The sequence below is a fragment of the Lactuca sativa genome, chromosome 6 (assembly GCF_002870075.4).
Source record: "Lactuca sativa cultivar Salinas chromosome 6, Lsat_Salinas_v11, whole genome shotgun sequence".
Classification (NCBI taxonomy): domain Eukaryota; kingdom Viridiplantae; phylum Streptophyta; class Magnoliopsida; order Asterales; family Asteraceae; genus Lactuca; species Lactuca sativa.
This window is the reverse complement of record NC_056628.2, coordinates 167112370-167184458: the sequence shown is the minus strand read 5'-3', so window position 1 is coordinate 167184458 and position 72089 is coordinate 167112370. Positions and strand designations below refer to the sequence as shown.

General features: G+C 37.9%; 2 protein-coding genes, 1 non-coding gene and 1 pseudogene across 4 annotated transcripts; 2 read left to right on the top strand and 2 right to left on the bottom strand.

Annotated features, from left to right (window-relative positions):
- The first annotated feature begins 14779 nt into the window (after positions 1-14779).
- Positions 14780-14886, top strand: LOC128126968 (small nucleolar RNA R71). Its single transcript, XR_008224935.1, has one exon. It is a non-coding gene; the product is annotated as a small nucleolar RNA R71 (small nucleolar RNA).
- Positions 14887-41752: 26866 nt separating this feature from the next.
- LOC111905128 (bax inhibitor 1-like) lies at positions 41753-42484 on the bottom strand (annotated as a pseudogene).
- A 4713-nt stretch (positions 42485-47197) lies between these two features.
- On the top strand, positions 47198-48360 carry LOC111905127 (uncharacterized mitochondrial protein AtMg00810-like). The gene is made up of 2 exons (XM_023900803.1): positions 47198-47399; positions 47495-48360. The coding sequence occupies exons 1-2, from the start codon at positions 47198-47200 to the stop codon at positions 48358-48360; spliced, it is 1068 nt and encodes a 355-aa protein (XP_023756571.1).
- A 1660-nt stretch (positions 48361-50020) lies between these two features.
- LOC111905122 (uncharacterized) lies at positions 50021-54736 on the bottom strand. Of its 2 annotated transcripts, XM_023900799.3 has the most exons (15): positions 54094-54735; positions 53940-53998; positions 53530-53599; positions 52598-53451; positions 52451-52517; positions 52280-52342; positions 52122-52185; positions 51950-52043; positions 51763-51846; positions 51599-51688; positions 51488-51515; positions 50921-51390; positions 50710-50819; positions 50536-50623; positions 50021-50448 (listed from the first exon to the last, which is right to left on the bottom strand). In XM_023900799.3, the coding sequence occupies exons 1-15, from the start codon at positions 54512-54514 to the stop codon at positions 50188-50190; spliced, it is 2823 nt and encodes a 940-aa protein (XP_023756567.1). In that variant the 5' UTR covers positions 54515-54735; the 3' UTR covers positions 50021-50187. The 2 variants fall into 2 exon arrangements, with proteins under 2 accessions (XP_023756567.1, XP_042751860.1); XM_042895926.1 differs by having other exon boundaries at positions 52598-53599; positions 54094-54736.
- Positions 54737-72089: the final 17353 nt, after the last annotated feature.

Sequence of the window (72089 nt, the reverse complement as noted above, 5' to 3'; positions counted from 1 at the left end):
AGACACCAAAAATATAATGTAAATCAAAATAATATGATGAGTCTTGAAGGCGCTCCATCTTCTCAAAAGTTGGCATCGGTACCTGTCTACTGATGACCTGAGAATACAAGTTATTTTGAAAGAGTTTATCAGCATTAAGCTGGTGAGTTCATAAGTATGTTAGTGTCGATGTTTGTTATCAAAACGTTTGAACGTGTCTCAAGTATAAGTTTGTAAAATGTATGTAAGTGTTTGTAAAAGTTTGAATCTCTCAGAAAAACCTATATTTTCTATTAAAGTAGCCTTCTACCAAGGCTTAACTGTTTTGTATGCTCGTTTGTTGTAAAAGTGTGTAATTTCCCAAGTGTAACTATCATTTATCAAATATAGTTTGTACATTAATGTTTAAGTGAGGTTATCACTAAAAATATGTAATGGGTAAATCATTGTAGTACTGTAGTTTTGTATTATAGGAACTACTGTTGTACTAACTACCTTAAACCGGATTTATATTAAGGTATAATGTGATAATTGCACCATACTATCGACTGGTAACAACGACATACGAATGGTCGTAATAACGGAATGACGTTTGTCACCCGCAGACCTGCAGGTCCGGCTGTAGCTAGCAGCAAGGTGTAGGATAGTCAATCCAGTATAGATCTATACGCAAACTCACGCTCTCCCTCTAAGAGAATTCTGGCTACAACTCGGGCCATGACATTTAAGGCATGCTCCGATCCAGTGGATCACAATTGTTATCGTATTCTTGTATATGTAATGTTTCTCGTTCTAGTATAGTTGTATATGTTCTCCTCCTAGTATAGTTGTATATGTTCTCTTTCTAGTATAGTTGTATATGTTCTCATCCTAGTATAGTTGTATATGTTCTCTTTCTAGTATAGTTGTATATGTTCTCATAGTAATGTAATGTATAGACTCATGAATGAACTGACTCATTGATCTAACAGTTGTAGTAGTATGATCCCGTGTTACCCCGATGGTAACTTACTAGTAATGTGTATAGTACGCATGAATATGGAAGTACTTTTATGTCTATATATGTATAATTGATATATAACTAATATTGAAACGACCTTCGGATGGTCACCCGAAATCCCACCAGACCACATCCAAATCGAGAAAAAGGAAATATGGCGGATGGCCTTCCTAAGCCCTTTAAACATTGCTTATATATCTATACATATATGGGCATGCAATTTATAAGAAGTATAACAAAGTTTAAATAAAAGTATTTGATAAGTAAAAGAGTTTGTAAAAGATTTTGAAGTAAAGCAGTTTGATAAACAGTTTGAACAGTGATAAAATCATTGGTTTTCTAGTTATTAATCACATGTGATTAATGCAATCGCATGTGATTGATTTCAATAACTATAAGCATTGAACTTGTATCCCTCCCCATAAAGTATTTAAAACATTTAAAAGCATTTCAAAGGTTAATTAAAGGGGTATGAACTCACATGTGGTGAGTGGTTTGGATTGTAGTGTCGGATACCGTGCTAGGTGGCAAACGGAGACTTGTTCACACACACGAGCCTAGTTATCATATAATAAGCATATATATAACTATTTAGCCAAATAATAACTTAATGAAATAAGTTGGGACACTTAGGAACATGTAAACACTTTGTATAAGTGTTATAGGTCCTAATGGTTGCATCTAAGTTGCTACGGGACAAGGCTAAAGGGGTTTAATGTACCAAATGACCTTGTATATGAGGTTACCACCCAACAAACCCCACCTTTGGAGTTTACGGTTGTAAACCCTTGAGTTTACGGCCGTGAACTCTTGACTTGGTGGTTTTGGGTGTTTTAAAGTGTTAAATGAATTCTAGAATAAGCCTAGCATTGGTGGTTTAATCCTTTAGGTAGTTTAGGGCCTTAGAATGCTCCTTTGAGGAGTTTATGGCCTAAAGACCATATCCCCTAGAGTTTACGGTCGTAAACTCCTATGGGGTGGGTGTTTTAATTCTTTTAAGCCTCTTGCACACAAAGGATAAATTCTAGACTTTTGTTTAAGGCTAAAGGGGACTTTAGGCACACTTTGGTGCCTTCACTTGGAGTTTATGCCCCAAGAGCATTTCTTGGCCGTAAACTCCCTTTTAGGGATGATTTTGATGTGATTTACTCCCCATTCAAGCTACAAGTAATAGAGGGTTATTGTCTTAAAGTCATAGGAGTGTTTATGGCACTTTAAGCCTTTGAAATTTGGTGTTTACGGTCCAAGAAACTCTTGGGCCGTAAACTCCTAAAACTAGGTGTTCTTGATTGTGTTCTAGCCTTAAAAGATCATACATAATGTCCTTAACTAGCTACCTAACAAGGAAATGGGACTAGATAGCTCTTAGGCTTCGTTTTGGAGTTTACTCCCCAAGAACGTTCTTGGGCGGTAAACTCCCGGATCTTACATATTTGACATGTAAACTATGTTATTAAGCATAAAACAAGTAATAAAACACAACTAGGGAAGTGGACTCACGACTTGGGATGAAAACCCGAAGATCCGTGAGAGAGAAATTGGCTTTTCTCTAGTTGGAAATGTGAATAATGAACAATTTAGTTCAAAAATCTATTTATAGTCCTGAAATATTTTGGCAGAAAATATTTTATTCTGGAATTGGAATCTAACATGATGAAGTGTTGAAATGCTCAAGTTTCACAAACCCATGAGCATCCACTCTCCTGATATCTCCTTAAATGTAAACCCTAATGTACACAAACTTATTCGGAAAAGTCTGAAGTTCATTGAAACTGGACTAGCTTCTATTGAATAGTTAGTGTTCGTACAAAATGGAAATTTCGAGTTGTCACATCATCCCCCCGTTAGAAGGAATTTCGTCCCGAAATTAGAATTTAAGCAAACAAGAAGTTACAAACAATTAAGCGAAAAGATGAGGGTATTTCAGTTTCATTTGATCCTCGTGTTCCCAAGTGAATTCCGGTCCTCGCTTGGTGTTCCAGCGAACCTTCACGATAGGGATACAACTTTGCTTCGTCAGCTTGACCTCACGGTCCATGATCTCTATTGGTTCTTCCACGAAGTTGAGGCTCTCGTTGATCTCGATCTCGTCGAGTGGGATTACAAGAGTCTCGTCGGACAGACACTTTTTCAAGTTAGATACGTGGAATGTAGAGTGTACGTTACAAAGTGCGTCAGGTAGGTCGAGTTTGTAAGCTACGAGGCCGACTCTTGCAAGAATCTCGAAAGGCCCTATGTACCTCGGATTAAGCTTCCCACGCTTGCTGAAGCGTATCAAGCCCTTCCAGGGTGAGACTTTGAGAAGGACTCTGTCTCCCACCTGAAACTACAAAGGTTTTCTTCGTTTATCAGCATAGCTCTTCTGTCGGTCTCTAGAGGCTTTTAATCGTTCACGGATCTGAACGATTTTCTCTGTCGTTTCCCGAATGATTTCCGGACCGGTGAGAGTACTGTCGGAAGCTTGCCCCCTGGCTAATTGGGTATCACCCACCTCAGCCCACCACAGAGGAGATCTACACTTTCGGCCGTAGAGAGCTTCAAATGGAGCAGCCTTGATGCTCATGTGATAACTGTTATTATAGGAAAACTCGACAAGGGGTAAATGAGTATCCCATGCCTTCCCAAAGTCAATCACGCAGGCTCGCAACATATCTTCCAATGTTTGGATGGGCCTCTCACTCTGTTCGTTGGTCTGTGGATGGTAGGCTGTGCTCATGTCTAGCCTTGTTCCTAAGGAATGTTGTAGTGATTGCCAGAATCTTGAGGTGAACCTACTATCTCTATCGGAGATAATGGACATAGGTACACCATGAAGTCGTACGATTTCTCTAATGTACGTTCTCGTAAGTTTCTCCATCTTGTCAGTTTCTTTGATAGGCAGAAAGTGTGCAGACTATGTCAATCTATCGATGATGACCCATATGGTATCAAGTCCACCCGTTGTCTTGGGCAACTTGGTTATGAAATCCATAGTGATCCACTCCCACTTCCATTCTGGAATCTATGGTTGTTGCAGTAGACCAGAGGGCTTCTGGTACTCGACCTTAACCTTTGCGCAAGTAAGACATTTACTTACGAAGGTAGCAATCTCTGCTTTCATATTAGGCCACCAGTATAGCTTTTTAAGATCTAGATACATCTTATCTGAACCTGGGTGGACGGAATATCGAGTGTTGTGCGCCTCGGTCATGACCAAGTCTCGGAAACCGCCATGTTTCAGTGTCCAGATTCGGTTCATGAAATATAAGGCTCCGTCACCCTTGGCTTCTAAATTCTTGTCCATTCCTCTAAGGGATTCACCCGTCACATTTTCAGGTTTCATGGCTTCAAGTTGGGCCGCCTGAATTTGCTTAGACAAGTGTGAATGGATGGTTATTGACAATGACTTGACTTTGCGACCAGAATATTCCTTCCGACTTAGGGCGTCTACTACTACGTTGGCTTTACCCGTGTAGGGTTTCAAAGCACTCCATGGATGATGGCAATGGGCCCCTTTGATGAATTCTAGGTTAAAAGCCCAAGACTTGTCTTTTCCCTATAAATAGTCATGTATTATTCATTATTAGGGTTAAGAGTGTGAGGCAAAATGTAGCCGCCACGTGAGGTTTCTTATGTAGTGTTAGATTCTTTAGTCTATGCTTTAAGTGTAATTTATTCCTCATATTTCAATAAATCGAGTGATCATTCGACATAATCTTCATTATTTGTGTTTGTTCTTATTTTCCGCATCTTGTTCATCAAATCACAATTAGGGTTTTAATCCCAACAAGTGGTATCAGAGCGGGTCTTTGAAAATCTATTGATTTTTGAAGTATCGGTTCTTGATTTGGTGATTTTCTACACATATTGAAGATTGATGTGTGTAAATTCAATTAGTTTTATCCCTACTTTTTATTAATAATTTGAGCACACAAAGGCAGTGAACCTGTCTTTAAGTGGTATAGATTGATAAGTAAGGTATCGAACTCAGGGAACGGAAATTAAACTAATAGCTAATTTTAACTAAAACAAATAATAAAAGTAAATGGTTTTTTCTCTAGTTTTGCAAGACTAGAAACTTAAACAAATTAAATTTAACTAATTAACTAAAGCAACAACTATTCACCAAATTTGATAAAGATGTTTCTATTTAGGTTCAACCAATTCACTCCTATGGTTATTTAAGTTAAGGTAGATTAATTGCTATTGGTTACCAATGACAGTAATTAGGTTCATGTTCATTACTCCTAACCCTTAGACAATTAACTAATTTAAGCGTTGATCAAGTGTTTAAACTAATTAATTCCCTAGATTAATTATTTGGATTAAATAAGATTTGTAATGGTTAACTAAGTTATTAATTCAATTAACCTCTTGTTGATGGTTTCTCAAACAAGCTCACACATTAATCTTCCTATTTTCTTATTAATCTTAGTTTCATAATCATTACTTCTAAGCACATATTTTAGCATTCACATAGACATATGAGGTTAACAATTAAGTGATGTTCATGCAACCTAATTGCCTTCCAATTAACAGAAAATAGTAGTGATTAACACATAAGGTTCTTTAACAAACTTAATTTAACAAATCACCATTAGACAATTAAACAAAATTCAATAATTAACCATAGGAGTTCTTTGGTATTCCCCAAACAGAAACAAAAACGAGTTTAGCTCATAGTTGCAGTAGAAACAAACAAAGAAACAAAGTTTAAGAAAGCAAACATGTTTAATTCCTAAGTCTAAGTGGTAGAATTAACCTAATTGCTTGAATTCTTCCAACTCTTGAAGCTTAGGGTTCTTCAATGCCTTCTGAATCTTTTTGTCGCAGGTAATTCTCCCAAAATTCGCCAGGAGTTCTCTCCCAAGTGATCAGGATTCGTCTTATAAAGATATCTCAAAACAGAGGCTACTCGGCGAGTAGCAGAATCAACTCGCCGAGTAGGTCAATACTTATCCGTCTTCAGGTTAGCAGTCGTACATATCTTCTAGTATCTCATCGTGTACTCGCCGAGTAGGGCCGAGGTACTCGCCGAGTAGGTCATTCTTGGCACCCTTTAATCTTCTCTTGCTTTCCTTTTCTCCTTTTTACATCCAAGCATATCTTTTGGGCTGAAAACACAATTCAAAGCATTTTAAGTACCTTTTGTCCAAATTATTCTCATAATTAACCAAAAATAACTAAGAATATATGTTAAATAATTAACTAATTATGCACATATCAAAATACCCCACACTTGACTTTTGCTTGCCCCCAAGCAAAACTATGTTTTAAACACATTAAAATCACATTAATAATTCCAATCCTTCCCAGCCATTATGCCAAGACCGCAACGCATGCATTTGTGTCTAATTCCTAAAAAACCCCCATACTCCAAATACTCACAATCCTCATAAACATTCGCCCACTCACCCCGAACTATGCTCATTTTATGCAACCCTCCGAATCCATCCTCAGAAAACCTCTTTACCCTCAAGGTATTTTTAATTGAGCAACCCAAGCATACATAATCTAGATAATTACAATTAATGATACCACATTGGAGCTCTTTGGAATTCTTCACTTCTTTGACATTTGATCTTTTAATTTCTTTGAATTCACCATCTTTGTTTGATTTCTTTGGTATCTTCAACTTTTCTGGATTTCTTGGAATATTTGATCTTTGAACTTCATACTTAATTGCTCCAAAACTCTTATAACTTTTCTTGTAATTCTCTTTTTTTTTAACATGTAACTTACTTTTTTTTTTCCACTTAAAACACTACATGCTTAAGCAGGGGTGCTCAACTTCAACCTTTATTGGCTAATGATAAAAATTTTCCTGGATACATTTCAGGTTTAGGTTGCTAAACATATTGCATCCCTCAGGCTGAGCAGGGTCGTGTTTTTGTCTCATGATTTCACTGGAATAAGGAAGCCACAAATGCACTAGAACGTGTATAGGCTCAACTAAACATTTGGGTTCTCATGCAATTATTAACACAACTTTAATATGGAATCCTAATTTTTACCAAAATTTTCTAATTTAAGACCTAAGCATTTTAAATATTCAACAAGTTAAACATTAGCCTAAATTAAGATTCTAAGTGTTCTAAGATGTGACTAACCCCCTACCCCACACTTATTTTATGCAATGCCCTCATTGCATATTATACAAAAAAAATGCAATTAGAGAGAAAGTTGGAACAAACTCCCCTGGGGTAGCAGTCGCTAGGTTGACACTCTCGTCTTCAACTCCATCTTCTAGTGACTTTAACCATGGGAACAGCTCATCCATGGCATGGGTGTCATATGTCTCGTGTGGTTGATAGCTCGAAAACTCCAAGGAAAATTGGTTGTTGCACAAGTCGCAGTAGTAGTGCACAAAGAATGTATGAATGGCACATGAACAATAACCAGAACAAAGAAAAATTCCTCCTGCAGCAGGCTACTCGGCGAGTATGCGAGTAAACTCGGCGAGTAGGATGTATCGGACAAGCAGATCGCACAGAAGCAGATGTACTCGCCGAGTAGTATTAGTGCACTCGGCGAGTAGAGCATATATTTCCAAAAATTTTCTAAACGCTGGCTCTCTTTATTCTAGTGTTGACATGCAAACATAAATGCACTCTCCAAGCAACTTTCTAAACAGCAACACTTTAATAAACTCTTGATTCGTACGGACTCGATCCTAGGAACAAAACTCTATAAGCACTCCTAAAGGCCCTCATTCCTTGCTTGACCATTCCTAAATAGCATGCATCCTAGCTTCAACACCTGAAAAGAAAACTAAAAGTAACACTAAAATTCAAACCACTTAACCAAGGTTACATGTCCACAATTGTCCTTAAAACAAACATCATAATCAAACAAAATAAAATCTTCATTCTTCCTCGTTCATCCCGGCTCCTCCAGCTCCACTACCTCCTTCTCCACCCCTTCTTTGCATCCTTTCGTCCCAATTCATGATGTAAGGATAGCCGGGTCCCGGTCGCGGGGCAATATGCATGTGTTGGAAAAGATAGTCGAAGGATTGATTGGTGTAATTAACCCCTCGCCCTATATCATCCAAGTATCGTCGATACTCCACTTGATTCCATCCCTCGTTATCCTCCACCGGAATCACCGGTGGGTCTTCTCGTACCCGCTCGTTTCTCGGCCTAACCCGCCTTCCCGGCTCCTCGGGGACCGCCGGCTCATCTTCATTTGGAATAGTAAAGGAATCACCAAATTTCTCCACTATCCGAGCCCTCCTATAGAGTGCCGTATTGAACGGAGGAGGGTGGATAACCGTTAGCATTTGGGCTTGCGGTAATTCCAAAATCCCAAATGATCGCGCGAGCCTCGTGATGAACATACCCCCATTGATCTTCGAGTTGATTTTTTCCTTAACTGCTCCCTCCGCAAGAAATTTAGCAATGCAATATGGGAGATCGCAGAAAACATCGGGGGTGATGATACTCCACATATAAAAGATATCAAGGGTGGGAACTTTATCCCCATCCTTTCGCATGTTGATTGTGCTTGCAATGAATCGGTGAATGAGTCGATGGATTGGAGAACGAATATGCCCTTCTTGAGCAGTGGAAGGTATATAGACCCGGTTAGCAATTGTACTCCACCATGTTGATGCCACCACCCCCTCGGGAAGTTCTTTGTAGGTATTTTCCAAGAAGGCTTCAAAGTAGTCCGTCATCGCCATATCTTGATCGTAGATGCCCAACCGCCAAGAGAACTCAACCATGCTGCATTGTCGCATCTCTCCTCCCAAAGAAAACGAGATCGTGTTTGGATTGTAATATTCACTCCCACCTCGGAATGAAATAGTAGCAAAGAATTCCCAGCACAACTCCGCATATACTGGCTCTTGTATTTTAAATAATTGCAGCCAACCATCACAAGTGATGTTGGCATAACCCAAGTTACAATCTTTTACCAAATATGGAGTAAGTTCCTCTTCCAAGCCGACATTACCCATCCATCCCCAATCCACTGCAGTGGGCAAGTGAATTTCTTTCTGTCGCAGCGCTTCCAACCTGTTTAGAGCTCGAGTTTTGGAGGATTTAGAGGTAATTTGTTGAAAGGCTAACCATGACATATCACCATGGCCTCCTCCTCTTGATGATTGTCCTCTCCTTGCCATGCTCCCTGTAAAAACATAACAAAAACACAACAACAAACAACACCCCATAAATAAAACAGAAAATTTTTCATCCTTGCGAGACCTACTCGCCGAGTACGCGAGCATACTCGCCGAGTAGTATGAACACTCGGACAGATTCGAAATCGAAGCTGTGTAGTCTGCGAATTAGTCCAATTTATCCATAGGGGTTTTTCGTGATTGTGTTTCTAACCACATATGTTGAAGAAATTACACCAAATATCCCCTAATTCCTGAGTAAATCAAGGCCCTAGAAATTGTGAAAAACTCCCCAAATCCGAAAATATACCAAATGTGGGGAAATAGGTGACAAAGACTGGACCTTTCATGAAATTAAAGAGTAAAAATGTTACCTTGGTGCTTGAATTAAGAGAAATTGGAAGAAAATTGACTAGATCTTGAGGAACTTCTTGGGAGGTGGCTGAGAGAAACTGCTCGGCGAGTATGGGGGTGAAGTGTTGAACAAAAGCAGTTTTTTTACAGATTTTATTTTACTAGGTTTAAACCGTATACTCGCCGAGTATAATGGATATACTCGCCAAGTACGGACGCGTGTTGTGAAGTTTTAGCTGTATATGAGCATCTACTCGCCGAGTGTAACCGATATACTCGCCGAGTATATGTCTCAGATTGAAAAAATTTACGTTTTTGCCAATTTTACTATGTGATTTCCTTTATTTTAGCCTTTCCACCCCACACTTTCAGTAGAGCTTGTCCTCAAGCAATTAGAGAAGTAGAATGAATGACTAGAAATGAAAAAAAAACTATACGAAAAATAAAGAGCGGGAAAAAAATGCAAACGTGAAGCTCGGGTTGCCTCCCGAGAAGCGCTTCTTTTGATGGAGTCATTAGCTGGACTCCGCCCCTTTTATGTTTTTGCGATTCCGCACAGCAGGAGCTCCTCCATTCCTTCATTGCGGGGGACTCCTTCTTCATATTTCTTCACTCGATGGCCATTGACTTTAAATGGCGTGCCATCTCTCGAGATCAATTCAATAGCCCCATGAGGAAACACCGTCTTGACCACAAATGGACCATCCCACCTGGATTTAAGTTTTCCCGAGAAGAGTTTTAGGCGGGAATTGAAGAGTAGTACTTTTTGGCCTTCATGGATGTCCTTGCTTTTGATTCTTAGGTCATGCCATCTCTTGGTCTTTTCTTTATAAAGCCATGAGCTAGAATAGGCTTCATTTCGTAGTTCTTCAAGGGCATTCATTTGCATTAAGCGGTTTGTCTTCATTTCTTCCATGTCAAAGTTACATCTTTTTAGCGCCCAATATGCCTTGTGCTCGATTTCAACCGGTAAATGGCATTGCTTTCCATAAACTAACCTATATGGTGTAGTACCAATAGGTGTTTTAAAAGCGGTACGGAACGCCCATAGCGCGTCATCCAATTTATCCGACCATTCCTTGCGATTACTTCCCACCGACTTCTCCAAGATACGCTTCAAAGCTCGATTGGTAACTTCCGTTTGCCCATTCGTTTGCGGGTGGTATGATGTGGAGAACTTATGGGTCACCCCATATTTCTTGAGCACCTTGTCCAATTGTTCATTGGCAAAGTGTGTACCACGGTCACTAATTAAGGCCTTTGGAACACCAAACCGGGAGAATAGTCTTTTCAAGAAGCGTACCACTACCCGTCCGTCATTTGTAGGTAAAGTCTGCGCCTCCGCCCATTTTGACACATAATCCACCACCACGAGAATGTACTTGTTTCCTTTGGATGTGGGGAATGGCCCCATGAAGTCTATGCCCCACACGTCGAACACCTCGCACACTTGAATGCTATGTTGTGGCATTTCATTACGGGAGGAAATGTTTCCCACCCTTTGGCAAGCATCACATTCTTTGACATATTGGGCTGCATCTTTGAAGATTGTTGGCCAATAAAACCCAATGTCAAAGATCTTCTTCGCGGTATAGTGTGCGCCATGATGTCCTCCCGTGGGTCCGCTATGGCATTGCTCTAGTATTTTTCGACTCTCCTTTCCGAACACACATCTTCTTATAATCCCGTCCGCGCAACTTCGGAAGAGGTATGGATCGTCCCAAAAGTAATATTTGATCTCCGAAAAGAATTTCTTCTTTTGCTGACTACTATACTCCTTCGGGACGTAATTTGTAACTAAGTAGTTAGCTATATCCGCGAACCATGGTTCCTCTCCCACGGACACCATAATGTATTCATCCGGGAAGTCATCTCCATCTTTATCTTCTTGCAATGCCGGGTTCTCGAGCCTAGATAAATGATCGGCAGCTACGTTCTCCATTCCCTTCTTATCTCGTATCTCTATATCGAATTCTTGAAGAAGCAGCACCCATCGTATTAGTCTTGGCTTGGCATCCTGTTTGGAAAACAAATACTTGATAGCCGAGTGGTCAGTAAAAACAGTGGTTTTAGATAAAACCAAATAAGGGCGAAATTTATCGAAAGCATAAACTACGGCTAACAGTTCTTTTTCAGTAGTGGTATAATTCTCTTGGGCAGGATTCAAGGTCTTGCTTGCATAATAAATGGGTTGAAAATGCTTGTCAACCCTTTGTCCAAGGACGGCTCCTAGTGCATAGTCACTCGCATCACACATGATCTCGAAGGGTAAGTTCCAATTTGGTGCTATAATGATTGGGGCATTAGTTAATTTTTCTTTTAAAAAGTCAAATGCCTCTAAACACTCTTTAGTGAAATTAAAGGGTGCATCTTTTAACAATAATTGTGTTAGAGGTTTCGTAATTTTAGAAAAATCTTTAATAAAACGCCGGTAAAAGCCTGCGTGTCCCAAAAAGCTTCTAATGCCCTTCACATTAGTTGGTGGGGGTAATTTAGCGATGGTGTCTATCTTTGCCCGATCCACCTCAATCCCCTTTTTAGAGACTTTATGTCCCAATACTATACCCTCCTTGACCATGAAATGACACTTTTCCCAATTTAGGACCAAGTCGGTTTTCTCACATCTAGCAAGCATTGAGTCAAGATTTGTAAGGCAGTCATTAAAAGAAGATCCAAATACAGAGAAATCATCCATAAAGACCTCCATGAATTTCTCCACCATATCATGGAATATGGCGGTCATGCACCTTTGAAATGTCGCAGGTGCATTGCATAAGCCAAATGGCATGCGTCTATAGGCGAAGGTCCCACTGGGGCACGTAAAGGTGGTCTTTTCTTGGTCCATTGGGTCTATGGGTATTTGGAAATACCCGGAAAACCCGTCTAAGAAGCAATAATAGCTATGGCCCGAAAGTCTCTCTAACATTTGGTCTATGAAAGGAAGGGGGAAATGGTCTTTGCGAGTGGCATCGTTTAGCTTGCGATAATCGATACACACTCGCCAACCGGTTACCGTTCGCGTTGGAATTAACTCATTCTTCTCGTTGGTAATGACCGTCATTCCTCCTTTCTTGGGCACCACCTGGACCGGACTCACCCATGGGCTATCGGAGATGGAGTAGATGATTCCTGCATCCAAAAGCTTTACCACCTCCTTCTTGACGACTTCTTGCATGTTCGGGTTTAATCTTCTTTGATGTTGCACCACCGGTCTGGCTCCTTCTTCTAAGTTTATTTTGTGAGAGCAGTAGGATGGACTTATTCCCTTTATGTCGGAGATGCTCCACGCGATGGCTTTCTTCCTTTTCTTCAGTACTCGTACAAGCTCTTCCTTTTCTGTCTTGGAGAGATCTGAGGCTATAATTACTGGCTTCTGATTTCCTTCTTCCAGAAAGGCGTATTCCAGATGGTTAGGCAGTGTTTTGAGCTCCAATTTAGTGTTCATAGTGGCGTACTCGCCGAGTGCAGGTATGGTACTCGGCGAGTTCATGGCGGCATTTGCGACTGCTGACTTTTCTTCAGGTGTACTCGGCGAGTAGATCGGGTCTACTCGGCGAGTAGGGCTTTCAGCTTGGTTTTTGAGTTCTTTATACTCTGCTTCCTCCAACAGTCTTTCAATCTCTAGTAAATCTTTCTCTGGATCAAATACTTCTTCAAAAGCTGCAACCTTGCTGGAATCTTCAGGTATGTCTCCTTCCAATAACTCGTCAAGCATGTCGATTGAGAACGCCGTGTCGTCACTACTCCTTGAGTACTTCATGGCTTGGTCTACCCCGAATGTTACTGAGTCATCCCCAACTCGCAATGTGAGCTTTGAGTCTCTCATGTCTACGATGGCGCTAGCGGTGTTGAGGAAGGGTCTTCCAAGGATGATTGGTACTTGCGGATCCGCCTCCATGTCAAGAATGATGAAGTCAGCCGGGAAGACAAACTTGTCTACTTTCACTAATAGATCTTCACATATGCCTCTTGGGAAAGTAACCGTCTTGTTTGCTAAATGAATTGCCATCCGAATTGGCTTTGGCTCTGGAAGGTCCAGCTTTTTGAAGAACGAGTATGGCATAAGGTTTACACTCGCTCCCGAATCAGCTAAAGCATGAATTGCTGCCAAGTTGCCAAATTGGCAAGGTAAAGTTAAGCTCCCCGGATCACCCTTCTTCTTTGGTAGTTTGTTTAGCATGGCTGCGGAGCAATTCTCATTCAATACTACTTTCTGCACCTCTTCCATCTTTCTTCTATTAGTGAGGAGTTCCTTAAGGAACTTTGCGTACTTGGGCATTTGCATGACGGCTTCAATGAAAGGAATGTTTATTTGAAGAGTTTTAATATGATCAAGGAATTTCTGATACTCCTCTTCCTGCTTCTCCTTCTTGGCTCGGGCTGGGTACGGCATTGGAGGCTGGTAAGGTTTGACGGGTGGTTGATCATGCGGTTTTTCAGATGTACTCGCCGAGTACATCGGTCCTACTCGGCGAGTAGATCTCTCAGATTGTGAATGTTGGTTCTCAGCTTGTGCTTCCGTTTCTTCCTTCTGTGAGTCCTTATTCTCTTCAGTGCGAATGGGGGCCAGGGGAGTAATAACCTTCCCACTTCTAGTGGTAATAATGTTCACTTGCGCGCCTCGTGGGTTGTTCTCGGTTTTGCTAGGAAGCTCTCCCGGTGACCTTTGGTTTAGTTGTTGAGCGAGTTGCCCAAGCTGAGTTTCTATATTATGGATGGATGCTTGCTGGTTTCTGAGCATTGTTCTTGTTTCTTGGATAGCAGCATCGTGGTCACTGTGTCTTTTCTCGGAAGCAGCCACAAATTTAGTTAGCATATCTTCCAAGCTTGGCTTCTTTTCTTGCACCGGCTCCTCCTTTTGGTAAAAGCCTCTTCCTTTTTGTCTATACTTCTCCTCCTTGGCCTTCTTGTACTCTTCGTAAGGCAGCCACTCCCTTTTTTGTTTTCGCCAGTCTTCATCATACCGGTCACCGCTCGAATAACATACTTGTGCCTTTTTGTTGCCGTGCTCATCTAAATCACAATCCCTAGTGAGGTGAGGTCCATTGCAGTTTTCACAACCCACCCGTATGGCATGGATAGTTTGATCCATTTTGTCCATTCTCCTATCCATGGTTTTTAACATGGCCATGACCGCGGATAAATCTTCAGTAGCAGCGTACGCGGCTCCCCTCGTGACATCATTCCTAGGGTTGTGGTATTCTCTAGAGTGTTTAGAGAATTCTTCAATTAATTCTTTAATCACCGGGGGTGGCTTCTTTGTAAGTGGGCCTTGTGAGTCTAACAACTGCCGGGTTGTGACATTAACTCCATCATAAAAGATGGAAACTTCTTGCTGGCTGTTTAGATCATGGTGTGGGCAATTTCGTAGTAAACTTTTGTACCTCTCCCATGCTTCATATAAAGATTCTCCAGCTTGTTGTTCAAAGTTTGCAATGGCCTTCTTGAGTTTGGCTATTTTGGATGGTGGGCAAAAGTGATCTATAAATTCTTCCTTCATTTTGGCCCAAGTAGTGACTGACCCGGGAGGAAGTGATTTGAGCCAGTCTTTAGCAACACCCTTGAAGGTTACCGGAAGCATCCGAAGTAGTTGAGTTTCGCGGGTTACATTTGGAATGTTGAAATAGTCAGCAACATCATTTACTTCATCCAAATGTTTGTAGGCATCTTCATGATCTTTCCCATAGAAAGGTATTTCCTTAAGCGCAGCTAGGATATGACCTTTTAGTTCGAAGGTAGCAGTTGCAGGAATTGCGGGTTGCACAAGTCCCGGGCCATGGTCGTCGCGCATCCTCTTCTTCCATTCTCCCATGGGAATTTCATCAATGTTAGCCATAGTGAATGCTAACTCTTCCTCCGATCCGGTTTCTTGTTCGTACGTTGCCTCCTCTTCTTCCTCGGTCTCGTATCCAATATCTTCTTGGATTGGCTCCTCAATTGTCAAGGAAGCGCTAGAAGCTCCTGATTTACTGCTCTTCTTTTTCCCAAAAACAGTCTTCAAGTTGGACAATGGTGATTTCTTTGGTGTGCTTGAACTCTCCACGTCCTTCCCTTTGTTTCTTTTCAATTCGGATTCGGGATCTTCAAATGGAGGTACCAGTGGTGTGTTTGCTCCTCTGGTCATGAGAGTCCTGAAATTAATCAAATAAAAAAAAAACGTAAAAAGAACAAAAAGATTGTAAAAGAAAAGAAAAAAAATTGCTGGATAAACTGCTACTCGCCGAGTAGGTGCGAGTGCACTCGGCGAGTATCAGTGATATTTCAAAAAAAATTTAAGTTTTAACTTAACTAAAACAGATACTAAAACCTAATTACTGGATACTAAATTGCAATAAATGAACTTTATGCAAGTAAACTCACACAAAGGATCGAAAAAATTAGAAATTAGCTTAATTTTTTAGAACCGTTCCCCGGCAACGGCGCCAAAAACTTGATGTGTGTAAATTCAATTAGTTTTATCCCTACTTTTTATTAATAATTTGAGCACACAAAGGCAGTGAACCTGTCTTTAAGTGGTATAGATTGATAAGTAAGGTATCGAACTCAGGGAACGGAAATTAAACTAATAGCTAATTTTAACTAAAACAAATAATAAAAGTAAATGGTTTTTTCTCTAGTTTTGCAAGACTAGAAACTTAAACAAATTAAATTTAACTAATTAACTAAAGCAACAACTTTTCACCAAATTTGATAAAGATGTTTCTATTTAGGTTCAACCAATTCACTCCTATGGTTATTTAAGTTAAGGTAGATTAATTGCTATTGGTTACCAATGACAGTAATTAGGTTCATGTTCATTACTCCTAACCCTTAGACAATTAACTAATTTAAGCGTTGATCAAGTGTTTAAACTAATTAATTCCCTAGATTAATTATTTGGATTAAATAAGATTTGTAATGGTTAACTAAGTTATTAATTCAATTAACCTCTTGTTGATGGTTTCTCAAACAAGCTCACACATTAATCTTCCTATTTTCTTATTAATCTTAGTTTCATAATCATTACTTCTAAGCACATATTTTAGCATTCACATAGACATATGAGGTTAACAATTAAGTGATGTTCATGCAACCTAATTGCCTTCCAATTAACAGAAAATAGTAGTGATTAACACATAAGGTTCTTTAACAAACTTAATTTAACAAATCACCATTAGACAATTAAACAAAATTCAATAATTAACCATAGGAGTTCTTTGGTATTCCCCAAACAGAAACAAAAACGAGTTTAGCTCATAGTTGCAGTAGAAACAAACAAAGAAACAAAGTTTAAGAAAGCAAACATGTTTAATTCCTAAGTCTAAGTGGTAGAATTAACCTAATTGCTTGAATTCTTCCAACTCTTGAAGCTTAGGGTTCTTCAATGCCTTCTGAATCTTTTTGTCGCAGGTAATTCTCCCAAAATTCGCCAGGAGTTCTCTCCCAAGTGATCAGGATTCGTCTTATAAAGATATCTCAAAACAGAGGCTACTCGGCGAGTAGCAGAATCAACTCGCCGAGTAGGTCAATACTTATCCGTCTTCAGGTTAGCAGTCGTACATATCTTCTAGTATCTCATCGTGTACTCGCCGAGTAGGGCCGAGGTACTCGCCGAGTAGGTCATTCTTGGCACCCTTTAATCTTCTCTTGCTTTCCTTTTCTCCTTTTTACATCCAAGCATATCTTTTGGGCTGAAAACACAATTCAAAGCATTTTAAGTACCTTTTGTCCAAATTATTCTCATAATTAACCAAAAATAACTAAGAATATATGTTAAATAATTAACTAATTATGCACATATCAAAGATTATTGTTGTTTTGGCGGTATGGAATCAAAATTTTGTTCAAGTTACTGCTCATGGAAATTCATGCTGTTCATCACTGTTCATCTGTTTTTTTTTATTCGTTCTTCTGTTCATCTTAGATCTGGTGATTAGCTTAATCCAAAAATCAGTCGATTTTAATCATTTGTTTTGACCCATTTGGATCCATTCGTGTCTTATTTTGATCTGGCCCAATCCTTTGGCCGATTCACTGTTCATGATCCATACGCTTAGTGTCGATCCAATTTTCTTTGGCTTTAATATTGCATCCGAGTCTCCAATTGCATCTTCATACTCCCTTGCTTGTCAAAATTAACAAATCAATGATTGACCGATGCTATCGTTTGTAAGCGTTTGAATATCGATTGGCTTAATCGACCCATCTGGAAAAGACGCATCTTGAATTCGTTACTCTTTTATTCCTTATTCATCGTTTTTTTTTTCAGCTCTTACTGATTGACTCGATTTCATTTGTTTCTTCAAATTACTAATGATTCATAAATGAAATCGATATGTGGTATATTGACGTGGTGTTGGTTGAATGCAATTTTTGAAGTCATATGATACACTGCGTTGAATCTCAATTTGAATTGTCAAACAGAAAAGTCAAAATTGAGTTAAATGATCGAGGGTAGTTGGTGCGATGCTATGAAGATAGTCGGAACATAGGCTATCGGAGCGCTGGTATTTTAATTGGTTGTCTTGCTGATTGGAATAATACATTCGCAGTTTAATGATCACTGATAAAATCAAATTGTGGTGTGCTTCACGTTCTTTTGGTTCGTAATAAAATGGGTCTTGCAATCATGGTTTATGTCAAAATCGATTGTGTGATGAACAAATGAGGATCGAATGAACTGAACTGGGTTTGTTTGTGGTCAAATACTGAAAAGTCAAAATCGCTATGAAAGCCTTACCTGTGAATGCTCGTTTACTGTTCTTCGCCTTGGGGTATAATCAACGGAATTGGAACAAACCTCGATCTGACATTAGGTTCGTGTTTGAAATTGGTTCGCTTTGGGTGAGATTCTTGGTGTTCAGAACTCAGGGCTCGGTATGAAGGCTTGTGCTCAAAACGAACGTGAAATAAACTTGAGGTCATTTGTTAGCACTTGGAACGAAAAGGGGTAGATTCGCGTTAGCAGCTCATGGAACGAACCTCGATCTTGGGTTCGCGTGTTTATGTTGGGACTGAAATAGGAGATGAACCGAAAGCGAACCTGTGATTCGGCTTGGCTAAGGTTTCGCTCCTTATTCTAATCGGGATGCTCGGTTTTGCTTTTGAAACTGGGTTCGGTTGATTGGAGCGAACGAAGGATGAACCAAAAGCGAAAGGAGTTTCGCCTGATGAAGCTTGATATGAAACGAACCGAACGTTCGGTTGTGTTCGCGTGAATAAATGGCGATCTTGAAACGAACCTTGGTTCGGTTGCTTGTACTTGAAACGAAAGTCTACAAGGAGTTGATTGGAATCGTTTGTGAACGCTCGTATGATCCCCCTTCCAGTCGTTGTGTTCGTTCATCTGAATGTAAATGGGGAAGATGACTAAATGTTTCATACTTGGTCCCTGCCACTTCAAGAATTTAACGATCTGGTCCCTATACTTTTCATGCCTTGGCAGTTTTGGACCATTTGCAGATTTTGTTACATATAAAACGGTTTGTTGATGCTGAATTACCATTCCAGCCCCTGTCTTTCAGAAAGTGACAGTTTCGGCCCAATATTCAGAAAAGTTACTACATTGAGGGCCGGTGAACAGTTTTGGATTCTTTAACGCTCATATTTTTTTTGTGAACAGAAAAATAAAGATTCTATCAAGTCTTGGCGGTTCGGAAAGTCGTTTTTTTTTAACGTTAAGTTTTCACGATTTTTTCGGATTTTTTTGTATATCTTTTTGTCGCGGGGGAGCATAGTAAATTTTTATCCATTCAAGATCATTCTCATGACCATTTGAAGGCTTTATAATCATGTTTTTGATTATAAATCGGGGGAGAATTTGGTATGGCCATTCGAAATTGGATTTGTGACTTTTCAAAGTTGAAGATTTTTGATAAAGCTTGTGGGAAAATTATGAAGGTAGCTTTTACAACAGAAGTTCTTCATCGAGCTCTACTAAGGTTTTTACAGAGAAGTATCCTTTACAGCGGAAGTTTTTCATCGAGCTCTGCTAAGGACTTGTTATATCTCCGACTTCTTGTATTTTCTCGATCAAGTGGCGTTACGAATCTTAAAGTTTGGGTTGTTACATGATATTTTTTGATGGCTTATATCATTAGCTTATTTGAAGATCATTGTGACTTGGAGGGGGAGCTCTTCAAAGACAAGAAGTGATTCAGTTTCTTTGTTCTGAAATGGGTTTTATGGCGGGTTTGGTTTTCATGAAGATTCTTTGGGATTACATTCGAAAATGAAGTTTAAAGACATTACTTCAGTGCTTGATTTATATATCCTAGAGCCCGTGTTTGAAGACTATTGAAGAATCAAGATTCGTGGATTGCTTCATATATTCCTCGTTGCAGATCTTTTTATTTGCTAGATGCTTGTTTTGGAAGTTAAAGCATTGTCATCCATTCCATACTTTGAGGGGGAGATTGTAGGGTTTCAAAGCACTCCATGGATGATGGCAATGGGCCCCTTTGATGAATTCTAGGTTAAAAGCCCAAGACTTGTCTTTTCCCTATAAATAGTCATGTATTATTCATTATTAGGGTTAAGAGTGTGAGGCAAAATGTAGCCGCCACGTGAGGTTTCTTATGTAGTGTTAGATTCTTTAGTCTATGCTTTAAGTGTAATTTATTCCTCATATTTCAATAAATCGAGTGATCATTCGACATAATCTTCATTATTTGTGTTTGTTCTTATTTTCCGCATCTTGTTCATCAAATCACAATTAGGGTTTTAATCCCAACAACCCGGATGATAACGAATATCGCATTCGTAGTCACTGAGTAGCTCGACCCACCGTCGTTGTCTCATGTTGAGCTCCTTCTGATCGAAAATGTGTTGTAAACTCTTGTGGTCGGTAAAGATAGTGCTTTTCGTTCCGTACAAGTAATGTCTCCAGATCTTCAGAGCAAACACCACTGCTCCTAGTTCAAGATCGTGGGTCGTGTAGTTAACCTCGTGTGTCTTCAACTGTCTCGAGGCGTAGGCGATGACCTTACCTCGCTGCATCAGAACACACCCGAGCCCTTGATTGGATGCATCGCAATAGACTACGAAGTCTTCTATCCCTTCGGGGAGGGATAGTATTGGCGCGGTGCACAAGGCTCGTTTGAGCATTTGGAACGCTCTCTCTTGTTTCTCTTCCCAGTCAAAGGTCACGCCCTTCTGGGTCAAGGTTGTAAGGGGTTTCGCTATTCGGGAGAAGTTCTGAATGAATCTGCGGTAGTAGCCAGCGAGGCCTAGAAATTGACAAATTTCAGTAGGCGTCTTGGGTGCTGACCAGTTCTCAATGGCTTTAATTTTGGATGGGTCCACGTGGATTCCCTCTTTGCTTACCACGTGTCCTAAGAATTCTACTCTTCGGATCCAAAATTCACATTTCGAGAACTTCGCATAAATTTTCTCCTTTCGTAATGTCCCTAGAACTTGTCGCAGGTGATCGCCATGCTCTTCCTTACTTCGGGAGTAGATCAGGATGTCGTCAATGAAAACGATGACGAACTGATCCAAGTAAGGTCGGCATACTCTATTCATCAGATCCATGAAGACTGCAGGCGCATTGGTCAATCCGAATGGCATCACCACGAACTTGTAATGTCCGTAACAAGTTTGGAAGGCTGTCTTTGGCACATCCTCCTCTAGTACTCGTAACTAGTGATATCCGGATCTCAGATCAATTTTGGAAAATAATTCGCCCCTTGCAGTTGGTCAAAAAGATCGTCTATGCGAGGCAGAGGGTAACGATTCTTGACCGTCAGTTTGTTGAGTTCTCTGTAGTCAATACACATACGGAATGATCCGTCTTTCTTCTTAACGAACAAAACCGGTGCTCCCCAAGGTGAGAAGCTCGGCCTTATAAAGCCCTTGCTGAGCAGTTCGTTAAGTTGACCAGAGAGTTCCTGCATCTCAGCTAGTGCTAAGCGGTAGGGCGACTTGGCTACTGGGGTAGCTCCTGGGACTAAGTCGATTCGGAACTCGACCTACCGTTGTGGAGGTAATCCAGGTAGCTCTTCTGGGAAAATGTCGGGGAAGTCGCTCACTACTGGGATGTTCTTTAGTTCTTTCGTTTCGAGGCTCGTGTCGACGACGTGAGCAAGAAATGCATGGTATTCTTTACGCAGATACTTCTGTGGAAATTAGTGAATCGTCATTCACTTACCTTCAAATATTATGCAACTAGATTACGGCATCCCTTTTCTAGGTTGTAGCGTATTGTGTTGGGTCTTAGCCTTAATATCTCATTTGGGTGATTTATTAAGGACTCAATCAATCAACTAACTTGAATTTATGTTCTCCCGTTTTGTAGATGTCAAAGTTCGACAACTATGGTCTTCCCAAATCTCGTGGAACAAGCATTCCACATGAAGATGATATTCCACGATTCGATCGAGGAACAAGAAATCATGCTTCACTTCCTCCACCTCCTCCAATTATTCTCCTTAACCCACAAGATCGAAGAATTGAAAGGTTCAATGCCACTAAAGCCTTATTGGAAATGAAACATGAAGATGGTAAACTCGTGTGTGCCCACGTTCTAGGAATGAAATTACACATCGATAGGTTGATAATGTTGGGCGCGTCATTCCCTGATAAGTTGGTTGTGAACTGGGTTCTGCAGTCACTTCCTGAATCATATAATGAGTTCAAAAGAAAGTATTATATGATGGATCATGAAGATAACCTCATCACTACTAGAAAAACAGCCTTTTACGACGCTCATTGCGCGTCGTAAAAGGCTCAGACGATGCGCAAATGCACGTCAAGGAAGGCCCTGTCATAAAGAGAGACGATGCGCTTTTACGACGCTCAATTACGACGCGCGTTTACGACACACAATGCGTATCAAGGAAGGCCCTGTCATAAAGGAAGACGACACGCGTTCGCGTGTCGTAACCTTACGACGCGCGTGTTAATGACACACAATGCGTATCAAGAAAGCCCCTGTCAAGAAAGGTCATGTCATAAATGAAGATGACACACATTTTTGCGTATCGTAAATTTAAATGTTTAAAAAAATAAATTTATATATTTATTAATTTTTAAATTAAATTTGCATTTAATTTCTCATAATAGAAATAAAACACCATATACAAAAAATACAATCCATTGCACAAAAATTAATGTCATACAAGATACAAAATAAAATACAATAAATAAGTAAGATAATTCATTGCATAAAATGTCAAATACAAATAATCATCGGTAACTATATAACCTAGTACTACATTGCTATTAAGGGACATCATCATAACTCACTGAAGGTCTTGGAACAATGTTCTCATCATTAAATCTTACACCAACCTTGCTTTAGTAGATGACTTTCACACAATCAATATTGAAATAGATGATGCCCGGGCCACCATAGATGCTGCCCGAACTTTCTGAGTTCAAACTTCCACTGTTTGCTTCATCTCTGCTAACCTCTTTCTGCTTCAAGAACACAAAAGAAAATGAAACCATGAAAATATCACATGAAAGTTAATACCCTCATAAAATGATATTAGGATTAAGGGAGTTGAAGGTACTTGTATTCTTCGAGGAAACAACTATCATCAAGATCATCTTCTAAATCTTTGAGTTCTTCTGTCTTGTTATTGATCCGAGATTTGGTTTTAGGTTTGGAATCTTCTTCTTCTACAGGAGTGAAGGGATCGGGTTTGAAGGCAGAGGGTTTGGGAGGTAAGTTCCTGAGTTTTCTTTGAATATCATCCCATTGAGTTGATACTCCTTCAACATCTTTGTAGACAAAGTGAAGATCAGCTTTATCACTTGGCTCCCAAGATCTCTACATACATAAGGAATAATGGGTATTAAGACTTAAGACATTACATAATAAGAGTTATAGAATCTGAATTACAATATAGATCATACCTTCATATATCTTTCCTGCCCATCAAAAGCCATTTGTAGTTTCAGCTGACTTCTGGTAGAAGCTAGGATTTAAAAAAAAGCAATTAAGTTAGCTTTATCAAATTTAATACATGAATTTGGTAACTTTTTAAGGAAATTGATAAAATAGTAAGAACATGTGTCTCCAAAGCGCCAAAACCTCCTTCAGAATCAAGAATGTTGATTAGCCCTTCCAATCCTCCCATGATTGACTCAATGAGCGACTCAACATATAAAACTGCATCTCGACCAATTCTAGTTAACTACATCAACCAATCAATATTCAGTAAATTTCCCTTCAAAAGATAAAATAAAATTTACATATAAAATTTAGAGTAAGTTACAATTTAGAGTGGTGTCCAGGTCAAGAGCATGATATTAACTGCATTGTCAACTGTCATTCCAAGTATAACCTTCATCAACACTTGCACAACATATTCCCTCTTGTTGTAGTTGTCATTGTGTAGCATCACTCTATATAGTGGTGCCATTTTCCTTGATTTCCTAAAAAAACAAAAAAAAAAAAAAAAGGTAAATCGACCTAATCTTTTACTATATGCATTTCAAACTTCATTAAAAGTGATACAATACCTCAAGTCAAACTCAGACTCTCTTCCAGGAGTTGTTTTCTCTATTACTGGCTTATCTAACACCCCAGCACCCTTCTCCAGCCTTGGAGGCGCCATTGTCATAACTGTGATCCATTTATGAAGCAAGAATTTGTCCCCTGTGTATGGTAGAGCAATCCGTTTATGACAATTATTTCTAAGAGCAAAGTAACAATTCTGATAACAAATAGAAATGTTCAGATGTCTGTGAAGTAAAAAGAATGATTCTTGGTTAAGATTCAGCATGCTAGGTGTATTCAGTAAAAACCGGACGCGGACCGCTGAAGATGACGGGTAGGATAAACCATACCCTCTCACAGCTGTAAAAACATTGTGTAAATATTTAAACCCGAGCCTCAAGGGTAAAAAGGTAATTAAACATTTTATACCCTCACCTACAATGTATTTGTGGGATAATTTATGAAGTAATATATATATATATATATATATATATATATATATATATATATATATATATATATATATATATATATATATAGAAAAAACAATAATTTATGAAGTAATATCTGCCCCCACCTATTCACAGAAGCTCTCTCTTTGCATCATAAAAGTCACATGGCCTGCCATAATATGGTCTTTTGCACCCATCCTCACAAAGATACGATCAACAGGGAGACATCTTAAAGATTTGCACAGGCACGTCTGCCCCCACCTGGAACATCCATCCATAACTAACTGTATGAATATTGAAAATAATACCTAATTTTATGAACATCCATCCATAACTAACTGGAGATCCTGTTTCAATATCAATTGCAAGAATAGAACAATCTGGAGAACCAGTAAGGATCACTGATGACAAAAACACACATTCAAAATCAAGTTTAAAGAAACAGCAACTATGTTGCTACTGAGGGTAAAAAGTAAATTACATGGTTCAAGAGTATATAAAGTATAAACAATGTTGGTTCATTACCAAGTCCTTCATTGATAAATCTAACAGCTCTACAAGATTCACTGTGTGCACGAACTTTCAACACCCTTAAATGATAGTTTTTAGAGAAATCACATTATAAGAACGGTTTTTAATGACGAAATTACCCCTAAAAAATGTTATCTAACAAAATGAGAGTCAACTACCTCATGGTGATTGGATTCTTCAAGTGTATCTTTCCTGAAAGATGAAAGCCTGGAAGAAGCTGCAGCAGCAGTAGTTGCAGCTGCAAGCACATCCTGGGCTTCCTTGTGCCTTCTCTCTTTTCTCCCCTGTTTCTTGACTTCTCTAAGCTCAGAAAGATATTGGCTCACCAACACAGCATCCCGGTTTCATTTTCTTAGTGTCTCAATCTCTTCTAGAAGAACCTTGATCACCTTTGAAATCAAATCATCTAAAACAATAAATAAAAAAAACATCACAAAGTAAAACATCCAACCTTCTTATTTTGATACTTAGTAAGTTGCAATGATTAAATTTTCAAACTTACATGGTATCAAGGATGTCATTCATAGGATTTAAACAATCATGGTTCCCAAGATTGGAATTCACCCTGGTATCACACTTAGATTCTATAGCCTCAGTTTGACCACTGTCAGAATTATTGACCAACAGATCAGAAGCAGGACAGGATTCTGCTGATATCTGCAAGAAAAAAAAAGTTAAAGTTATTGTTAGATTCTCAAAGCCACCAATCTATAATCATCAATATACAATCACAAAGTTGATTATGTGACAACCTTTTCCATAGAATCAGGAGAAGACTGCCCATGCTTATCTACAATGAAAGATTTATAATTTGGCAACCCTTAAAATCCTTTCCCTTCTCCACTTTTTCCTCTTTTTTCCTAGAATCCGCACTCTCTTTCCCATTATGCCCCTGCTTATCTACAATGAAAGATTTATTATTTGCAGCAACAAACTCCTATTTCTTTTGATGATTCCAATGGCTAACACTCACCCTATTCCAATTCCCACTATGACTTTTGTTATTCCAACCTTTATTACCCTTATTAACACTATTATAGCTTCCTCTTTTGTTATTCCCTCCATTCCAATTACTACCTTTGCTTCCAGAAACATTGGGATGAATATCATCTGTACCGTACCCCTTCACAGTAGCAGTCCCTGCATTTCCAGCTTTTTTTGTGACCATAGTGAACCCCTCACCATCTTTATCAATCACATCCTGAATATCACTCTTGACAATCTACCATTATTCCAGCAGTAACAACTATGGCTGGATAATTCTAAGCTTTTACCTATTCAAAATAGACACCCATCAGTAATTAACTTCAACATTTTCATTTGATGATCTGTCAGATGGATTTATGTCAGTTAAACTGAAACAAGATACATTGGCACTCACATTGTCAACTGGTGAATATGATTTCATGTAAAAGTAGAACTCTTTTTTCCGAGGATCACCCCATTCCTGCAATAGAGCAAGTCATTCACATTTAGAAAGAAACATACTAATATTATCATAGCATCCTGCTTTGAGTTTCCAAAACAAAAAAATATTATATATAAATCACCTCCCAATCTGCAGTTGTAAGAGGAATAGTTGGACCAAGCATTGTAGTCACAACATCTACAAATGGTACTCCAGCTACAGTAGCCTTAAATAAATCAGGTCTCATGTTCACAACAACACCAATAAGCAACCCCCCTGCACTTCTTCCATTAATGGACAGCTTTTCTTTCATACAATATTTCTTTTGGTCTGAGAAGTTTGAGTTTCACCTATGTCGTTGGGTGATTGAAGGCGACGAGGCTGCGTTTTCTTCTTAGAGAGAGGGAGGGCAAGAAAGTAAACACAAACCTCATAGATTAAAGAGGTTATCGAAACCAGTAAGGGGAACACCAATGAAAAATCCAATGGATTATTGAGAGAAAAACTGATTTTTGTTTGTTTAAAAGCTAGCGAAGTATCAAGAAATTTCCAATCCAGGAGAATTTAGAAAGCAGATAGATAGGTACCTGATTTGACTAGAAGCGTAACTAGACTAGGGTTTGTAAATTTAAGGAGTCGTTGTAGATGGAGTAGGGTAGAGGTGAAGAGGAGTTCAGTTACGAATTTTATATTGAGATTATTGTGTCTAAATTTCGCCTTAAAGAGGCGATCGAGAGAGAATGGTCTTCGATTTTTGGAAGGAAGCGAGGTTGTTACAGAGAGGGGGGATCAGACTCACATGGAGATCTAAGGAGAGAGTGAGCGGTCTTCGATCCGATCGAGAGAGAATCATCGCCATAAAGATACGATCGAGGAAAATCGTCTTGAGAGGGGAAATTATTTGGGAAGAACTTGAAGCATTTGAAACCCTAGACCTTGATTCGATGTAACTTGACAGTGGACATTGTAGATTGATAGATAGAAGACCTGGAGCGATCCCTTGTGAAGAAAGTTGCGCGATTACAGAGAGTCCTTGTTGACCGGATCCAAAGATTCCGTCAATGGCTCTATCGGGTTTGGTTAAATCCCCAGTTTGGAATGTGCTACATCTGGTTCATGAACTTGCCAAGTCAATTAGGGTTTTTTTTAATGAAAAATGAAAGGGGTTAATGGATTAGGATGATGTTGTACCTGAGAAAACAAAGAAAAAGAAGGAGACCTCGCAGATCAATTACGATTCACCTTCGAGGTTTACAGAGAGACGGGAGGTAAAGAATGAAGGGAGATCTAGAGGAGAGAGTATCAGAGAGGGGAGAGTGGATTGCAAGGATGAAAAATAGATAGAAGATAGAAAAAACAAGGAGGGTTTTCAAAATTTTGGGGATTTTGTTTCCCCCTTCATTAACTAAAAGCACGTTTCATTAAAATTATAAAGCGACATGTACAGAGGACGCGCGTTTAAGATAAAGCGCCCTCCGTGTTTCTAATTTTTTTTCTTGAGACACTAAATTAAGGGCACTCAATAATGCGTGACGTAAATCCTTAAATTTTTTGGAGAGATAACACTATTTTAAGGGCACGTCCTATTGCGTATCGTTAATCAGCGCGTGTCGTAAAAAGCGCGTCATTAAAGGTCTATTTTCTAGTAGTGCATTGACCTAACTTACATGCTCATTGCTGCTGAATTAGAAATGATTTGGCAAAGCAATAGAGCATATTTGTTGGGAAAGTCAACGAACCATGCTTCCGAGGACGTTCTAGGAGAATCGACCTGCGTTTGCTGCCAAGAGAAAGGGCGTTGGATACAAGTCTGCCCTAAGAGCCTGAAGAGTCCAGAAGATGGGAGAGTCAAAGAGTATGGTTGCGCTTCAGGTAAAATCCACTATCTAACTCCATTAAGTTCCTATTCGTTGATTCTTAATACATGATGTGATAAGATTGTATTTGAATGTTTTGCAGGATCAGTGAAAAAGAGAGGAAGTTTAATGGAAAAGCAAGATGAGTCTAATCACGAAGAAATGGATCTCGATCGCATGGATTAGATTTTGAGCTTAGAAAGTTATCATAGAGTTGTTAGGAATTTTTCTTTTGGCTACATAGTTTTTCAATTGATTTTGCATTGTAAGGACAAATGTTTTCCGTTGCTTTTATGAATAAAATAAATTTTTTGATTTGACTTATTTATTTATTTATTTATTTTCTTGCAATGAAATCGTTATGAAAAATTGATGTTTGCATATTTCTACAACGAATGGATAAGATTCTTAATTATGTTAATAGTGGAAATGTCAAGAATTTACCAAATAGGGAGAGTTTCTCATCGCCCAAGTTTCAATTGGACATAAACTTGGAATCATACAACTTGGTTGCACTATGAATGAGAAATTTCATATTTGGAAATTAGACTAATTCGTTGACAAAGTGTCAAGTGAAGGACAAAGAGATCAAGTACACAAAGTTGTGTGTTGATCAAGTCCACCACAAGGGTAACAAAGATATTCGTCATGATTTACTAAAGGATTAGTAAATATGATTATACTTATAAGATTAAGTGTAATTCTGAATTGATTGTAAAGGTTTAAATCAATAGCAGAACGAATAAGAAGAATCAAGTAGGCAGAAAGATAAAAGTTTCTCTATTCTAAGAAGAAGGGAGAGTACCTTTTATGCTTTATGATATGTCTTAATGATTAAGAACCATATCTCAATTGATCCTCTAAGTATATCTTAGTACAATTGTATGTCTAAGAAGAGGAATTAAGAATTGAGGAAATGGTTAAATCAAGAAGACAATCATACTTCATTCCAAACAAGTCTTAGAGTTAAGATTGTAATATTGAGTGACAAGTCTTAAGAAGGTTTAAAGCATTCATCAAATGTAGAATTTGGAAAAAGGTTTTCTTATTCTTTCACATATGATATTCGTAAGTTGTGATGTCTTGGATAAGACAAAGACCAACTAGGACCAAATTTTTTATGAAATGTTTTGTCTTGATAAAGGCTACACTAACTCTTGAATATTTGTTAGTCAAGAAATGGTTATTGACAATAGAATCTTATATGTCAAGGAGTCAGTGGGAGTCTTAATGGTCTTGAAAGGTTTCAAGAACAAATCAAGAATAAACCTTATCGATCATCACTAGCACACGAGTAGAGGTTTACAACCTATCGTGTTGACATTACCTTGTTTCTGTGTCGTTCCAATTGAGTTAATTATGCATGTGAGCCCTATGAGTTCTCACATGAATGCATAAAAGGCCAGGACCATGATCAATTGAAAGTACATTGATAGGAAAGGGTGAGCTGCTTAACTACTTGGAACACATGGTGGGCAGCTGTGTTACCATAAGGCAAGAAATCAAGATTGAAAAGGTTCGGTCCATATGAGTTTGGATTTGTCGCAAACTTTGGTTTTGACAAATTCACATGGATAAGAACACATACACCATTAAAATCTAAGTGTCATAAGATTCCCTCCTTCATGAAAATGACTGTGAGGAAATGTTTTCACTAATAGAGATTTTAAGAAGATAGTGATTGTGATAATTGGATTCTCGAATTCAATTATGGTTACGGTATCCCTTTCCATGATTCGAATTGTGAGATTTGGCAATTAGTCTGAATTGTTTAGACACACATATGAGCTATACAAGGCAAGGGTGTAGAAGTTTAAGAAGCCTTGATAAAAGATTATCAAAGCATTAGGTATTAGAAACATGAACTTAAGAAATTCAATAGGTATCGTTTTTCTGAAAGTTAAGCTGTTTCTGAATACATGTCAAAGCTAGTGGGAGCATAAGTGTTATGTTTATAATAATCATCGTGAGAGTGGGAGCATAAATGTTATGATTGTATGATTATTAAGGCAAGTATTGCAAGTTAGCAATATTAATTATAGAAAAACAAGAGTCATACTTTGCAACGTTGTAAGGGTTGAATAGTTGTTTTGCTATAATCAAAGGAGAGAATATTATGCTTCATTTCAAATCTAAAGGCTTAGGTTGTGGAATGTTAATAAACTTAGTTAAGGATACATAGTGTGTTCTTAAATTTCAATTATGATTACGGCATTCCTCTTCATAATTCAAATTATAAGAACGTAGCACATAAAATATTATGGCAGAAGATTGATAAAGTATCGAATCTTTATGTAAGACATTATGCATCGTGTCCCATATGCTTCGGGTATAGGATCGATGGCAAATGCTATAATATTTGATCATTCTAAAATTTTCCAAATGTCTAGTACATTTAGAGGGAAAAGGACAAGAATCGGTTTTGACTAAGATAATTAGACAACTATCAAAGGACAATCCAAAGTTCGTCGAGGATTGGTCGCTTGTGAGTAGTTGGAAGTATAGTATTGGATGGACCATATTGACATTATTATGAATAGAAAAGATTCTATTAAGAATAAGTTGTCATTTGGAAAATATGGAAACATTTCATATTGGGAGTTGGATATTGAGAATCTATGTCTAGATTAGAAATTTATGCAAATGGATGTTCAAAGGAATGTACTTTGAGTGAGAAACATCATATCTATGGAATTGTCTTGTAACAATCTCCGGTAGAGGACTTTGTAATTCATTGGCTATAGTCATTGTGACTTTTGTGCTATGAAATTACGAAAGGATCATTGCATAAAATGTTAGAATCTAACATATTCTATAAGTGGCAAGAATTTGATATTCTTTCACTTATGAAAAAGGATTAGGAGTTGTGAAATGAGTATGATTGGAAATGTGTTCATTTGATCTATTTCACAAAGTAAGAACCATAGATAAACATTGTGTGCATGCTAAGAGCATGGGACAAGTGTTGTAATAATTCAAAGTAAGAAGTTGATTTCCCGAAACAACAAATAATGAGTAATCGATATGGTGATAAATAAAAGGTGTTTTATTTATACTCAAAGGTTTGAGGTCATATGGGATTAGTATTATTATTGTGTTTCACTTTGCATGTTTTGACTTCCTGAATAATTTAATTGGTTGAGAACACTCAAATTATTCAAACGGGCCACAGTCGTTCATATGTTGGAAGTAGATATGAATGAAGACTGTCGTGAATTGGTGTGTGGATTATCTAAAGAGTATTATACATAAGCAAATCTTTGTTGCAACGTTCATGAGTGCTTATGAATATGATTTGAGCATTGGATTAAACCCACGCTCACTTGGATCACTTCATGGATTGTTATCACGAGTGATTAGTGAGACGATAACATCTTATATTCTTGAAACCGAGATGTGTGAGTTGTATCTTGCGAGTCGGTTGCACATTGATAATATGTAAATGCACTAGTAACTTGGTGTTATAAAACATATTGTTGTGTGTTATTCAGTAAGTAAGTGCAAGCGAGCATTGAGTCAAAGTTTATCCGTTCCTTTTATTCAAAGTAGGATAAAAGCGATATATGTGGGCCCCTAGATGATTTAGTGATGGCACCTAAGCGCTTGGCCAAGCCGGGACTAAGTTGATGTGTTCAAATTGTAGTCTGTTGTCAGTCATCATAAAGCTAAATTCGGGAAACAACACATAGACAGAGAGAATGATTTAGATCCATGTCTCAGTCTATACGATATCTAGAATGGAGGAATATAAGATCTCTTATCTTAAGGACACGCGTATCTGATAAGATCAAAGTTGACAGCGGCTTTGGAAAGCTACGATTGTAGATCAGGATCTGAAGTCATAAGCAGAATAGTTATTAGACTTATCCAAGTGGGAGACTGTTGGATTAGTGTCTAAATCCAAAACTATTTTGGTATGTACTTGACCCGATAGTGCATGGTCCTTTTGGGTTGCCTTCACCAAAGCAACTTGATAGGATGAATAATGGAGAGAAAGGATTAAATATGGTTTATTAATATATTATGAGAATAATATATTAAAGGAGAAATCATATTGCTTAATTAATATTAGTCAAGAATTAATAAGAATTAAGTTTGTGACTAAAAGAGATTAATTAAACTAAAGGGACTAGAACTGTCAATTGTATGATAGTTGAATATTGAGCTAATGGACTCCATATTAAAGGGGTGGACGAATTCTATGGCGAAACCCATTAGAAATCGTCCCAAGGCCTTTAAGGAAGGAGCCCATGGGTTGCTTAGGGCTTAAACATCCAAATTAGGGTTTCCTTGTTAGATAACCCTAATAGCCTCACTATTTAAGGAACCCTTAAGCCCCAAAAACGTGGTGAACTAATTTATTAGGGTTTCCACATGTTTTGGGCAGCCTCCTTCTCTTCTCCTCTTCATCCTCTTGCTCTTGGTGTTTGTGAACCATTAGAGGAGTGACATTTGTGACTCTAAGCTTTCTAAAGTCATTACAAGAAGGAATTGTGATTGTTATTGCTATATAACAATCAAGGTATGATCTAAATCCTTATTTATGTGTTATATTGATTATCATATGCTAGATCTAGGGTTTATAGTCTTGGATAACTTGCATGTACAATAGAGAAACCTAGATCCAAGCATTAGGGTTTGTATGAGCACATAGGATGTTCTTATAACCAAAACCCATCACAACCATGCATGGAATCATGAAATTTGACACACCGAAAGGCGAGGCCATGATACTGGCCACTCCACCAAAAGAATTGCAATGTTATACAGTCATGAAGCCAGCAGAAATAACCAAAGGGTCCAAAAGACCCAGGGGCAGTCCCACAAAGGGGAAGGAGGTAATCAATGAAAGACACCCTGATCAGCCGATCAGCGTTGGATGTGACCTCCTAGATTACACGGGAAGAGTGCTGGTCGACTTGCTCAAGCGCTACAAACATGTGTTCGCATGGACTCCTACATACATGGTGGGAGTAGAAAGGAAGGTCATTGAACACAAACTGATGATCAGACCAGGAGCAAAATAAGTTAAGCAGAAGAAGAGGGTCCAGGGGGGAGACCGTAATAGGGCGATTAATGCAGAAGTGACTAAGCTGACGGAGGTCGGGATATTAAGGGAGGCAATATTCCCAATGTGGATCGCGAACCCAGTTATGGTTCACAAGCAGGATGGATTGTGGCGTATGTGCATAGACTTCTCCGATATAAACAAGGTGTGCCCTAAGGACTGCTATCCCCTCCCGGAGATCGATCAGAAAGTAGAATCACTACAGGGATTTAAACTGAAATGCTTTTTGGACGCATATAAGGGATATCACCAGATTTTGATGAGCAAGGAAGACGAAGAGAAAACTGCCTTCTATACAGATTATAGCACCTTTTGCTACACTAAGATGCCCTTCGGATTAAAGAATGCAGGGGCAACATATCAACGTCTGGTTGACTCGGTATTCGCTAAGCAAATTGGAAGGAACATCGAAGTGTACGTGGACGATATGGTAATTAAAAGCCCAAATGAGGAAAGGATGCTGCAAAACATCGAGGAAACATTCCAGACGTTAGAAGCGGTCAAGATGAAGCTAAACCTAGCTAAGTGCACGTTTGGAGTAGAAGAGGGGAAATTCCTGGGATACTATGTCACCAGACAAGGCGTCCAACCTAGCCCGACAAAGGTTGACGAGTTCATCGAGACGCCAACCCCAAACTCTCTCTGGGATGCACAGGGTTTGAACGGGAAGCTTACAGCGCTAAGCAGGTTCATTTCAAAATCCGCTGACAAGGCCATGCCATTGTTCCACACCTTAAAAGGGTGCATTGAGAAAATCAACTTCCAGTGGACAAATGAGGCAGAAAAGGCGCTCTAGAAAATCAAGGAAGCACTACACGAGCTGCCAACTTTGGCCAATATCCCTGGAGAAACGTTACAAGTGTATCTTTCAACGTCAAGTGAAGCGATATCCTCGGTATTGGCCGTGGAAAGGGAGGGGGAACAAAGGCCGATGTACTTTGTTAGTATAGCACTGCAAGGACCATAACTCAATTATCCCACATGGAAAAGTTGGTATTAGCACTCATCTACGCCGCGAGACGACTAAGGCGATACTTCCAGATACACCAAATCGAGGTACTCACGAGCTACCCCATTAAACAGATCTTGCTCAAGCCAGAGACGTCAGGACGGCTGGCCAAGTGGGCAATTGAGTTGGGGGAACACGACATAAACTACCACCCAAGAACGAGCATCAAAGGGCAGGCGCTAGCCGACTTCTTACTGGAAATCCCAGACGGAGGGAACCCGGCGAAGGAGAAGGTGTGGGTAGTTGAAGAGGCCCCGGCTGAGCATGGTTCATGGACCCTGTATACGGATGGAGCATCCAGCAGGGAAGGCTTGAGGGCAGGACTGATCCTAACAAGCCCAGAAGGAGAGGAGGTAACCTATGCCCTCCGCTTCGACTTCCATACATCAAACAACGAAGCAGAGTACGAAGCACTTCTTGCAAGGGCTACGGTTAGCTAGGCAGATGGGTGCGAAAGCTGTAACAGCCTTAACCGACTCGAGGTTAGCAGCAAACCAAGTCAATGGTAGTTTCGAAGTAAGAGACCCAAGAATGGGAAAATATGTAAAGATGGTGAAACAGCTAGTAGGATCGTTCGGCCGGTTTACAATCAAGCAGATACCCAGAAGCGAAAACAAGAGGGCAGACGCTTTAAGTAAGCTGGTGTCCACATGATTTGACCATCTATCAAAGAAAGTTTTAGTAGAAGTACTCAGAGAAAGGAGTATAGATGAGCAGCAAGTGACCACCCTAACCCCCGCTGGACCCACATGGATGACACCGTACCAGGAATACCTCCAAAGAGGAGTGTTGCCAAACGGTCATGATGAAGCAAGAAAAATACGTATAAAGGTGCCCTCATACGCATTGGTGAATGGAGAATTTTACAAGAAAGGGTTCACGTCTCCATGGTTAAAATGTGTGGATCAGGCCAAGGGGGTAGAGATATTGCAGGAGGCACACTCAGGACAGGTGGGCGCACACGAGGGGGCGAGAGCCTTGACGAGCAAGGTGTTACGAATAGGGATATACTGGCCAACGATACAGCAGGATGCGATAGAAGTAACCAAGAAGTGTGGGGAATGCCAATCTTATGCCCCAGTCCAAGCTAATCCCTCGGCCCCGCTAAGCAACATATCTAGCCCATGGCCCTTCTACCAGTGGGGCATAGATATAGTGGGTCCATTCCCAGAAGCACTAGGGAAACTAAAGTATATGGTGGTAGTTGTGGACTACTTCATAAAATGGATCGAAGCTGAGCCTCTGGCGTGCATATCCGGGAGGCACATGATAAAATTTGTATGGAAAAACATCATGACAAGATTCGGAACGCCTAAGGTTCTCATCAGCGACAATGGCTTGCAGTTTGCTGAGAACCCGTTCAGAGATTGGTGCACTGCCAAAGGGATAAGTCAACGTTTCACATCGGTGGCACATCCTCAGGCGAACGGCCAAACGGAGGTGTCCAACCGAACCATTGTCAATGGGATTAAGAAGAGGTTGGGCAAAGCAAAGGGGAATTGGGCAGAAGAGATACCAATGGTGATGTGGTCATACAGAACTACGCCACGGAAAAGCACAAAGGAAACCCCTTTCAGCTTGATGTATGGGACCGAAGCAATGCTTCCCATGGAGATAGCAGTGAACACACTGAGGGCGGCCAACAAAGATGAGGAAGGCAATGTGAAAGACCTAAGGATACACCTAGATATCGTAGAGGAAAAGCGTGAAGAGTTGAGTGTACGCCAAGCCGCGTATAAACAGGCAACAGAAAGATATTACAACCAAAGGGTGAAGGAGAAGGCCTTCAAAGTCGGCGAATATGTTTTGAGGAAAAACGAAGCAAGCCGAGCCCAACCTCAAGGGAAGTTGGGTCCAACATGGGAAGGCCCATACAGAGTCACGGAGGCAAGTAGGAGCGGTGCATATGTGTTGGAGACAATGGAAGGGAGGCCCATTCTAAGAACATGGAATGCTAGAAACTTAAAGAAATATTTCTTCTAAGGCAAGGGAGGAAGAAAAGGAGGCAGCCCAATTAGTTGATGTCTCATTGAGCGTATTGTACCCTGAATACTTAGAGCATATTTGTTCATGCTAAGAGACATGAGTTCAGTACTTAGTGTATTTAAAATTCCATGCTAAGAGACATGAGTTCAATACTTAGTGTATTCAAAATTCCATGATAAGAGACATGAGTTAAATACTTAGTGTATATATAATTCCATGCTAAGAGACATGAGTTCAATACTTAGTGTATGTATAATTCCATGCTAAGAAACATGAGTCCAATACTTAGCGTATTTAAAAATACCATGCTGAGCGTCATGAGTTGAACACTTAATGTATTCAAAAAACCCGCGGTTAATGAAATGATAATTACAGATCTTCATATACTTAGTGTATTAGTCTAGTGACTGAGTGATCACATGCGAAACCCAATCATGGATGCTAAGTGCGTCCAATATAGACACTTAATGCGCCAACGATAGCAAGGATAAAGCAAAGTGCCCGGTGCACCAAGGCGCTGTGTATCCTGAACAATGCGCAGAAAGCGAGCAAGAGAAACAACACACAAAAAAAACAAAGCAAAACAAGCAGACAATTGATAATGCCTAAAACAGGCCAAACATACATCCAAGAAAGCGAAATATTGTTTTAGAAGTTCCAACACTACAGCAAAACACCAAACCATCCCCGCGAACATTCTTCTCACCCACTACAGCCTCCACCCCAGCACTCTTTCCAGCATTTTCTCCAATCTCACTATCATCGCCTTCTTCATCACCCACAACCATTTCACTAACGGTACCACCACCAACATTTGCCCCAAAATCATGCTCACCACCACCACCAGACCCGTGATCCTTACCATCACCTTCCACATCAACACCCGCTACCAACACAATCTCATGACCCACAGTACTCTCAGGCGTACCCTCTGAACCACCAAAGGAGCATAACTCCCGCAAACCTTCAATACCCACCTCCCCCAAACCTAATAGACTTGCATGATCCATACTAGCAAAGGACAAAAGAGCATCATTTATACTAACCACGGGACCAACAGATGACACACCAACAACCGCCTCCCCACTCCCACCGCCACCAGAAGCCTTCTGAACAGACTCGACCCCAGCCATGTACGCAGCATGGCGGATAAGACTTATGGCGTTGGTAAAATCAGGATGCTCTATCAGTTTATCAACAATACGGACAACGCCAACATGCAACAACCAATCAAAGTCTCGCCGAACAACATCCACATCTGACTGCAGTGACGACACAAGTTTGTCATGATCGACAGCATCACGCTCAAGACTTTCAACCTGGATCATTAAGCCTTCATTCATTTGTGTGAGATAATCGACCTTGATTTCCAATGCAGCCCTAGCCTCGTCAAGAATGTTCTTTTCGGATGCTAGCAACTCATATTTCTTCTCAGAAGAGCGAAGATCATCCCCAAGCTCACTCAGACGACGCTCCAAGCTAGCCACACGCGATCTACAGGTGGCATGTGTAGCCTCCACCTCGCCTAGGGTGTGGATACGTCGGGAACCTGCAACAAGATAAAACATGGCCTGTGTAGCAGCATAAGCCATATTGGAAGCAAGGGCAAGATTACCCATCGCTTACATATCCTCAACAGCAGCTGGGGGGAAGGCATGGCGCAAGAATTCCAGAGCATTGGCATGAACAGACAAACGAGAATCATCGCGAAGATTCCATGATGGCACAAAGACCGTAGACCCAGAAGAATCGGCACCAGGGCCACCGTCATTGGAAACTGTAACCGGCTCAGGAAGGCCAAATTCTTTCGCTGGGGAAAGCTTGGAGGGAGCAAACAGAATAGTTGGAGAAGGAATGGAAGAAAAATCCGAAATAACAGGCTATTCGGTCGCCCTGTCGATTCCCTCAGACTGTTGCACGTCATCATCGGAAATCACAACCACACCAGTGGATATGGAACTCACTGGTGCGGAACTCATCGAACACAGCAGGTGGGAAAAGCTGCGCCTAGTATGCACTCTCTTAGCAGCAGGGGGAGCGCCAGTAACCGGCCCGCCCATGGCTTGCATAGCTTTCCGCTTCGCCTGCATCCGCCGAACGTCACCAATGATGCCTTCTTTGTTATCTTCATTATCCTCCAAGGAGGAAGAGGGAGCGCCACCCAAGGGCATAACAGAGGAAATGGGGCGAACACGCAGCAGATCTTCCTTGGACGCCGATGAGCTTACTAGAGGAACAGGAGGAGCAATGGTCAGAGTAAGACGGTCCGCCCGGCGAGGAGGGGGGAGACTATGGACCAGGTCTACCTCACGAAACTCCAGTTTACCCCGATAGCACTTGCGCGGTACCTCATCCATAGACAAAGAAGACTCAGTGCCTGGGGGAAAGCAGAATGGAGATATCAAAAACACAGAAGCAACAAGGAGAAACAAGAAAAGAAAAGGGGAAGATACTACACTAACCATCAACGACGGAGAAGAACACCGCCATATTTCCACGTCGCCTCCAAGAAGGACTCATCCCCACACCAGAAAGAAGCGCCTCAGAGTAATCTTCGGCGGACACCTGCACACTCTTTAGATAATCGGCGACACCCTTGTTATGAGGGAAAAGCTTTGGAATGGTATCAGCGAATGAATTGGCACGATAGCGGCCACTTCCAACCAGTCCCTGGTTCACCCATAGCCACTTATCCTGCCAGTTCTTGGGGGTACGACCATCAGGAACCAAGGTGTGCCCCCCTCGCCGAACTGAGAAGGTACATTTATCTCCGGTGAGGCAGAATCGAAAGAAGAACTTGAAGACAAAGTAGTCAGGAAGGTACCCATTTTCCCTACATATCATCTCAAAGGCAACCACTTTGTTGACAGCGTTAGGGGTCAACATCTGAAGACTACAGCCATCCTTCTGAAGAACTTCCTCCTGAAAGTCCGTCAGGGGAAATCGTATACCGGCATCTAGGGTTTTCAGGAAAACCCCAATTTTGCCAGGAGGGGGGAAGAGATATTAGAACCAGGGGCAGGAAACTCCACACCTTCTAAGGAGGATAAGCCATACGTGGTCTCCAGTTGTCGATACTCGGCAGCAGAAAGGACGATTCCAGGAAGGTTAGCCATGAGAGGGAAAGAAGAATGAACACGAAGAGAAAAGGAAGAACAGAGGAAGCAAAAGAAACTATACAGGCACCCTCTTAAAGAAAGGGAAGAGGCGGGACATTTAAATGTCTGACGTAATGATGTAACTGCCAGCAGTCAGGTGCAGTCACGTCGCCATTAAAAACGGAGCGGCGGGTAGAGAAAAGCGAACACGCGTCAATTAACTAAGTCCAGAACACCGTAACTAGCGCTGCAACGCTACGGCTACTGGACTGTGGGACTTGATGGTGTGCCTAGGGCAGCACAACAGAGTCGCATGCAAGCCCTAAAGTCGGGCACACCAGCCAGGTCCAACCCAGTAGGCTCAGCGCCCGCTGGCGCCCCCGGGAGCAGAACGCCCGGGCGGAAGGCTCGCGCCCGCCAAGTGACGCTCCGTGCTCCAAGAAAAAAGGTACGGTCAGGAGACAAACAGTGGGATCAGAGCATTACCATCAGAGCCAATGAGGGCACTCTAGCGGTTAAGGGCGCATGACCCTCCGATCAGCGCGTCTGATCCTGTCTCCCCAAAAAAGCGATCCTGTCTGGTACGCACCAGGCAGGGGCGCTAGGTATAAAAGGATGCATTCTCAGACTAGCGAGGTAAGTTCTCTGGACCTTCTGGAGAACGCATACACAAACCCTAAATCATCCTCTAACTTGACCGTCAGAGCGTTCTTCCGGGAGTTCCTCCCGGAAAGCGGATGATGGCCTTCGTTCTCTGTGAGTTTGCAGTGGTGACTAGGCAACCAGGGAAAACCCAACCGAAGCACAAGCAAGGTCTTAAGGGGAACGAAGTTCCATCACATACAATGTATATAAGTATATCTCAATCTAGAAAATCAACACAAACTTATTCTTATTTTATTACTTATGTAAATTTTCAATAACACCTGTTTTATTTATTAGTTTTTACAAATTTGTGTTATATCTTATTTGCTATAACAAAACTTAAAATTGTTAGAAATTTGGGTTATAAAAAGGCTTGGAAATTCTGAGAATTGTGGTATCACTTTCATATTAAAGTATTTGGGTGATTCTCTCAATCTTTAATCGGATAAAACTCGGAAATTGAGAGCAAGAACAGAACATCTGGTTGTTATGAATTTCGTGTGTACCATCAAATGAAGACCAAAATTAGTTAAGTATCTTTTCCATCGAAAAACTGTCACCAGACAATTGTATGTCTAAAAATTGTCACAAAAAACAGTTTTATGTCTGAAGACTGTTACTAATACGGGTTCTTTCTATAAGGGTCAAAACAAAGTCAAAATCGGGTTTATTTCCAAAAATTCATATTTCTAATGTATTTTTTATATAGTAACATAACTCATATAAAAAAATTCCGCAATGACTTGCCAGTTCGACCCCAGCCAGGGGATCTGCCCCTTGAACCCCGCTCCCGTGGGCGCTGCCCACGGACCCCCGTTCATTCAGGGGTTTCGCCCCTAAATGACAGACTACTTTTAATCTTGAATAAACTTAAACAAGTGTGCACTCCGCAGATTTGTTACTTCTTTAATATTCATCAAGATTGATTTTGGTCAACAAGTCAACCCATTACACTTAAATACAAGTAGTGAAACAAATCACCAACAAAAATCATATTATTTCACAACTATAAGCAAATAATTGTAACCGTGCTATTATTGATATGTTATCGTGTTTTAAACGTAACGATTAATTTTAATATATATCATCTTGTCGCAAATAATAATTATTACATCCAAAATAGTCTAACCCAAGGTTGTAAAGATCGGGATACTACCTGGGATCGTTTTTGGGTCTGCAAGATCGGGATCGTAAGATCGGGATCGAGATCTAAGATCCCACAAAATAAAATATAATTTTAATTTATAATATTTAATCATGAAAAATATTTCAAACATTTAATTTTTCGTTCAAAAGTTATAAAACTTTCAAAATATTAGTCATAAGTCACAATAAAAAAAATGATAAACGGTAGATTGGTAAAGGGTAAAAGACATAAAGTGGTAAAAAAAATTTCATTTGCAAAAAAAATATAAATAAATAAATAAATAAAGGTTGGATCAGATCGGATCTCGATCCTACCTACGATCATACCTGCGATCCTACCCTAAATACGATCCTTTTACGATTCGGATCGTTTTTCATACCTAGGATCGTACGATCCTAGGATTAGGATCGTGGTTTTGACAACCATAGTCAAACCATTTGTTTACATCCGGTCACTTCATTTTATTTTTATATATCAAGGTAATTAATTTAATGACTTTGTGCATTAGAGTTGTTATCTTTAACTTCAAACAAATTGTATAAACAATTAAAGTTTGATCGGTCCAACGGATACAATAAACAGAAACGTATTCATTTTTACGATTTAAAAGTAATAATCCCAATCTCTAATTTACTAATGATAATAAATAAATAAATAACAAACTATGTACCACATGAAATCATCAAAAACACTCTAATCCTTTTTCTCTTTCTTTTTCTTCTTCTCATCCTCTTCTATTGCCTTCAACTGCAACACACACAATAACATAGCATTAAATCTTATCCACAACAACCTTACAAAAAAACAATTTAAGTGGACTTATAAAACTCACTATGATGATAAGAATGCGAACAAATATAGAAATAAAGTTACAGAAAGCAAGAGAGCATCGGTCACATAATCCAAATCTCCAAGATGAGCTCTTTCAATAATCTCCTCGGTGTCAACCACTATGTACCCAACAGCCCAAAATACAACTAAAAAGCAAATTAAACACTAATTAGTAGTTTGAAAAGGATTCATAAAAACTTACAAAAAAAAATGAAACAAGAGTAGTTAAACTTTTTACCTCAATATTAAAGAGCGCAACATTTTCATCAAAGATTAATGCCACAAATACCACCCACACAAGGATTGAAAAACAAGAGGAAAGAAAACCTCCAAGATAAATAAACACTCTTCGTCTTGCCAACATGGCAACTCCTGAGAAACAAGCAAATATGATTGCAGTTGCCATGAACGCGCTCACCAAAATGCTGCAAATTTTAACCAAAAATATGAATCAAGAAACATGAACGTGTAATAAGTTGAGGGTTGTAAATTGTAATATAAAGGAAAGAAGAAGTCAACGAACCCTGGGTGAACATCTATGACTAAGCCGATAAGAGGTCCAAGGGTGACTCCATGGAGAAGGGAAAACGTCATTAATTGTGAGAATCTTGTTTTCTAGGAATGTGAGTGGATTACAAGATGTTTTAGAATGACATGAAGATCAATATATAAGATATCAAGATTGATAGAACGTTAAGATTAAGATGATTGAATATACGGGAGTGGTAAGTTGCCGATAGAAGCAAACTAATGTTGCGAAGAAGGTTAGAATGCCTCCGATGTTCAATAGGAGGTGAAGAAAAGCACCAAATGCAGATGCTATGAGAGAGCAACATAGTGAGAAATAAACCTGCAATAATTACATTACAGGAAGATAGTTAAGTTACTAACACAATCGACTCCCCAATGCAAAAGATGGAAATCCTAATCGTTTTTATATATTTTGTTAATCATTAATAAAGAGTACTGAATTGAACGAAAACACATGTCATAGACATATGTATGGACAACTAAGGCATAAGTACTTCAAGACTTTTCAAACCAATAGTCAAAACCGAAATATACATGTATACTAGAAGAGAAATTAACATATTCCTTGAACGAAACACTGATATTCAGAAAAATTAATTAAGGCGAATTGGATAGACCTTTTTCAGATAAGTCTTTACTACGGGAGAGATTTGACAGGGTGGTATCTTGGGAGAAGACGATTGTGGTTGTGGATCAAAGAACGACCAGAAGGATTCCATGGTAGTTGGAGAAATAAAATCTGACAAAATTTTGGTATTTGAATTTGGATTAGATGATTTTTAAGGGAAAAAAATGTAGCATATATTTATAGGAGATGTTTTGCAAAGATAGCTAAGTAATTTTTTTTTGTATATTTATTTTGCGTTGTAGACGTAATTAAGTTATAGGGATATGGTTTCCAATTAAATCTTTTGCCTACTAAATCTACACAAATAAATTAGTAATATTCATATACAAGTAAAAATGGAACAGAAATCTTGTTAATTAAATATCGGGAGCCTCAATGCCTTATAAAACAAAAGGGAAAGACTAATTTTCTTCATTTTTCTTTCGGCATCCCCCTATGGCCGTATCCCTACTTAATTTACGTTAAGTTCATTATTGGCTTGCTTTTGAGAATTTCATGGAGGTCACCTCATGGTGAGCATTAGAAATCGATTGGTAAGCCCTAATCTAATTGTTATGGGCTATAGCCCGAAGATGTTATCGGCTATAGCTCAAAGATGAGAGAAGGGAAATCTTGATTTTGAATTAGGTAGTGATTTTTAATTAGGGAAAGGTATTTTAGTACAATCATATGTAATTTTAAAACTAAGATGAAAAGAAATAATGTTAAATTAATTAAATTATGAGTTTGGATATAAATATGAATTTTATAGTTTGAGACAAATATACATGTAATTTTAAAATTTATAAATATATAAAAGTAACAATTAAAGTTTGTGAGGATTGAAATTCTCTATATATAAAAAAATTAAAAATTAAAAATTCCTACCAGTCAGTTGACCCAATCGGGCCGTGAACCTAATGGAACTATTTTATACATCTAGACTATTCCATTAAGATAATCACGTATTGTTTAGTTTATTCTCATGTTTATCTTTAGCCTTTTTTTAGCTAGTTTATCTGATCCTGTTTATAAGGGTCTCTTTAATGCTTGTACGCAGTAAGATCAATAATCAATGGAATAGAATGTTTTCTTAGTTTCTTTATGGTATCAGAGTGAAGAAAACCTAGATTGGAAGCTGCCATAACAGAAGAGAAAGACAATGATCCGGGGGCAAGAAAGAAGACTGAAGAACCCATCGATGCTAACTTCATCCATGTCAATTCCCCATACTACATTCATCCGTCATATTACCCTAAACAGATGCAGGTTAATGACGTGTTGAACGATAACAACTTCAACGAATGGAGGCAGGATATGATCAATTTTCTGTTTGCCAAGAATAAAAAGGGGTTTGTCGATGGGTCAATCAACAAACCAGATTCTGCATCCCCCGTGCATATGGCATGGATGCGTGCAGATGTCATGGTCAAGGGCTGGATGGCAACAGCCATGGAGAGGGACATCCGGACCAGTGTGAGGTACGCTAATACGTCAGTCGAGATTTGGAAAGACTTGGAAGAGAGGTTTAAGAAGGAAGGTGCTCCACGGGCTTACGAGCTAAAACAGTCGTTGAACACTACAAGGCAGGACGAGACTTCGGTTTCATCCTACTACACGAAATTAAAAACCCTATTGGATGAACTGCAACTCGTTCTCCCAACACCAAGATGTACCTGTGATGGGTGTAATTGCTCTCTAGGAAAAATATTGAATGAAGTGAAGGAGAAAGAAAGAATTTATGAGTTTCTTATGGGGCTCGATGAGGAGTTCTCCGTCATCCGAACCCAAATCCTTGCCATGAAGCCAACACCTTCCTTGGGGGACACGTATCACCTGGTTGCTGAAGATGAACAGCAACGCGTAATCACAGGTGGATCCAGAAAAGCAGTTGGCGAAACAACAGCCTTCCAGATGAACGTGATGAACAGGAAGGCAACATGAACTATACAAGGGGTTCAAAGCACACAGACGGCTAACAAAGGAGCACAACGAATCATGAAACAGAGTAGCGACAAGGCAGAAAAATGCACTTTTTTGTGGAAAAGAAGGACACAAAAGCGATGGGTGCTTCAAGAAGATAGGTTACTCTGATTGATGGTTGGGAAAGAAAGACAAACCAAAGGCAAAAGCAGCTTGTGTAGAAGTTGGATCCAGCCCCATACCAGGGTTAACGGATGAACAGTATCGTCTTTTTGTTGCACACTTCCGAGAAGATGAGGCTCCTAAAGCTAATCTGGCAGGTAGAACTAACGCGTATGATGGATGGGTGGTTGACTTGGGTGCAATCGAACACATCACCCATCGAAGTGACTTTCTTGATAACAGAGTCACAAACACCAAAGAAACACCTGTCATCATCCCTAATGGCGATAAGGTGCCCGTCAGGGGTAAGGGTGAACACGCCCTACCAGGAGGTCTCAAAATTGATGGCGTCTTACATGTTCTTAATTTCAATTACAACTTGTTATCTGTTAACAAACTTGCAAGGAACCTTAATTGTGCTGTAACTTTCTTTCCTGACTTCTTTGTTGTGCAGAAACTAGTGACGAGGGACTTGATTGGTGCGGGTAACTGCATTGGAGGATTGTATCGAATGGGGGCAATGGAAAAGAAGGTTCTCATGACAACTTTCGAGGTTTGGCACAAAAGGCTTGGTCATCCATCACCCAAGAAGATTTCGAATTTAAATTTTGTTAGAGATGTTTCTAGGAATAACCAAACTAAAATGTGTGATGCTTGTTTTAAAGCTAAGCACACTAGGTTGCCATTTCCCATTAGTGAAATAAACATTGTTTCTTGTTTTGAGCTTATACATTGTGATGTTTGGGGAAAATATAGAATCTCGTCCCTATCAAAGGCTCTCTACTTTTTAACAATAGTTGATGACTATAGCCGATCAGTGTGGACTTTTCTTATCAAACACAAACATGAAGTTGGTTTACATCTCATAAATTTTCACAAAATGGTCAAAACACAATTTGGGAAAGACATAAAACGGATACGATGTGACAACGGGGGAGAATTTATCTCTATAAAAATGTTCGACTTCTATGCCAAGAAAGGCATTGTTTTAGAGACCACTTGTCCATACACCCCACAGCAAAATGGGGTGGTAGAATGCAAGCATCAACACTTGCTTGAAACTGCCTGTGCCCTTTTATTTCAAGTAAACCTGTTGAAAACCTTTTGGGGTGAGTGCATATTGACTGTCACCTATGTCATAAATCGACTCCCCTCCAAGGTACTCCGTGGTCTCATTCTCTATGAGCTTCTTTTCAATGAGTCACCAAATTATGATCATATGCGTGTCTGCTTGGCATAATATCGCAACACCGACACTAGGGGAGAAAATTTTGAACCACGAGGCAAACCAGGAATATTCCTTGGGTACCCTCAAGGGATAAAAGGTTATAAAATTTATGACATGGAAACCAAGAAGTTAGTGGTATCAAGGGACGTAAGATTCTGTGAAAACAAGTTTCCCATGAAACATATGCATGGAAACATGCAACCACTAGCTGACAGTGAAGATCTTTTTCGCTTTGCTGATAAGATCACCACACCCCCTGATCAAAACTCATCATCCGAGACTACCATGCATGACAGTTTTATCGACGACAACAGCCCCACAAGTCATTCTGACCACAACCAACATACGACGAGTGTTGTAAATGATGTCTCTGGCAAAGTTGAAGATAATTCTGTACCAACGAACCATCACGCAGCCAGTGAAACCAGCAGGACCGATCAGCAAAGAGAAACCAGAAATAGGTCACAATCCACCCGTTACAAAGACTATGAAGTGCAGCTTCCCCCTTCGATAAATCATCTGCAACCCGTCATTGATCGAGTCGCCTTTACGGTACATCCTCTTACCAATTATCTCTCTTATAAAAAAAAATTCTAAATCTCACAAATCCTTTTTAGCTGCCATCGTCACCCACAATGAGCCTAAATTTTTTCATCAAGCAGTTCGAGACAAACGATGGAAAGAGGCAATGCAGAAGGAAATTGAAGCCCTTGAGCAAAACAACACTTGGGAACTTACGAGTCTGCCAAAAGACAAGAGAGCTATAGACTCTAAGTGAGTGTACAAAGTGAAGTATAAGCCGAATGGAGAGGTGGAACGATACAAATGACGCCTTGTGGCAAAAGGTTACACACAAATGGAAGGAGTCGACTTTCATGACACGTTGGCCCCAGTTGCTAAACTCGTCATTGTTCGTGTTTTGCTTACCATAGTTGTCAAGCGTGACTGGATCATATCCCAATTAGATGTCAACAATCCATTTCTGCATGGCGGTCTCGATGAAGACATTTATATGAAAATACCACAAGTCTTCAGAAAAGATAATGAGACACATGTATGTAAGCTAAAGAATTCCTTATACGGCCTAAAACAAGCCTCGCGAAACTGGTATCACAAATTCACTGCTACCCTTCAAGATCTTGCTTTTCGACAGTCTCATGCTGCAAAGACGGAGATATCTTTGTGGCAGCACTCATCTATGTTGACAATGTTATCATTGTGGGGAATGATAGAAAGAAGATAGAAGATACGAAGTCATGCCTTGACAAGAATTTTAGTATTAAAGACCTTGGAACTTTGAAATACTTCTTGGGAATTGAAGTAGCTCGCACAAATGAAGGGCTAGTACTCAGTCAACGTAAATACACCATTGATGTGCTCGAAAATTCTTGCATGCTTGGCTGTTGGCCTAGTCGGTTTCCTATGGAACAAAATTTGAAGCTCGATAAAGGAGATGATGCTGACAAGGTAGATGCAAGCACCTATCGACGCCTTGTTGGTAGGCTTCTCTATCTCCAAGCCACTAGGCCCGACATAACTTACATAGTGAACGTGCTTAGTCAGTTTGTTTCTGATCCTCGTCAAAACCATTGCGATGCAGCCATGCGAGTACTTCGATATCTGAAAAACACCTTGGGGAAAGGCATACTTTTACCAAAGGAAGGAGACGTTAAGCTCACTGCCTACATTGACTCTGATCGGTTGGGATGCCCCTTCTCACAGAGATCACGGACAGACTATTTGTTGATCTTAGGGGGTGCTCCAATCTCTTGGAAATCTAAGAAACAATCTGTTGTTTCACGCTCCTCCGCTGAAGCAGAATACCGTGCAATGGCTGTCACGGTTAGTGAAATACTCTGGATTCGTTGGTTGTTGGCTGATTTCGACATTGTTTTGGACAAACCCACTCCCCTTTTGTGTGATAATGAATCTGCTCGTCACATTGCACACAATCCTGTTTTCCACGAACGTACAAAGCACGTGGAAATGGACTGTTACTTTGTTAAGGAACGAGTTTAGTCTAAGGATATTGCACTTGTCAAAATCAAGACTCAAGACCAATTAGCTGATTTATTGACCAAACCACTTGGATCAAATCGTCTCAAATTTCTATCGGACAAGTTGGGCATTCGTAATCTTCATGCTCCATCTTGAGGGGGAGTAATGGAACTATTTTACACATCTAGAGTATTCCATTAAGATAATCATGTATTGTTTAGTTTATTCCCATGTTTATCTTTAGCCTTTTTTTAGCTAGTTTATCTGATCCTGTTTATAAGGATCTCTTTAATGCTTGTACGCAGTAAGATCAATAATCAATGGAATAGAATGTTTTCTCAGTTTCTTTAGAACCGAGGGTGAAAGCAGTGGCGAGTCTAGAATAGTATACCATGTGGTTCACCAACCGAGTTTAATCGGGTCGGTTAAAAAAAATTAGGCTCAACTAGAATGGCTCACCCAGAAAAATAACAGTATTAGCATGTATAAAAAGTGGTGTTGAAATGACTAAGCCCAAATTAGTCATTCCTTCTTTTTACTAAAGCAACTTATACTTAGAGTTAGTCGGTCTAAACAAGACATGAGCAAACTTATGTTGTACAAATGTGAAAGAATAAGCATTTATTTATAATAGAAAACACTTAACTATTTTTTTTTCTTAGAGTCGATATGAAACCCCTTAATCTCACTTACGATATGTCTTTTATTGTCTATAGTTTATATCTTTCTTTTCCTTTCATTTTTTACTAAACACATTAATCTAAGTCCTTCAAAATCTTTAAGGTAGGTCCTAAATATTTTTTGTATAAAACTTGTTATAAACATTTTAATTTTAGGTGGGTCAAGTGACCCACCTTCCCATAAAATAGTCTTGCCACTAGATGAGAACGGTTCAACAGCGAACGGTTTTATGTCAACTTTTAGACCAATTGAGCCGAACAGTTTCTCAAAAACCAGATTGAAACAATATAATGGAACGGATAAAAAAACCATTCAGACTTAGTTGGATTTCATTTAGCCCCATAAAAAACAACTCATTCATTTTCAAAGCAAATTGAGTAATTTGAACAATCATGGTATCTAGAGTATACACGACTGGAAAGCCAACACACACAGCTCTCAAATGTATACCAACAGTTGACAAACCAATTTTTAAGACATTGCAAGCCCCTATATATAAAACTATAAAAGGATGGACCGTGGACGTTTTCACTTTTACGGATATACTATGTGACACCCCCAATTTGTTTTGAAATTAAAAATATGTTATTATTTAGGGATAGAGATGAATGCTTGGATTAGATTTCCTTTTTTGGGTCTTATGAAAAAACTTGAATATATATGCTTGTATAAGTAATTTTGATTTAATATCTATGTAGCGGTTTTTGCTTATAACTTAATACTATCAAATTTATGAACCGATGAAGACTTATTTTGCTTTATGTGGCATACTTTTTTTAGGTTAGTTGTTCAAATGGCAAGTGAGCAGCTTAGGTGTCGGCCATCATATTTTTGGTGTATCAGCATGTCTATAGCCAGAGCTTGGCCCGTGACTGCTGCATGCATGTAATATAGTTTAAACCCTGATAAAATGTTGAAGTTTTGATTTCAAATTCATCTAAAACAATTTTATTAAAAAAATTAATGTAATATAATTTAAAGAAATAAACACACACCAAAATACCTATGTCAACTGTCAAGTTTCATATTAACAATCATTTGGTTCAAGAAATTCAACATGTTAAGAGTAGAGTCCCTTCTAGATTTACTGCAAAAACTATGCTTTTTTTTTGCAAGACCTAAGAAAACCTAACGTTATGATGATATAACAAAGAGAATATAAGTCTCTCACGAAAGACCTTCAAAAGTCAGAGGCTGAGAAGGCTTTTGCCTGAGCAGCCTGTGCTTTTCAATGTCCTTGAAGCATGGCATGAAAAACTCATGCCTTAGAGCTTCTTCTGCACTTATTCTTGCTCGTGGGTTCACCATCAAACACTTATCAACAAGATCAATAAGTGATTTTGGAATTAAGAAATCCGGGCGTCTCGTATTCTGTTTACACCATTCTCGTAGCTCTACAGATGGCAATGACTTCAACTGATACAGTTCCTGCAACACAAAACATATCACACTTTACAGATTTGGTCCTTGCATTTAATTCAAAATATAAAAAAAAAGCCCTTATTTATATCATACCGGTGGAAATGATGATTCACGGTCATGCAACTTTGCCACTTCCCACAAATCTTCACTTCCCCTTAACTTTGCAATCTCTTTTATATTCCTGTTTAAAAAAATTCCAAAATTTTACAAACTTAACAAAAAGAAAACATGGAGTTTTGCAGAGAATGAAGATCTCAAGATACTCACTGATCAGGGTCACCACCAAACGGAGTTCTTCCAATGATCAAATAAAGCAAAGTAACTCCAGCAGACCATACGTCAATTTTAGGCCCTTGGTACATAGATTTGAACAGTACCTAAACAATGTTTCAAAATCTTTTATCAGAATCTCATCTGTAAACATTTACAGATGACAGATAACCGATGCATAAAATGCATTTAGGGTATAAGGAGCTACCTCTGGGGCTCTGAAACCTTTTGTGCCAACGCATGGACCTTCTTTCCGTTGTTTGTTTTTAAGTAATCCAGCACCGGAAACCGCGATTCCGGTGGATTGCAGTGGCATTGGAGTGAGATATATAAGCTTTTTGTTATCTGATTTTGTTGGAGGGGCTGCAACGCGTTTTCTTTTTGAAGTTATTGGTTGATGATCTGGACCCTGTAATGCTTCGTGTACTAAATTGAGAAGTTCTTTTCTCTGTGTGGAGGGAATAGGCTCCCTAAGCCTTTCTGCTGATGGAATTCTGTTGCTTGTTGCGTCTTTTGTAGAGGTTATTCCAGAACCATCTGCACCTTGGCTTTTCATCTTTATTTGATCACTCTTCTTTTTTATGTGTGTCACTGGTTCTAAAGCTTTGGAGCTTGTGTATTTTCTAGTCTTTGTAGGAGGAAGACCAAAACTTGCATCATTATTCGACTTGGATTTTTCTGTGAAAAAAGGAAAAAAGAGAATTTAAATCGGTAAATTTTCTCAAATGAAGTTAAAAAAAATAAATTATTAGAGAGAACGGAAAATGAAGCTCACCTGTGGATCCGAATTTCTGATGCAAATCCTGTTAAAAAAACATTTTATGTATTGGTTAATAATTAAATATCATATTATTAAAGAATGTTTTATCAAAGAATAATAACTTACAGTTGCGAGGTTGAAATCTATGAGATAGCCTTTGGAGGCCTTGAGAGAGAAAAGGAAATTTCCAGGTTTAACGTCTCTGTGAACTACTCCCTGAGGACAAAATCGGAAATATAATTATTTTTTATATGGGAAAATTTTCTTTGCTTAAAAATTAAAATAGTTACCTGTTTATGAAGACTAGAAAGTGCTCTGAATAAACAGTAGCCATACCACCGAAGTTGTTGAACATCTATTTCTCTCTTCAAGACCTAACAAAAAAGAAAGCTTAATGATATTAACAAGAGTTAAATGCAAGAAATAGAAACATTGCCTTAATAAGAAAAAAAAATGAAGGTAGGAATAAAAGAACACCTCAGGCCTATCATGGGCAACATGCTCAAGAACAAGACAATGGGAATTGCCACTTTTGAATGAGCCTTCGTATTTAATTACAAAATTCTTACCCCTGAAATATAATTGGATTATGTATCAGTAACAGAAACAGAGAAGATTGTTTTGAGTGATATTTATTAAACATCCTTACCCGAATCTCTCCAGCATTTTTAATTCATTATAAACATGGTTTCTGTTAGCATTTTCATGAGGATCTGCAAAAATGTTATGCAACAATTCCAGGTCAGCATTGCTTCTAGAAATATTAAGTTAACAGATTAAGCAGATAAATAACATTCAGCTCCTTACTTTTAACAGCAAATGTTGTTCCATCTTTTTTGCTTCGTGCCTTGTAGACTGTGCCATAACCACCTATGTATTTCATAAGGGGAGAGAAAAGAAAAAGTAAATTCTCACATGAAATGAAAGTCTTTTAAGCTTGTAATTTTAAATTCAGTATTCATTATTGCTTTTCATTACCTGAACCTTCTTCTTCCTCTACAATAAAAGAATCAAACACTGGCACTTCTCTTGGCTCCAAATTTCCCTGAAAATAAAGCACCCAAAAAGCTTTAGCTTATAAATTAAATTTATCATCAGGCTAAAACCATGATTACTAAAACTCACTTTGACAGAAGTGGCATTACACTTTTCCTTATTTTCTTTTATGTTTTCCTGTTTCCGAGTAATTTCTATCTTCTGTTCTCCAGATGGCTTTAACTTCTGCTTCATGAGAGCTGACTTCTTGTCTTTTTTACTATTCTTCTGCTCAGTAGGGGCACTGACGTCATTTCCATTGTTTGTTGTTATGGAGACTGTTGGCACTGACAAATTTGCATCCTTTGGAACAACTGTCAATTGTTTGTTGTCATGGAGATTGTTTTCGGTATCTTGTGAACAAACTAACTCTTCTCTTTCACAAATTGGTTTTTCTTCCTCTTTTACATCATCCATTTGAGCTTCATTAATGCATAGTTTTTCAGCATCTGTTAGTGAAACTATCTTCTGTTCTTCAACGTCTTGGCAAACTACCTTTTCCTTATTGTCAGAACAAGGCGCCATGTCATTGCAGTTCATAGTGTTTATGTTTCCAGAATTGAGCTCAGGGATCATGATTTCATGAACAATATTATTTGGCACGTTTTCAATGTTTACTTCATGGATTGAAGAATCTAAGGTACATTTGTGTTCTCTTTCCATCACAAGTGTTTGTTTTTCTGTTGAATTTTCAATCCAAGTTTTCACCAGTGAGATTACCTTCTTGTTTTTATCTTCTTGGCAAGATGCTTTACTATGCCTTTTGGTCAATGAACGTGTCATTGGTCTTTCAGTTGGATGAGATGATGATTGCAACTGAAGAGATTCTTTACGCTTTCTTGATGGCCTTTTAATAGGGCTAGGGAAACAAATGTAACCATTGAGGAAATTATTCTGGATTGCAAGCTCTTTCATGCTCAAAACTGTAGTCGACTCCTTTTCATCTTCATGTTTACAGTCGTTTAATTCATAAGTTAAGGGTTCAGCATCAAAGTTGATGAGTGATGACATATTAAATGTACCTTCAACTGGTGTATTGTCATTAGTTATGATTAGACTCCTTGAGGTATGGTCATCACCATTGGCGTATTGCTGTTATCAAAACAAAAAATTATAAGCAATTGGATACTGCCTAAAGTCAACTAATTTGGATAAAAAGGAGAGTTCGAGTGGTGTAAAAATCATGAACTGGAAACTTTCAAATTTTGCATTAAAATAAGCAAATAGGAAGTTCGATTTCAAATCAAAAAGGTACCAAAGTGTTAAAATTTACAGGCATATACTAGGATCTACAATCAATATTTAATGAAATACATCAACATAAACTATTTTGATGCTTTTCATGATAAATAGATACGATTATTCATAGCACGCCCTGAAGATCACTTCAAAAACAGTTTAAATCTAACAAGTATAAAGACAAACGAAGTACCTTTTCAAAGGCATTTGAAATCCCAACAGACATCGACAAATCCGGCTGATCAGCTTTCTCTGTTGCATAATGCACCATTTTTAAAAGCATTAACAACATAAATCAAGAAAAAATTACATCGGTTTTCCTCTTAAATAGATCGTATTTTTATTACCTGAAATATTAGGCCGCGATCTTCTTCGCTTTCGAGAACACGTCAATTCAAAATCTTCCCAAGCTCTCTTGCGCTCAAAGTCCCGAGTCTTCATCTCCCAAGGAATCGAAATCTTAAAAACTCGACCTGAATTCAGCAAAAACCGCTGTAAACCTATACAAACAGCAGAAGAAACCGTAACCAAACCATCACCCGTCAACGAGAGGGGGGAGTTAGGTATAGAGCAAACGAATTCGATGAATTCCGGTGATACGTCAAGATAACTGCATCGAGATGCTAATTCAATCGAAGGAACTGAACGCCCTATGGATAGCAGAATAGCGAACAAATTCCATGATCTGCTCACTAACTCAGCGTCGGCAGTGCTAAGCTCGGTAATAGCTTCACCAGGCGCGTGTGATAGCACCAGCCGACTTTCCATTGTAACTGTTCAGATCTACAATTCAGCGTGTCGGCAAAATTAGGGTTTGTTGATTGTGAAGGATTAACGAACTTGATTTCAGATCGAGAAACGCTGGAAAGTTTTTTCCGTCATCGACTTGTAAGAATTTGCAGAGATGAGCCGAGCAGTGAGGCGCGAAAATGATATGAGAGTTAGGGTTTTGAGATTTTGGCTGTTCAATGTTTTCCCGCCCGTTTGCTCTGATTTTAGATTTTACACATCGCCCCCTTGTCTCTCTTTTGTCAATAATGCTCCCTTGCATTTTAAACGTTATACTCGTCAACTAGGGATGAGCATTGGGACCGGGGAACCGGCCGGAACTGGTACCGGATAGAACTGATCGGGTCGGGATCGGGACGATATTTTTACGGATTTTTGGAACTGGAAACCTGTAAGAACCGATAAAATCGGCAAAAACCGAAACCATATATTGCTATTTCTCGAGGACCGGTTCAACATTGAAGACACGACAAGAACCGGTAGAACCAACAGTCCGGTTCAGTTCCTATTTTCCACCAAGATCGGTTCTTGGGCCGGTTCCGGTTCAGACTGGGTCGGTTCCGATACTCATCACTATCATAACTCCATGTCAGATTAGTCCTTACAAAAACATTCTATGTAATTTTCAATTTTAAAAAGAAATTATAATAGAATAATCTCATAAACATATCACACTTAATTTAATTAAAATGTAATACTATCTTTTAGAAAACCATTTAGATGTTAAAACTATTGTTAAAGTGGTAAACTTTTATTGATTTCGTCAAAAATTTAACATATGACCGATAATATTATTTTATTGTAAACTTGTTGTATTTTATTTGTATGAAAAATGCTGAAAAAATATTATATTCTTTTTGTTTGACAAATTGCATTATGTAATCACACTCGTTACAACCTATAATTAAAGGTTAAATAGACAATGCCTTTTTTTGGTCTAAAACCATCAATATTAAGATTAAATAAATGATTTATCAGTATTGTTTTTTAGTTAATTTTGATATTTATTTATATATTCCAATTCTAATAAATGAATAAATTGATAATTGATAATTTATTTTTTATTTCAAATTTCAAACTTAAATTACATTAAATTAATAACATTGGAATAAAAAATAAAATTAATATATATTATAAGGTGATATAATTTCATGTATTTATTCAAACCAAAGATTATAATTTTATATAACTAAAAAAATATTTTAATTAATAATTTATTTAAAGTAATTTATTCGAAATAATTGATTAATTATTTTTTTTTTACACTTGTGATGTTCACGGGTTATATATATATATATATATATATATATATATATATATATATATATATATATATATATATATATATATATATATATATTTTAATTTTTAATTTTACAATTGTGATGTTCACGGGTTATATATATATATATATATATATATATATATATATATATATATATATATATATATATATATATATATTTTAATTTTTTTTTAATTTCAACGATTTTGTATAAAAAAAACTGTGATTTTTAGGTGTGTAAATTAAAAAAATAGATATATCAGAGTATTTTTTTATATATTTTTTGGGTTTCTAGGATTTTTTGAGTTTATGTGTTTTCCATTAAATACATACATACATACATATATATATATATATATATATATATATATATATATATATATATATATATGTGTGTGTGTGTGTGTGTGTGTGTATTTAATGGAAAACACATAAACTCAAAAAATCCTAGAAACCCAAAAAATATATAAAAAATACTCTGATATATCTATTTTTTTTAATTTACACACCTAAAAATCACAGTTTTTTTATACAAAATCGTTGAAATTAAAAAAAATAAAAAAAAAATCATTTTTTCTAGTGAAATTGTTTAAAGTGTTGTGATTTTTAGGTTTGAAAACTCAATGTGTGTGTGTGTGTATATATATATATATATATATATATAATCAATATTAAATATTAGTTAATCTAAATTGGAAACAGTCTTAAAACCTAAAGTGAAATATATTTAGAGAATATGGACTGAAAGCTAAAGTTAAATTTACATTTGAGTTGGAAACTTTAACGCAATAGAAGTGTTCAAGGAGTGTACCTTGAATTTGAAATTTTATTACCATGACTTTTTCGAATAACAAAGTTCCAATGGAACATTATGTAATATCGTGATGGGTTTTGGTCATAAGACATCCTATGTGCTCATATAAACCCTAATGCTTAGATCTAGGTTTCTCTATTGTACATGCTTTGAATCCAAGACTATAAACCCTAATTATAGCATACAAGTAATCATATTAGATATTAGAATAGGTTTATAATGTTACCTTGATTGTTATGTAGCAATAACAATCCCAAATCCTCCTTGAATTGACTTTGGAAGGCTTAGAGTCATAAGTGTCACTCCTCTAATGGCTCACAAACACCATAAGCAAGAGGATGAAGAGGAGAGAGGTTAGAGGCTGCCCAAAACGTGTTCTAACCCTAGAAAAGAAGTTCCCCGTGTTTTTGAGCCTTAAGGGTTCTATATATAGTGAGGCTATTAGGGTTATCTAACAAGGAAACTCTAATTTTGTTGCTTAAGCCCTAAGCAACTCATAGACTCCTTTAATCAAGCCCTTGGACGATTTCCTTATGGGTTTCCCATAAGAATTCGTTCACCTCTTGATTTAAGACAATCCATGGCCCAAATTGCAATTATCTTATAATTACAATTCCAGTCCCTTAAGTTTAATTAATCTCTTTTAGTCACAAAACTAATTACCAATTAATTATTGACTAATATTAATTAAACAATATGATTTCTCCTTTAATATATTATTCCCATAATATATTAATAAATCATATTTAATCCTTTCTCTCCATAATTCATCCTATCAAGTTGCTTTGGTGAAGACAACCCAAAAGGACCATGCACCATCGGGTCAAGTACATACCAAAATAGTTATGGACTTAGACACTAATCCAACAGTCTCCCACTTGGATAAGTCTAATAACTATTATGCGTATGACTTCAGATCCTGATCTGCAATCGTAGCTTTCCAAAGCCGCTGTCAACTCTGATCCTATTAGATACGCGTGTCCTTAGATAGGGGATCATATATTCCTCCATTCTATATATCATATGAGATATGATTTCAAATCATTCTCTTTGTACTGTATCTTGATTCCCGATTTATGACGACTGACTAATTGAACAAATCAAATTAGCCCTAGCCCGGCCGAGCATTTACGTTTGTCATCACTAAATCATCGAGGGGCCCAAAGATATCGCTTTTATCCTTCTTTGGATAAAAGGAACGGATAAACTTTGATACAATGCTCGCTTGCACTCATGCACCGAATCACACACAACAATATGTTTTATAACACCAAGTTACTAGTGCGTTTACATATTATCAATGTGCAACCGATTCGCAAGATACAACTCACACATCTCGGTTTCAAGAATATAAGATGTTATCATCTCACCAATCACTCGTGATACAATTCATGGAGTGATCCAAGTGAGCGTGGGTTTAATCCAATGCTCAAATCATATTCATAAGCACTCATGAACGTTGCAGCAAACATTTGCTTATGTCTAATACTCTTTTAGACAATCCACACACCAATTCACGACAGTCGTCATTCATATCTACTTCCAACATATGAACGACTGTGGCCCGTTTGAATAATTCATTTTTTCTTAATAAACTCAATAATTCTGGAAGTCAAAACATGCAAAGTGAAACACAAGAATAATACTAATCCCATATGGCCTCAAACCTTTGAGTATAAATAAAACTCCTTTTATTTATCACCATACCGATTACTCATTATTTGTCGTTTCGGGTAATCAACTTCTTACTTGAATTATTACACTTGTCCCATGCTCCTAGCATGCACACAATGTTTACCTATGGTTCTTACTTTGTGAAATAGATCAAATTGAACACACTTCCAATCATTCTCATTTCACAACTCCAAATCCTTTTTCATAAGTGAAAGAATATCAAATTCTTGCTACTTATAGAATATGCTAGATTCTAATATTCTATGCAACGATCCCTTCGTAATGTCACTGCACCAAAGTCACAAAGACTATTACCAATGATATTACAAAGTCTTCTATCGGGGATTGTTACAAGACAATTCCTTAGATATGATGTTTCTCACTCAAAGTACATTCCTTTGAACATCCTTTTGCATAAAAGTTTCTAATCTAGTCATAGATTTTTCAATATTCAATTCCCAATATGGATACATTTCCATATTTTCCATATGACAAGTTATTCTTAATAAAATCTTATCTATTCATAATAATGTCGATATGGTCCATCCAATATGGAAACATTTCCATATTTTCCAATACTATACTTCCAACTACTCACAAGCGACCAATCCTCGGCGAACTTTGGATTGTCCTTTGATAGTTGTTTAATTATTTTAGTCAAAACCGATTATAGTCCTTTTTCCCTCTAAATGCGCTAGACATTTGGAAAATTTTAGAATGGTCAAACATTAACGCATTTTCAATCGATCCTATACCCGAAGCGTATGGGGCACAACGCATAATGTTTTATTTGCTATGTTCTCAAAATTCGAATTGTGAAGAGGAATGCCGTAATCATAATCAAAATTTTAAGAACACACTATGTACCCTTGACTAAATTTATTAACATTTCTCAACCTAATCCTTTAGATTTGAAATGAAACATAATATCCTCTCCCTAAATTATAACAAAACAACTTTACAACCCCTACGACTTTGCAAGGTATAACTCTTGTTTTCTATAATTAATATTGTTAACCTTTCAATACTTTCCTTAATAATCATACAATCATAACATTTACGCTCCTACTATCATGATGATTATTATAAACATAACACTTATGCCCCCACTAGCTTCGACATGTATTCATAAACATCTTAACTTTCAGAAAACCAATACCTATTGAATTTCTTAAGTCCATGTTTCTAATACTTAATGCTTTGATAATCTTTTATCAAGTCTTCTTGAACTTATACACCTTTGCCTTAGATAGTTCATATGCGTGTCTAAACAGTTAAGACTAATTTCCAAACCTCACAATTCAAATTATGGAAAGGGATACCGTAACCATAATCGAATTCGAGAATGCAATTTTACAATCACTATCTTCTTAAAATCTTTCTTAGTGGAAGCATTTCCTCACAATCATTTTTCATGAAGGAGGAAATCTTATGACACTTAGATTTAAACGGTGTATGTGTTCCTATCCATGTGAATTTGTCAAAACCAAAGTTTACGACGAATTCAACCTCATATGGATCGAACTTTCTTGATATCGATTCCTTGCCTTTATGGTAGCACAACTGCCCACCATGTCTTCCAAGTAGTTAAGCAGCTCACCTTTTCCTATCAATGTACCTTTCATTAATTAAGGTGCTTTGCCTTTTATGCGTTCAAAATGAGAACTCATAGAACTCACATGCATAATTAACTCAATTGGATTGGCACAGAAACAAAATAATGTCAACACAATAGGTTTTAAACCTCAACTCGTGTGCTAGTGATGATCGGTAAGGTTTATTTGATTTGTTCTTGAAACCTTTCAAGACCATTAAGAATCCCACTGACTCCTTGACATATAAGATTCTCTTGTCAATAACCATTTCTTGACAAAACAAATATTCAAGAGTTAATATAGCTTTTATCAAAACACTTCATAAAATGGTCCTAGTTGGTCTTCGTCTTATCCAAGACATCACAACTTTCCACATTTGATGAATGTTATAAACCTTCTTAATACCTTTTACTCATTGTCATAATCTTATCTTTAAGACTTGTTATTGGAACAAAGTATGATTGACTTCTTGATTTAACCATTTCTTCAATTTTTTATTCCTCTTCTTAGACATACAATTGTACTAAGACTCACTTAGAGGATCAATTGAGATATGGTTCTTAATCATTAAGACCTATCATAAAGCATAATATTTACTCTCCCTTCTTCTTAGAATGGAGAACCTTTTATCTTTCTGCCTACTTGATTCTTCTTATTCGTTCTGCTATTGATCTAAACCCTTTAATCAATTCAGAATTACACTTAATCTTGTAAGTATAATCATATTTACTAAGCTTTTAGTAAATCATGACGAATATCTTTGTTACTCTTATGGTGAACTTGATTAGCACACAACTTTGTGTACTCGATCTCCTAGTCCTTCCCTTGACACTTTGTCAATGAATTAGTCTAATTTTCCAAATATGAAATTTCTCATTCATCGTGCAACCAAGTTGCATGATTCCAAGTTTCTGTCCAATTGAACATTGGGCGATGAGAAACTCTCCCTATTTGGTAAATTCTCGACTTTCCATAAATAACATAATAAGAACCAAATCCATTATTGCTAATAATAGAAACATTTTAACATCAATTTTTCATACACGCCATTGTAAGGATAAATAAATAAAATTTAAAATCAAAATTTATTTTATTGCGGAAAAATTTTGTCCTTACAATGCAACTCATTGAAAAACTTATGCTAATACATCTTTCTTAGCAATCTAATTCTAACTCTAACTAGTAGCTCAAGAATCTAATCTTCGAGAAATGCGATCGAAATCCATTTCTTCACAGTTAGATTTTGCTCACTTCTTCCCTTAAGCTTCCTTTCTTTTCTTCGATCCTACAAACACATCAATTGTAATCTTATCACATTATGTATTAAGAATCTAGAATAGAAGCTTAAAAGAGTTAGTCAATGGATTTTGCCTAAAGCAAAGCCATACGTTTTGACTCTCCCATCTCTTAGATCTCTTAGGCAAATAGGGCAACTTCGTCTCTAATGCCTCTTCTATTGGCAATAAAAGCAAATTGACTCTATCGGAATAGGACATGGAACTACTTCAGACATCGCCTTTCTCTTATGATCAAACTTTTCAATCATTGCATGTCTTTCGTTGCCATTGTCTACATCTATAGAGCTCTCGAAGGCAGATTCACCAATCAACATTGCTTTTCTATTGCGCCAAACCATTTCTGATTCAGCAACAATAAGCATATAGGTGAGATCTATAAGGGTCACGTCGCGGTTCATCGTATAGTACTCTCTTACGAACTCACTATACGAGTTAGGAAGTGACTGAAGAACCCAATCAACAACCATTTCCTCATAGACAACGGATCCCAACATTCTTGACCTATCAATGTGTGACATCATCCCTAGGACGTGTGCACACACCGACTTTCCTTCTTTATTTTTTACTTGCCAAAAGGGCTTGAGTGATCTTGAACTTTTCAAGCCTTTGAACTTGTGGGTTAGGGAGAATAATTGGAGGAGGAGGAGGAAGTGAAGCATGATCTCTTGTTCCTTGATCGAATCGTGGAATATCATCTTCATGTGGAATGCTTGTTCTATCCTACCCGTTCGGCTAACGACCCTCCACTAGTCAAGAGTGCGGTGGGTAAGAGTGGATACCCATTCAATCGTCATTTTATAGGCAATTTCCTTAAACACCCCTTATAGACCAGCTTCGTGAATGAGGCCTACTAACGGTAAGACTGACTTTTACTCATACATATATATAATGTTAGACTTTTAATGTTATATATAGTATAGGGTGTATTTTACACTTTTAAAATACTAGGTGGTCAAATTTAACAATTATACTTTTAATTCAATTAAATTTTAAACCTAAACTTTTATGGATTGTTTTTAGCCGAAACAATCTAAACGAGAATCGAAGATCTCGTTGTTGGTATCGAAGCGATGAAAAGTTAGGCGAGAACGGACGTCAAACGAAGAAGTTATGAATTTATAACGAAGTTTTCCTGTCCGGGCCTACTAAAAATAAATAATAAAAATAAAGTCAAAATTAGCCGACAAAGTCTAAACGAAAGTTGTAGAGCGTAGTCTCACATTCGCGTGGATATAAAGAACGTCGAAAACGGAGTTCGTATGAAGAAGATATGAATTTCCGAAGTTTATTATATATGTTGTAATTAAATTTAATTGGAAAGTCCGGCATTATCCGAAGAGGAGTCATCGGACTCATCCGAAGTACGCCCAGCGTACTAGCGTACGCCCCGCGTACAACGAAGCATGACACGCCTCGCACTCGAGTTCTTCGGATACGTAAGCAATGACGATTATGAGGCAGTACGCCCCGCGTACTCCGAGGCTCCAGCCTCCTATAAATAGGATGCGAGGGCAGCCGACTCCTTTGCTATTTTTTTCTCTTCTCTCTCCCGTTTTGCATCGATTTACATGCCAGAAGTACCCCGAAGCCCCGGTATCATTCCCGAGTCCCGAAGCAAGATCTGAAGCCCCGAGAATCCCGAAGAGCGTGATCCCCGAGCCGAAGCTCTGCCCACGAGAAGTTCGATTTTTGTGGAGATCTTCCAGATCTACCGAAGAATATTACTTCTATACGCCGTAGTGCTGTCCGATCATCTTCTGATCAAGTGAGTGTGTGGTTACTTTCTTCTGACGCATAAATACGAAGTATTTTATACGAAATACGTGTTATGTGTATATTTTGTTGTTATATGTGTGAATGTATATTCACTTTCTTCTACCGCATAGATATGAAGTATTTGCTATGAAGTACGTGCTAGGTGTTTATACAATGTTTATTTACTTGAGATAGATGTTGAAATAATGTTTTATACATGTTTTAAAAAATTTAAATTGTATATGTGTTTGCATCTACAAATATGTTGGGTAGAACATGGGTAGATGAAATAGTTGATGTGAGACGAAATAATAAGTATTTTTGAACTCAATGTGTTCAATAGGTATTTTTAAACTCTACGTGTTCACTTGGTGTTTGAACTCAATGTGTTCATTAGGTATTTTTGAACTCTACGTGTTCACCTGGTGTTTGAACTCAATGTGTTCATTAGTTATTTCCGAACTCTATGTGTTCACTTGGTATTTTTGGACTCAATGTGTTCATTAAGTATTTTTGAACTAGATGTGTTCACTTGGTGTTGTTGAACTGAGTGTGTTCACTAAGTGTTTTAGAACTAAGTATTCACCAGATGTTTTGAATTAATTGCTCACTAGGAGTGTTAGAACTAGGTGTTTGTTAACTATGTTGAACTAAGTGTTTACCAATCGTAATTTGTGGACCTTGGCAGTGGTGGACTTTGTGTCAATTCCTTAGGTCAATCCTTAGGAATAAATGGATAAAGGATAGTTGATTCTTAGGGTAAATCCTTAAGAAATAAAGGAGATAATGGGAATGAGTATTTGGGTTGATTGTTTAATAATTCAATATAATAAATGTATTATTGTGGGTTGAAAACCCTACATGCTCACCAGGCTCCCAAGCCTGACCTACTCAGTTTTCTTTGCATTACAGGTAATGGCACAAGAGTATAAATGGGTGGACTTGACAAGAGATTTTGGATTATAGATCAGTAGTTATAAATAACTGTTGTAAGGTCTATTTTATATTGTTTATGCTTTTGGTCTGTATCGGAACATGGCATCCCGAATATTGTTAATTAATGAAAACGCATCTCTTGATGAAATGATTTGATAAACTTTATTTTATCATATTATGTTTTGGGAACAAATTCCGCAACTCTTTTAAATCAAAAGGATTTACTCTGAAATTATTTTAAAAGCATAAATGAAAATCGGTCTTTTATGGCTGTGATTTTGGGGATGTCACAGTTTTAGACATAACAATGGTATTGCTACAATGTTCATGAGTACTTTGAATTTGAGATTTGAGTATTGGATAAACTTACGATCAGAGAATTGCTTCGTGGATTTTTATCACGAGTAATTTTAAGACGATAATATCTTATAATCTTAAAATGGAGATACGTGAGTTGTAGTTTACAAGTCGGTTATGATGGGTTTGAAGCATTTTAACACTCATATGATGTGCATGCAACCCTAGAAACCTTGGATCTATGTTTTCTCTATTATATATGCAAACTTTCTTTTTTTCCAAGGTTTCATCCTAACTAGCAGTGATTGGGGTATATGTAATATAAAAACTAGTAAAATGACATACATTTCTTGTGCTTGGATTCCTTAAGACTTTGTGAGCCTAGCACCCCAAATGTGATGCCTCAAATGCTTCACACAACACCACCAACAATTGGAATAACTTGAGAGGAGATTTTATTCCATCAAAATCGACTAGCCCTCACTAGTATCCTTAAGTGTCGATTTTACGAGTATGAGGCTTCTTTATATAGTGTGCTTATTAGGGTTACACCATGTAACTCATGTCTTTCCACATTCTTCGTGGTCCATGGGTTTTAACATCCATGGAGTATCCATGGGTCACCACATGGGTTTAGCCCATCATAAAGAACTATGGATCATAAGCCTACTATATAAGAATGAATGATTTACCAAATCAGTCCCCGTTTATTTAATTAGTCTCTTTTGATCACAAAATTAATTCCAAACTAATTATTGATCAATATTAATTAAATAATTCATATTGATATATTAGAACTTATAAGATATTTATAAACCATAAATATCCTCTTCTCACAATATAGTTATGGACTTAGACACCTTATCCAACGGTCTCCCACTTGGATAAGTCTAATAATTATAGCTGCAAGTACGACTTCAGGATCCGACCAACAATCGTAGATCTTTCAAAGTCTCGCGGAACTAAGTTGTGCCATTTTAGATAAGTGATCATATAATCATTTGTTCAAGATATCATCCGGACAGATACATGGAACAATGTTGTACGTACTGTCCAACAGCTTGTTTCCCGATTTCCGATTTGTTTGACATATAACTTAATCGAACACATCAATTCAGTTATGATCGGGTCCGACACATAAGTCAAAACAAAATCATCGAGGGGACCAATATATCGCTTTTAATCCTACAAGGACTAAAAGGAACATATAAAATTTGACTCATATGCTTGTACTAACTAATCATCAAATTGTACATAACATCAAGTTACTAATGCGTTTTCGTACTATCAATGTACAACCAACTCATAGTCAACAACTCATATCTCTTGGTTTGAAGACTTATATGATATTACTGTCTCACGATCACCCGAGATAAATTCCATGAAGTGATACAAGTGAGTGCGGGTTGAATCCAATACTCAGATGTTATGAGCACTCATGAATGTTGCAACAACAATTGTTATGTCTAATACAATTCAGACAAATCTACAAACCCAATTCATGACAGTCTTATTTCAATACCTACTTCCAAAGTATGATCGAATGTGGATAGTTTGAATAATATAATTATTCTGGAAGTCAAAACATGTAAAATGAAACAATAGTAAATGATTGACACAAGATAATACCATACTAGTAAATAAAATCACCTTTTATTTAAACATAAAATGTCAATTACATTTCAACTATTACAAGTTTCGAAAGCTATCTAATTACTAAAACTAATGTCATCCTTTAGCCCAATACGCCTCGCATGCTGTAAATGCTTAACCCTACACAGTTCCTTCGTGAGAGGATCTGTTGGGTTATCATCTGGTGATACCCTCTTTGCCGTAAAAATTGCAGCGTACTCGGTGACACTCATTTTTCCTTTCTTTAGGTTATGAAACTCGTTGTTGATCTCTAGTAGATCATACTCAGAGCAGTACTGCATTTTCAAGTTGCTCTAGGAAATCTTCCCAAGACATCTTGTTCGCTTCTCCCTTGGGCATCGTATCTGCCAATAGCTTCCACCAGATCAAGACTCCGGTCTTTAGTTGTCTGACCGCAAAGGCGGTTTTCTGCTTGTTGCTACAGTCGCAACTCTCAAACACCATCTCCATCTCGGAGATCCAGTCCATAACTTTCCACAGGCTTCGGGCTTCCTGAGAGACTTGGTGGTCTTGCACTTAAGAAGTTCTTGTACCTTCGCCCATCCTTGTCGTTTCCCCTCTCCGGGCTATTCATTCGTTCACCTTGAGTCCCCACTTGACTCACTTGGCGGCTGTAGTTCCCTTCCTCCGACTGCTCGAGAATCGGCTCGGTTTGCTCGATGGCCATGGTAGGTTCGTCCCTATTTTCATGCAACATCTGTCTCATTTCCTCCCTTTGTTCAGCTAACACAGCCTGAATCATGGCTTGTACTCCAACCATGGTGAACGGCTCAGGTGCAACTTCTACTACCACAGGTATTTGCTCAATCATTGGGGGCTGTTGGTGTTGGATTAGTGTCTAAGTCCATAACTATTTTGGTATGTACTTGACCCGATGGTGCATGGTCCTTTTGGGTTGCCTTCACCAAAGCAACTTGATAGGATGAATTATGGAGAGAAAGGATTAAATATGATTTATTAATATATTATGAGAATAATATATTAAAGGAGAAATCATATTGTTTAATTAATATTAGTCAATAATTAATTGGTAATTAGTTTTGTGACTAAAAGAGATTAATTAAACTTAAGGGACTGGAATTGTAATTATAAGATAATTGCAATTAGGGCCATGGATTGCCTTTTATTATAAGGTGGACGAATTCTAATGGGGAAGCCCATATGAAGTCGTCCAAGGCTTTAAGAAAAGGGCTCCATGGGTTGCTTAGGGCTTAAGCAACCAAATTAGGGTTTCCTTGTTAGATAACCCTAATAGCCTCACTATATAAAGACCCCTTATGCCTCAAAAACGTGTACAAGCAACCTTCTAGGGTTTCACACGTTTTTGGGCAGCCTCTAACCTCTCTCCTCTTCATCCTCTTGCTTATGGTGTTTGTGAACCATTAGAGGAGTGACACTTGTGACTCTAAGCTTTCCAAGGTCAATTCAAGGAGGAATTGGATTGTTATTGCTACATAACAATCAAGGTATGTTCTTAAACCTATTTACATGTGAATTCTGATTTCCATATGCTAGAATTAGGGTTCAAGTCTTGGATTCAAAGTATGTACAATAGAGAAACCTAGATCCAAGCTTTAGGGTTTGTATGAGCACATAGGATGTCTTATGACCAAAAACCCATCAGTGGTATCAGAGCCTTGATTGGTTTCTATTGTATTGATGCTTGTTGTAACTAAAAATTTCGATTTTTTGCATTCTGGAGGCTGGACTCGCCGAGTCCATGGCTGAACTCGCCGAGTCCAAGGTGACTCGACGAGTCCAAGTCTGACTCGACGAGTCAACTCGTCAGAAGGAGGGTACTTCGGGATTTCTTGCTGTTTTTGCTTATGGATAGTTACCTTATCATGTTAAATCAATATTAATCCGATTATATGATATATTTGACTATATTTTTTGATCTAATTGAAGATATTTATCAATTAATAAGATAATTGTTTCCTTATAAGATAATTGATTAATTATTTTGAGTAATTTGATAAATTGTTTTGCAAGAAATCATCAAATATGGATAATTATGTGATTAAATGTTAATTTGAATTATTTGTTATTTGATCCTTGTTGTTATGAAAAGTTTCATATTTTGCCCTTTAGGTTTTATAGTTTAAATTTGAACCCAAAAGTTTTGTTGTTTTGAAATTTAAATAGTTGAAACCCTAATGTGTTGAAATGTTTCAAAACTTGCCCTCAAGTTTTGGAATTTAAAGGTTGATTAAAAGTTTAATTAGAAATGTTAAATTCTAAAACTCTAGTATTGTTTTGAAAAAGTTCAAATCACACCCTTATGGTTTTATTAATTAATTAAGGTGTATAATTAAAAGAGGTTTAATAAATCCATAAAAGTTTAGGTTAACCATTTAATAGAATTAAAAGTGTAATTGTTAAAGTTAACCACATAGTATTTTAAAAGTTATAAAATACACCCTATACTATATATAACATTAAAAGTCTAACATTATATATATGTATAACTAAAAGTCAGTCTTACCGTTAGTAGGCCTCATTCACGAAGCTGGTCTATAAGGGGTGTTTAAGGAAATTGCCTATAAAATGGCGATTGAATGGGTATCCACTCTTACCCACCGCACTCTTGACTAGTGGAGGGTCGTTAGCCGAACGGGTAGGATAGGACGAAACCTTCCATTATAAGTATAATGTATTACTAAAGTAACTAAATGTTTTCATAAAATTCCCAATCTTAGTTACTTAGGCAAAAGTGAATTGATGCAATTCCATGAAATTACACTTTGTGCCCTTGCGAAGACGTTAGTGGAGCGTGTGTGGTTAACCGGCACACTAAATGGGTCTAAGCAAAGGTAGCAAAGGGTGACTCAATGTTTGTCATAGTTCGGTGGAGCGTGTGTGGTTTACCGGCACATCGAATAGGTGACTGTAACATGTGAGGGCACCATGTGGTTTGCATGGTTATTCACACCCGCTTTGTGATCCTCGGCATCCCAGTCACAAACAAGAGGGGCATATCGAGATATAAACATGCCATTGAAAGTTCAATGTATCTCAAAGGATCTAGGAGTTTTCATAGATTTAAAACTTAAATTTCTTTTTCGTTTTTCATGGTGGAAATTAGTGAATCGTCATTCACTTACCTTCAAATATTCTGCAACTAGATTACGGCATCCCTTTTCTAGGTTGTAGCGTATTGTGTTGGGTCCTAGCCTTGGAATTTCATTTGGGTGATCTACCAAGGACTCAATCTATCAACTAACTTGAATTCGTTTTTCTCCCGTTTTGTAGATGTCAAAGTTCGACAACTATGGTCTTCTCAAATCCCGTGGAACAAGCATTCCACATGAAGATGATATTCCACGATTCGATCGAGGAACAAGAAATCATGCTTCACTTCCTCCTCCTCCTCCTATTGTTCTCCCCAACCCACAAGATCGAAGAATTGAAAGGTTCAATATCACTAAAGCCCTATTGGAAATGAAACATGAAGATGGTAAACCCGTGTGTGCCCACGTTCTAGGAATGAAATCACACATCGATAGGTTGAAAATGTTGGGTGTGTCATTCCCGAATGAGTTGGCTGTGAATTGGGTTTTGCAGTCACTTCCAGAATCATATAATGAGTTCAAAAGAAAGTATTATATGATGAATCATGATGACAACCTCATTGACCTAACTTACATGCTCATTGCTACTGAATCATAAATGATTTGGCGAAGCAATGGAGCGTATTTGTTGGGAGAGTCAACCGACCATACTTCCGAGGACGTTCTAGGAGAACCGACCTGCGTTTGCTGCCAAAAGAAAGGGCGTTGGATACAAGTCTGCCCAAAAAGCCTGAAGAGTCCAGAAGCTGGGAGAGTCAAAGAGTATGGCTGCGCTTCAGGTAAAATCCACTATCTAACTCCATTAAGTTCCTATTCATTAATTCTTAATACATAATGTAATAAGATTGCATTTGAATGTTTTACAGGATCGGTGAAAAGAAAGGAAGCTTGGTGAAAGAGCAAGATGAATCTAATCACAAGGAATGGATCTTGATCGCATGGACTTGAAGATTAGATTTTGATCTTAGATAGTTATGATAGAGTTGTTAGAAAATTTTCTTTTGAAATACATAGTTTTCAATGGATTTTGCATTGTAAGGACATATATTTTCCGCTGCTTTTATAAATAAAATAAAATTTTTTGTTTGACTTATTTATTTATTTATTTCCTTGCAATGAAATCGTTATGAAAATTGGTGTTTGCATATTTCTACAACAAATGGATATGATTCTTATTTATGGTGTTTATGGAAAAGTCAAGAATTTACCAAATAGGGAGAGTTTTCTCATCGCCCAAGTTTCAATTGGACAGAAATTTGGAATCATGCAACTTGGTTGCACGATGAATGAGAAATTTCATATTTGGAAATTAGACCAATTCGTTGACAAAGTGTCAAGTGAAGGACTAGAAGATCGAGTACACAAAGTTGCGTGTTGATCAAGACCACCATAAGAGTAACAAAGACATTCGTCATGATTTACTAAAGGTTTAGTAAATATGATTATACTTACAAGATTAAGTGTAATTTTGAATTGATTAAAGGGTTTAGATCAATAGCAGAACGAATAAGAAGAATCAAGTAGGCAGAAAGATAAAAGTTTCTCCATTCTAAGAAGATGGGAGAGTACCTTTTATGCTTTATGATAGGTCTTAATGATTAAGAACCATATCTCAATTGATCCTCTAAGTGAGTCTTAGTACAATTGTATGTCTAAGAAGAGGAATCAAGAATTGAAGAAATGGTTAAATCAAGAAGTCAATCATACTTCGTTCCAATGATAAATCTTAAAGTTAAGATTGTGATAATGAGTGATAAGTATTAAGAAGGTTTGTAACTTTCATTAAATGTGGTAAAATTGTGATGTCTTGAATAAGACAAAGACCAACTTGGACCAATTTATGAAGTGTTTTGATAAAAGCTACACTAACTCTTGAATATTTGTTTGTCAAGAAATGTTTTGACAAGAGAATCGTATATGTCAAGGAGTCAGTGGGAGTCTTAATGGTCTTGAAAGGTTTCAAGAACAAATCAAATAAACCTTACCAATCATCACTAGCACACGAGTTGAGGTTGACAACATATCGTATTGACATTATTTTGATTATGTGCTGTTCCAATTGAGTTAATTATGCATATGAGTTCTATGAGTTCTCATCTTGAATGCATAAAAGGCAAGGCACCTTAATCAATGAAAGGTACATTGATAAGAAAGGGTGAGATGCTTAATTACTTGGAAGACGTGGTGGGCAGCTGTGCTACCATGAGGCAAGAAATCAAGATTAAGAAAGTTCGATCCATATGAGTTTGAATTTGTCGTAAACGTTGGTTTTGACAAATTCACATGGATAGGAACGTTTATACACTATTTAAATCTAAGTGTCATAAGATTTCCTCCTTCATGAAAATGATTGTGAGAAAATGCTTTCACTAAGAAAGATTTTAAGAAGATAGTGATTGTAAAATTGCATTCTCGAATTCAATTATGGTTACGGCATCCCTTTCCATAATTTGAATTGTGAGGTTTGGCAATTAGTCTTAATTGTTTAGACACACATATGAAATATCGAAGGCAAATGTGTATAAGTTCAAGAAACATTGATAAAAGATTATCAAAGCACTAAGTATTAGAAACATGAACTTAAGAAATTCAATAAGCATTGTTTTTTTCTGAAAGTTAAGATGTTTATGAATACATGTCGAAGCTAGTGGGAGCATAAGTGTTATGTTTTATAATAATCATCAAGATAGTGGGAGCATAAAAGTTATGATTTTATGATTATTAAGGAAAGTATTGCAAGATTAGCAATATTAATTATAGAAAACAAGAGTCATACTTTGCAAAGTTGCAATAATTGAAGAGTTGTTTTGCTATAATTAAGGGAGAGAATATTATGCTTCATTTCAAATCTAAAGGTTTAGGTTGAGAAATGTTAATAAAATTTAGTCAAAGGTACAAAGTGTGTTCTTAAAATTTCGATTATGATTACGGCATCCCTCTTCACAATTCGAATTTTGAGAACATAGCAAATAAAACATTATGCGTCGTGTCCCATACGCTTCGGGTATAGGATCGATTGCAAATGCTTTAATGTTTGACCATTTTCCAAATGTCTAGCACATTTAGAGGGAAAAAGGACTAGAATCGGTTTTGACTAAAAACAATTAAACAACTATCAAAGGACAATCCAAAGTTAGACGAGGATTGGTCGCTTGTGAATAGTTGGAAGTATAGTA

Excerpts from the sequence above, each read along its gene's own strand:
- LOC111905127 (XM_023900803.1), top strand. The coding sequence starts at position 47,198 with ATGGAAGGAGTCGACTTTCATGACACGTTGGCCCCAGTTGCTAAACTC. Across the intron at positions 47,400-47,494 it reads AGATAATGAGACACATGTAT|TCTCATGCTGCAAAGACGGA; the intron begins GTAAGCTAAAGA and ends GCTTTTCGACAG.
- LOC111905122 (XM_042895926.1), bottom strand. The coding sequence starts at position 54,514 with ATGGAAAGTCGGCTGGTGCTATCACACGCGCCTGGTGAAGCTATTACC. Across the intron at positions 53,999-54,093 it reads ATCGCGGCCTAATATTTCAG|AGAAAGCTGATCAGCCGGAT; the intron begins GTAATAAAAATA and ends ATTATGCAACAG. Across the intron at positions 50,820-50,920 it reads AAGGTTTCAGAGCCCCAGAG|GTACTGTTCAAATCTATGTA; the intron begins GTAGCTCCTTAT and ends AACATTGTTTAG.